Source organism: Aptenodytes patagonicus, chromosome 12 (genome assembly GCF_965638725.1).
Source record: "Aptenodytes patagonicus chromosome 12, bAptPat1.pri.cur, whole genome shotgun sequence".
NCBI lineage: Eukaryota > Metazoa > Chordata > Aves > Sphenisciformes > Spheniscidae > Aptenodytes > Aptenodytes patagonicus.
In genome coordinates, this window is record NC_134960.1 from 21,002,935 (window position 1) to 21,073,463 (window position 70,529).

The window sequence follows — 70,529 nt, forward strand, 5'->3', positions numbered from 1 at the left end:
GCCCCACGAGCCCCCACCCCGCTGAGGCATTGTACCAGCCCGGTCCTCCCTTTTCCTGTAGGTGGAGTTTCCATAGGAAACACGGCTGGTCCACCTCCTGGCCCTGTCCCGGCCGGCCGGCCGGACGCTGCTCCTCGGCTGAAGCTGCGGCTGTGGCGGTCCCCTCTGCTCCGGGCTGAGTGTTTCAGCCCGGGGAGCAGCTGGCTCTCCTGGCTGTCCCCGGTGATGGCGGGGTGGGGGACAACCGCCGGACTTGCTCGCCATTTCTCCTCCTTTCCAACCAGCGGCTGGCGCCTATGGGACTTGGAGATGGGAGAAGATGCCGAGGACTTGCAATTGCCGTAAGGACCATTTGGGTATGCGGCGGCAGGCGGGCAAGCCCGCGGCAGCGTGCTGGGACAGCGGGGTGGTGGGCTTCGCCAGCAGCATGCTCCTGCTGAGCCGCTCCGCTCTCCATCTCCCAGCCTTGTGGTGGTACCTCTTCCTCTCCACCGATGCCCAGGAGGTGGCCACGTTCACGGTGCAGTACCGGGTGTTTGAAGAAGTGCCGCTGGGAACGGTGATAGGGACGCTGGCTGAGCACTTCGAGGGGGGTGAGAGCGGCGAAACAGCAGATACCTTCCAGCTGATGGAGACCCCCGGGAGGTTCCCGCTGCACGTGGGGAGCGGGGATGGGGTGCTCAGCACGGCCGGACGGGTGGACAGGGAGCAGCTGTGCCGGCACAGTGATCCCTGCTGGGTCTCTTTCGACGTGCTGGCTGCCCGAAACCTGGCCCTGATTCACGTGGAGGTTCAAGTGCTGGACGTCAACGACAATGCGCCACGGTTCCCCACGCCTGAGCTGGAGCTGGAGATGTCGGAGAGCGCATCCCTGCGGACAAGGATCCCGCTGGACCGAGCCCTGGATGCTGATGCCGGCCCCAACGCCCGCTGCTCCTACGCGCTCTCCCGCAGCGAGCACTTTGCTCTGGAGGTCATCTCCAGCTCCGATGGGACGAGGCACGCGGAGCTTGTCGTGGTCAAAGAAGTGGACCGGGAGCTGCACTCCTCCTTTGACCTCGTGCTGACGGCCACTGATCATGGGGAGCCACCAAAATCAGGTACCGCTTTAATTAAAGTCATCGTCCTTGACTCCAATGATAACAGCCCCATCTTTGCAGAGAGCTCTTTGACGGTAGAGGTTCGGGAGGATGCTCTGCCCGGGACCCTCCTTGTGACGGTCACGGCCACTGACCCTGACCAGGGCCCCAACGGGGAGATCGAGTACAGCCTGAGCAAGCATGCGCCCCCGGAGGTGCTGAGCGCTTTCGGCATCGATGCCCGCACAGGCAGCGTCATCCTGAAGCACCCGCTGGACTACGAGGAAACCCACGCCTATGAGCTGGACGTGCAAGCCCGGGACCTGGGTGCCAACCCCATCCCAGCGCACTGCAAGATCCTGGTCAAAGTCCTGGACGTCAACGACAACGCTCCCAATGTCCATGTCACCTGGGCCGCGCGGGCGCCCGTGCTCTCTGAAGCCCTCCCCAAAGACAGCTTCGTGGCTCTGGTGACGGCCAGCGACCCTGATTCGGGAAGCAACGGGCAAGTGCATTGCTCCCTCAGTCAAGGGTACGAGCACTTCAGGCTGAAGAGGACCAACAGCCACAGCTACGTGCTGATGACCAACGCCACGCTGGACAGGGAGCTGCGTGCCGAGTACAACCTGACGTTGGTGGTGCGGGACCAGGGTGACCTCTCCTTGGCCGTGCTGAAGCACCTCACTATCTGCATCAGCGACGTCAACGACAACGCCCCCTCCTTCGAGAAGGCCACCTACGAGGTTGCCGTTGCTGAGAACAGCGAAACACCTGCCTTCTTGCTCACCGTCCGTGCCACCGACCCCGACCTGGGTTTCAACGGGAAAATCACCTACAGCATCCCGGACTCCTCTGCTTTGGGTCTGGTCTCAATCGACCCCACCACTGGGGATGTTTTTGCCCTCCGAGCTTTTGATTACGAGCAGGTGAGGAGCCTGGAGTTCCTGGTGACCGCAGAGGATGGTGGTCACCCCAAGCTGGCGTCCAACATCTCCGTCAGGCTGGCTGTGCTCGACCAGAATGACAATGCACCTGTCATCACCACACCGGTGCTGGTGGGAGGCGCGGCCGTGCTCTCCGTCCTGGTTAATGCGGAGACGGGGTGCTTCTGGGTGGTACCTGGGAACGGGAGCACCCAAGGGACTGCAGCGGTGACCAATGCAACACTCGTGTCGTGCACCAGTGTTCCCTTCCTCTTCACCATCACGGCCAGGGATGTGGACTCTGGCATTAATGGGGCTCTCCGGTATGATCTGGTGGGTGGGGATGATGTCGGGCTCTTCATCCTGGACCCTCTCTTGGGGCAGGTCTTCCTCAATGCCAGCAATGCCAGCAGCCTTGCCGGCAGCGAGCGGGAGCTGGTGGTTCGGGTGAGCGATGGGGGGGACATCCCCCTGCACACCCTGGCCCGGGTCCGCTTAGTTTTCCGGCATCACGGGGCGTTCTCCAAAATGTCAGCCCAGGATCCCGGATGGCTGAGCCCATCCGTGGTGGCCGTTATCTGCCTGGCCGCTCTCCTGGGTGGGTGCCTTCTCCTTTTGGCTTTAACCCTGTCTTTGCGTAAGAAGGAGAAGAAGGATGGCATGGCCTACAACTGCAGGGAGGCAGAGGATGCCCGCAGGCAGCAGCAGCTCAAGAAGCCGCACAGGCAGATCCAGAAGACGGATATCCACCTCGTCCCGCTGCTCCGGGGCCGGCCCCAGGAGGCTGAGCCCCCCCGTCCCTCCCAGGAGGATCTGCCCGGCACAGCTACCCCTGCGCCGGGGGGCTCCCCGCAGGCTCCCCTCCACCTCACCCCCACTCTCTACAGGACCCTGAGAAATCAGAGGACCCAAAAGGACTCAGATGAGCAGCAGGGGACCTTCAACCTGCCCATCCTGCAGCGCCGGCCCTGCCAGCCCCACAGACCGAAAAATTCGGCAAAAGAGGCTGCGAGTCCCCCAGATGTACCACTGCACTGCAAGAGCTTGGTGAAGCCACCACAGGGGCCCGTGGGAGAGCCCCCGCTGCCACCCAACCAGCCCGTGGGTGCTGGGGGACCCGGGCAGCCCCAGCCCCACCAGAACATCCTCAGGAGCCTGGTCCGGCTGTCGCTGGTGGCACTGGCGGAGCAGAGCCCCACCGGGGAGTTCGCGATGGAGTCGCCCCCAGTGCAGGTAGGAGCTGCCCCGTGTGTTGCTGGAGGTGTGGACAGCGCCCCCCCCCCCCCCCCCCCCCCCTCAAATCCTTCCTCGCCCAGGTCTTGCACACCCTGGGGTGGTGGGAATGTGCAACCTGATGGTCTTTGGTCGGTCTCTTCTCCCATCCCTGGGCAGAGATGCCCCAGCAGTAGGGGCTGGGTAGGATGAATGGCCGCCCCACCACGGGCAGGGCCTCCCCGTGCCCACCAGGATGCCCTGGGAGCTGGGGTGGAGGACGGCTGTCACACAGGGAAGGGGACAACCCCATGCTCACTTCTCCAGGGGAGCGTGCGGGCAGGGAACGGCAGGCAGAGATGGCACAGGGGAAGCACTGGTGGGCTGCCCGGCTGCTTGTTCTTCCCCCCCGCGTGGGGATGCTGAACCATCTGCAGGAGGAGGAAATGCTATAAAAAGGCCGGGGGGTTCAGAGGGGACGTCCTGGCAGGAAGCAGCTTGAGTGGTGATCGCCGGGGCTCAATAGGCTTTTCCTGCCTTACAGCAAATCTCCCAGCTGCTCTCCCTGCTGCACCAGGGCCAGTTCCAGCCCAAAACAAACCACAGGGGAAACAAGTACACGGCCAAGAATGGCAGCAGGTAAGGCTGGCTCTCAGCCCTTCCCTTCCCCACGCCCCATTCCCCCGCGTCTCTGCTGCCTCTGCTTCAGCCCCACTGGCCCCAAGAGTCTCCGAGGGCAGGAGACACCAGGGCAGCAGACACACAAGGCAAAACCTCGTCCCCGGTTTTGCTGACCTGAGATTGGGGAGGTAGGTCCTCCCTTCAGGGGATGGCTGTGCTCCTCTGGTCCTGGCTCCCCGTTGGTATCCAGCCCCCTCCTAGGACTGCTCTTTGCCTCCTTCCTGGGGCACCTTTGGCAGCTCCTTCCATACCCACCTGAGCTCCCCCGCAGCCATGAACCATCCGCCCGTCCTTGCTGGGGGAACACCGATGCGTTCAAGTGCGATGGGAAGGTGCACTGATGAGCACGGAGCGTCCCAGCTTTGCAGGCAGCAGCACAAGGACGAGCTTTCTCACGGCTCTGGGTACTTTCTTAGAGATGCTGTTGACGTGAGTTCAGGGCATCTGTCCCTGGGCCAGGAGACTAGCGAGGGAGAGACCCTGCTAGCAGGGATGGGAAGGACTGAGATACCCCAGCTGTGTGCTGAAGATGTTTCCAGAGACAAATTTTATGGCATTACCATTAAATTTTGGTGTTGACATCTCTGGATCAATGCTCCCAAGGACGCCAGGGCTTCATCGCTGCCTCGCCATGTCCCCCCCTGTCCCGCCCAGGCCATGGGCAGACACAGCTTTCTCCACCTTTCTCATCATCGTCTCCATCTGCTGAGGATGGAGAGGAAGGGAGAGCCACTCTGGGGCTGCTGGGGCAGGGCTAGGCTGCGGTGCTCCTCGCCTGGTCCTGCACATGGGCAGCTCCCCCAAATACACAGGGAAGAGCGAGCAGCTCCCTGTTTGCTCAGGATCTCCTTGCAGATGGATAAAAACCCTCTCAGGCAAGAAATGTGGAGCAGCCCCATGTGTAGCCCAGCACCCAGTTGGGGCCCAGTTTTCAGAGGGTCCATGGCACTCCTGATCCCAGTGCGCTTTTTTTTTTTATAAAAACCAAAACAACAAACCCATAACTCATTAATTGATGGGGACTGAAATGATTATGCCTTCGGTACTGTGAACGATGGACTGAGAGGATGCCCACACCCCACCTCTGGGTCATTTTATGGGGGATAAAGACAACCACCTTTAAAGTAATTGGTGGGGCAGGATCGTGCTGCGGGTTGAAGTGCTATTTGAGTGTCTTGGCCCCCTCGCAGGGCTGCGGGGCTGGATGCTGACTGCCTGAGCACAAAGGACAGCGGGCACGGTGAGAGTGAGGCGGAGGACCGTGATTCAGAGAGCGGGTTTGAGCTCTCCGTGCAGCAGCTGGTGGGAGAGGAGCTGGAAACCCTCCTGGAGCCGCAGGCAGGTGAGGTGGCCTCGCTACTGGGACCATGCTGGGGCTGGTGGGGGGGCTCCAGCAGCGCGATTGCCTCAAATAACACACTAACCCCATTCAGAAGCTAAAACTGGCTGGCCTGTGGCAAGCCAGGGGGCATCTCATATCCTAGGGTGGCTCTGACAGTGGCAGGTGCTTGGGACAGCAGGTATGGGACCATCCTATGCTGTTGGTACCAGGCAGTTTACAGCAAAGGGACTTACTGAGCTTCACATGGGATTTTTTTCATGTTTAACGACTCTTGGTAGATCTTTCCCCCCATAGATGTGTCGTCTGTTGTTGAGATGATTTGTGAGGTTGGCCTCTGTAGGGGTGAAGTCCAGTTTAACTATGCACCCTGTGAACACTCTGCCTCCCATGCTGAGCTGGGCCCCTTCATTTCGTGGTCTCCTAGTCCGTGCAGAGTGAGAGAGGTGAAGCATTGGCCTTGTCGAGCCCCTCATGATGTTACAGACCCCTTGAGCCCCATCAGGCACCTATTTCCTACCAGGCTGAACTCGTCCAGTCTTGTCTCCTGTGACCAACCTGTTACTACTTTTAGTGTACCTTTATTGAGATGCGGTGACCAGAATTGTGCGCAGTGTTTAGGGTACATCTGCGCTGGTGGTATAAGGAGATCTTCTGGTTTGTTCTTGGTTCCTCTCCTGCCCAAGCTCCATGCTGAGCTCTGTTACCAGACTGTTGATGGTGACTCCCAAATCCCTCCTCTGTGTGGTGGGAGAGCTATCAATACATGACGTGTCGTTCCCCGTGACAATTATCCAACAGTTGGTGACACAGAAATCCACCAGCCACTTTTTGCTCACGGCACTCCATTATTAGGTCCTTCAGCAACCCCCTGCTTTTATGTCGCTGGGTGTTTTAGTGCAGTCAACACCAATGCCATCCACTTCTCCACGTCATTTATCACTATGTTGAACGGATACTCTGGGACTCCACTAATGACCTCCTTTTGCGGGGAAGGTTATTTATTCCTACCCTCGCTTCCCAGCTTTTAACAGACGTTGGTCCCCGACAGAACCTGGCTGGTAATTCAGGGACAGCTCAGGTCCCCTGCGAGCCTGGCTGGTGCTCTTCTGCAAGCTCAGGTGTCCTCTGTCAACCAGGACTCTTCATCCACCTCTTCCAAAGACGCCAACAAATTTGCAAAACGCAATTCCCTGCCTTGCAAATGTCACGTCAATTCTTGTCTGAATAGCAGGTACTCGGCTATCTGCCGAGTTTCGCATATAAAGATTTCTATGAATTTGCCTGCACTAGATTCACCTTCATGCGCTTAAAAACTCATGTCACAATTTCTACCTTCCCTTCCTCTGATACCATATTCATTTGAAGCAGTAGTTAATGAACAGCAGTTAATAAACCAAGCAATTTCATATCTGAGTTCCTCTAGCACTCCAGGGTGAATACCATCTGGGCCATTTTCTACATGTTCCTTTTATTGATTTGTTCTAAAAATCTCTTCTACTGGCATTTCAATTTGAAAGAGCTGGGCTGACTCACGTCCTGTAGCAGAAATTTCATTGTGGAGCCTCTGCGCTCCTCCACAGCAAGAGGAACTCATTGAGGTTTGCTGCTGTAGTCATTTTAATTCCAGAGTTGGGCATTTTCTGTGCTCTTGCTTAGAGAGAGAACCACGCTGCTTCTGTCTGTTTGCCTTCCTGCCCTTTTATTTTAGTAAGGAGCAAATGAAGAAAAAGCTGAGTGAAACAAGAGCTGCAAGCTTCCTCGGATTTTAAAGGTCCTGCAGCTGAGAGCAGGGAGCAAAGAGGCTGCCCAGCTCCATCCCATGGGTGTACTGACACGCACCGGTCCCCGTAAAGGGCCTGGTGGGCCTGCTCAGCAGATCCAGTCCTGCCCAGACAGGTAGCACCCTAGAAAATCTGTGCTATGGCAAGGCATATCCATGAAGCGCCATCTCCCACGCTTCTTGGATTTGATAGAGAAAAAAAAACCCAAAACCCTTTTGCCAAATGACTGGACTTTCACAGTGAACACCAGCGGTGCATGCTGAGGCTGTGCCAGCGTGGCTTCCTGCCCCTGCAGTAGCGCTGGACGTGACAAAAGAGGCTGCCCTGTTTCAGTGGTGAAAAACAACCTTAACCGTGAGCCCAGACCTTCCCAAAAAGGCAACGGAGCACAGACGGCGGGAGCTGCTGGACTCCTTCCTCCTCTCCCAAACACAAACAGAGAAGTGGACTTGCATCCTGAGAGAGGGAGGAAGGAAGCCGTTGCTTGTGCTCAGGGGTATCGTAACAGCTGGCTGAGGCTGTCTGGGCCTTTGTGCTGCTCGCGGCGGGGGGGAACTGCGCGAGTAATCTGTCCCAGCCAGCTATCTGGTTGTTTATGCCGTAAGCATCGAGCTGCAGGCTGAACTCTCAGCACCGCCTATTAACACCTATCCCCCACCAGCGAAACAGAGCGCTCGCAGCAGCAGATGAGAGATACAACTTTATTGATTATAAAAACAACCCCTGCTCCCAAACCACCATTAAAATAAGGCAGTAAAGACTTATCGGTCAAATTAAACGTACCTAATTATAAGGTTTCACGGTCACAGGCCTGTCAGCCCACTGAGTCTTGGCTCTCCCTGCAGCGAGCAGACTACTGTTGTGTCCTGCTCCAGAGCTGAAGCATCAAAATATTTAGGGAATGCAGTGGCTTCTTGCAGACTGAGGAGGAGAGAACTGTGGATGTTTTAGAGCAAAAACATGGGACTTCAGCATGCTTGGGAGATCTCTTAAGGAACAGTCACCGCGACTGAAAGAAAATACTGAGGTTGCAGAAAGAAATCCTGGAAGTCAAGCAACAAGAGAATTTTGGGGCTTCAGCTGAAACAAAAATCTAAGTGATGTATCTGCCCTTCTCTCCTTACCGGGTTTGAATCCCAGCCCTCACCCCCATCCCACCCCAGGACACAGTTGTTTTTCAGAGAAAAAGGACTAATTAGTTGGCTGAGGAAGGAGACTTGTCTCAGTGACTGACGAGCCACTGACTGAGGACCACGTGTCCCAGGCCGTGGCAGGGTATTGATTATCTTCTGGAAGCGGCACGGTAAGTGCATTAGAATGGGGACCCTCCTTTCAGAGGTCACTTTGTAAGTCAGAGCCACATAATTATTACAATGACAGCAGCCCTTGCCGTCTGATTGGGATTGCCGTGTTTTGTTACCAGACACCAGTTATTTGTTTCGCTGCTCTCTGACTCAAAGTGTTTCACAAAGCTGGCGGTCGCTTCGAACCTCCCAGTGGTTCTCGGTTACCCTTTGGAAATGAAGCAATGCGGGGCTGGAAGGCAGCGTCTGTGCACCACACCACAGAATCTTGTTTACCAACTGCAAAGCTCTACCTTAAAAAACAAGAACCTCCGTTTCCTTTTCTGCCGCCTGATGAGGAAGCTATTCCAGGCTCACCCTGCTATGGGGTCCTTCCTTTAATTTCCAGTATATGTTTATTCATGGACAGTTATAATCACTTCTTCTTTTGCCAACACTATTTTAAGCATAAAGATTTCCTTTGTCGGTGCTTATCTCATCAAAATAACGACAGGTTGCAGTCAGATCCCCGGTGAGCATTTGCTTCCTTAGGCTAAGCAACCTCTACCTTTTGGGGTCTCCATCACGTAAGCCTGGACTCACTCCTGTTTTAATCTCAATAGTTTTCTCTGCACTTCTGTCATTTCAGATCCTCTTTCCTACGGATGGATAATCAGATTTGTATGTAATACTCCTAATCGGGTCTTGCCAGACCTAGTAACAATACCACGGATATGTCCTCATGCCAACAGGGAATACCTTGACCAGCACATTGTACGATTCCATTTGCCCAATTCGGGGCAGAATCACGTTACTGGTACACTAACGAGCCTGCAGCCAACACCCACACCAGGCTCCCACTGCTCATCTGCTTCCAGTTGATGAACAACTACTTTATAGCTCAATTTTTTGTTACTAGTCTTCAACCACCCAGCTGTGCGTTTTATAATCCAGAATTTCATTCTACTTCTGTTGTTATTGTTTTCACAATAACCCATTCCTTTTCAGTCTCAATATGCCTGCTTAGCAACAAATTCCCACCCTAGAGTGACCCTTACGGGAAGTCCACTAGTGACCTCCTTTCTGTCCGATACTTCCCCCTTGAAAGCGTTCCATTGTCGTCTCCCCTTCAGCCAGTCCTAAACCCTCACTTTCTCTGGCTTTGCTAACAATTTAGTGAAGTGCCACTTGAGGCTGCAACAAATGAGAAAGCAAAGTGATCCTAACAGTTATTATATTAAAAAAAAGGAAACAAAAACCCCAGTAGTTTTAAAGCAGTTCTAGTTTGGTTTTTATAAGCTGCTGGTTTAAATGATGCTGCTGGTAGCTTCTCTCTAGACCTGTTTACAATCAGTCCTCTCACAGTTGATTTCAGGAAGTCTCCTCATTTTGCGATTTTTTTTTTTTTCCTTTCTTCCCCCCTCCCCTCTTCTCTCCTGTGGTCTCCTCTACTCCACGTCTCACCAACAGTTCTTGTTTTCACTCCCTCCAGAGCTGGCCCTCAAGAGGCTGACGGCTGCTGACCCAGCATGGGTGGCTCGGCTCTCCTTGCCGCTCACCAGTAGTTACAAGGACAACATCTTCTCCCCTGACTCTCTGCATTCACCTCAGGATGAGGAAGCTGCAAGGCAGGAGAAACCAAGGACCTTTGAGACCTTCGGCAAAGGTGCTGGGGCTGACTCGAATGCTGCTGGGACAAGACTGGCCAGCACTTTCCTTTCAGAAATGAGCACCCTCTTTGAAATGATTTTGTCCCAGAAGGTCCAAGTCCACAATGAAACAGGCTCGGGGCTTCTGCGGCAGCTGTCGGCACGTGGGAAGAGCTTTGGACTGGAAGACAGTGCTCCTGTTCTGTAGGCAGCTTGGCAGCTGTGATAAGGAGATAAGAGTCAGACAGAGCCGCTTTCTGCATTTGGGGTGCACACGTGTGCTTTAACAGGGTCATTGCATCATCCACATCTAGACTGATCACGACAGGCACATTTCTTCCTTTGCCTCACCCCATCGAATTTCTCCATGACTGACTTCACCTTGTTTAGTTCCCTTCTACCCGCCTGTTCTTGCCTTCCTACCTTTCCTCCTCTTCCACCCTCATCTTTCACCTTACCATCACGCTCGAGTCACCCAGCAGCAGGAGGGCCCTTTCCTCCCAGGGCGGGCCGATTGAGGGGAGGGGTTGTTAGGTTAACCACAAGCACAACGCAGTCAGCTACATCTACATCATTATAGACTGTGCACCACAGACGATAAAATATTGCGGTCATGGACTCTGCAACATGCTGCAGAGTTGGGCTCCAGGATCTTAGTTCTTATTTAAATAAAATTGTTTTTTTCTAACGCTACCATCTCTGGAACAAGGTGCACTATAGGTGACATAATGACGTGCCTGCAGAAAGCCTGAAATGGCAACTCAGAAAGGGAGATCTGCCTGTCATCTCCCACTGATCCTTTCAGCTTTTGTGGTTCTACCACTGTGAACTTGGCATTTTGTAAAATGCCCCAAAATCAGCACTTCTGCTCTGGCATCTCTGCTATAGCTGCACTAGGTGCCCACAATTCCCTTCTCCATGCTCCCTTTTGAGGCCATTGGATTTTGGAGCGTAGTCCTTGCCCAGAAGCAGACAACAGATGGCTGGAGTCTGCCAAAGGTAACCTGGGAAAAGGGAAGTGTGAAAACACTGTTTTGAAATATTCAGTCACAAGCTTCAACCATATTACAGGTTTTCACTTTGATCTGTATGTATGTGAGCTATAAGACAGTTTTAGGATAATAGCATGGGTAGGAAAACTAAGATACAGATACTAGTAACAGAGGAAGAAGCTCACAGGTGTGAGCACCATGGGGACGTGCACTTGCAGAGAATGGAAAGACAACAGTGGCATAAGCATCTGGAGTGCATTTGTAGGCTTAGGCAGCAGTGCACGGATGGCAGGTAAGCGCTTCTGGATCGTGCACACATAGGACTCTTCTGTACCATAGTTTGTGCCTTCCAACTATGATAGAAAACACCAGAACAAATTTGGGGCATGCTGGCAAAGCGGCTGCATAGGTGAGAGGAGAGTCATAGAATCATAGAATAGTTTGGGTTGGAAGGGACCTCTAAAGGTCATCTAGTCCAACTCCCTGCCGTGGGCAGGGACATCTTCAACTAGATCAGGTTGCTCAGAGCCCCGTCCAACCTGACCTGGAATGTTTCCAGGGATGGGGCATCCACCACCTCTCTGGGCAACCTGGGCCAGTGCTTCACCACCCTCAGCGTAAAAAATTTCTTCCTTATATCTAGTCTGAATCTACCCTCTTTTAGTTTAAAGCCATTCCCCCTTGTCCTGTTGCAACAGGCCCTGCTAAAAAGTTTGCCGCCATCTTTTTTATAAGCCCCCTTTAAGTACTGATGGGCTGCAATAAGGTCTCCCCGAAGCCTTCTCTTCTCTAGGCTGAACAACCCCAACTCTCTCAGCCTTTCATCACAGGAGAGGTGTTCCATCCCCCTGATCATTTTCGTGGCCCTGGCTATAGCCCACGCTATGGGAATGAGGGTAAGCCATTGCCTCCACTGCTAGCAATGCACGTCATTGCTTGCTCAGTGACTACAAAAGCGAGGCTGAGAAGAGGCTGCCAGCCTCCCCTCCATGAGAGTGAGAGCCAGCAGTGCTTTATACACACTGCTTTCTTTCCTTCACCATCGTCACGTTAAACATACTGAACGGACTTCTCCACAGATACCGCAGTTCACAACACAGGTTTCCCCAAAGCTAATTTGCTCATGGTGGGGCTGTCGCATCAGGTGTCTTTGGGTGATATTTTTGGCTTTCATTTTACTGTTAAGTTGAAAAAGAACAGGCAGCAAGCCCCAGCAGACATGATTCTGGAGCACCTCAAGGGTGTCTTACCTGTGTTCCTTTTCCACGCACCTAGAGGTGGCAGTGCCCTGCTTTTAGCATGTACACACACAAGCCACAGCAGCAGACAATCATACAGATAATTTAAAGCAGAGTAAATGAGAAAGCTACCCCTTTCTGCTGCTCTTGGGACCAAATGGCAAAAGCAACAGAGTAAGATTTCCCCAGGTAGACTCTTTAATATCCAAAATATCCACTGTTGTATTTGGAGTCTCCAACGTGCTTTACAGATGACCCCACTACGCTGATGTTTGCCCCAGCCTGCTAATACTGCCGCGCTGCTAATAGAAATGTCTTGCTGTTTTGTTTCACAAACAAAACAGGCTGTTGCACCAAAACAATGACAGTGAGCCAAATTCTAACTGAGATGCAGCTGTGCAAACCACGAGGGAGGCATTTCTGTGACTGTGAGGAGATGCAGCCCTACGGGATTCCTCTGCATCTTGGGAACGCACACAGGGGACAAACACACAGCACCTCACATCCTCCTCTGGAAAGTTACTTTGATGTGCCTGTCAAAGGACAAACTTTACACAAAAATACATTATAATAAGATGACTAAAAAAGGAGACAAATTCCTCTCTTGGTTCAATTTCCTGATTCTGCAAACTGCTTTCAACCCCCCCAACCCTTACCCCCATCCTGTCCTGACCACCGCGTAAGCACGCTGTGGATTATCACAGAATAGGAAATCCACCCGAGGAATTTCCTGCTAATTGTATCCTGCTTGATAAAGGAAATGGTCTAAGAAAGTTTGGTCTGAGCAGAAAGAGAGACCAGACTAGAAGAACAATCAGATGTGTTGAGCTCTGGCTGTGCCCCTCCCTTGCTGAATGGAGACCACAGCAAGTTCAGGATGGGGCCACTGCCTTTGTTTTTCAGAGCCTGATCTACACAAATCACCAGAGCACCATGGCTACAGGAAGCTGGACAGTTTGTACAGATGCCCTTGAACCAGTTTAAACTGGTGTGGACAAACGTCTTTTTCCGGATTCAGCTGCCCCAGTTGAAGAAATTATCATACCAGCTGCTTGCCACTGTCTGCCTGACAGTGGTTACTGCCCGTTGGGAGCATCCCTTTTCCACTTCAGTGAAAATGAGCTGGCGTGCTTAGCAAACATGTACAATGTAAATTTTGAAGAAAACCTTGCTCATCGTGACTCAAAGGGGTGTACCCCTGAGAGCAGCTTACTGCCAGAGCTGAAGGAATAATAACTGGGGACCGAAGGGCACTGACAACGGCGCAGGATGGCTGAGGACAGCCGTTACTTTCACCAGTACAGGTGGATCTGTAAGCCATATCCCACAAAAACCTGTGCCCTAATAATAAGAATGCGCTCTCTTGCTTGCACGCAGATTAAACTGCCACAATGGCAATGTAGAGACAAGCCCAGATTGTGCTGGTAGCAGAACCACTGTGGGAACAGCTAGCCTTGAAATGAGATCAAATTGCCTGAGAGGGCGCAGGCCAGGCCCATCACAGAGTTAACTGCCAACATCACCATACGGTGGCTTGTAAACCTCACTGGGGGACCGTGTGCAAGATGTGGAGGGCTGCTGGAATTATAGCCCCAAATCATATCACCGTGGCATGGTGGGAGTCTATACGTAGCTCTACAGAGAAACGTAGGAGCATAAGAAAGGTCCTTGTATTGGAAGGTAGAGGGCCAGACGACATGGTGGCATAGGAGATATCACAAGGTTTATTCTCAAAACCCCGGTATTTAAAAATGGCTCCTGTCCCACTAACAGCAAGCTTTCTCTTTCCACTCACTGCTAGCCTGCTTCCAGCCCCACGCAGACTAAGAAGGGCTGCCTTCCCTTCTGCCTGCTTGTTTCACTTACTGACTGCTCTAGTAACAGCAGTGGTGGGGCTCCAAGCACTGCAGCTCCAGCGGCGTTGCCCTGTTTCTGAGGGCACGGCTCCATCCTGCACTGCCAAGCGTCATCATGTGGAGTCCGTCTGCGCTCCAAGAATGGGGCAGGGTTAGGGCAGATTGTCTTGGCTGGGTGGCGTGGAGGCCTGCAGGCACACGCTCAATAGCCCAGAAACAGGGGCTAGATGAAGAGGCTCTTATTCCGGAAGGGAATGGATGCTTTGTTCGCACATCTGAAAGTACATTAAAACAAGATATTAATGATGCATCATACTATGGGAACAGCTTCTCCTCTTCAGCTCGACTGGAAATAGCTGGCAAGAAGTGGAAAAACTGAAAAGTAAAAGTGCTCCCTTCCCTTCAGTAAAAAGGACTCCTTTTTGCCATGGCCCTGTGCCACCCCTCCTCTGGCAATATGGGCCCTGCTTTTATGGGGTCACTACACGATGCAGTCCCGCACACCCTCTTCCCCCACTGCCCGCGGTACCTTCCACCTCCTCTTCTAACACTCGCAGTCTCTCTCGGGAGTTCCTGTTCCCTGCAGCAGCTGACTGTCGGTAGTGTCTAATCGCTTCTGCCAGGTTCTGCTGCACTCCAAGGCCCTTCTCATAGCAAACGCCCACGTGATACCTGCTTTGGGCATCCTAGCCACAGGAGAAAGCACAGCAATCAGCCCCACACGATGGAGAAGTGACAACAGCACACAAAAGGAGAACAGAGAGTCTTTAACACCTTCTTTAAAGTTTACTGCTCTATCTTTGGTCACCTTCTTTAAAGTTTATTCCTCTATCCCTCAGACCATATCTTCAGCAATTTAGTCCCTTCTCCGAGCACACAGTGAAGCAGAATTTCTTACCAGCTACCTCTGATTCCGCTCCTTCCTATCCCTTTCCAATTAAATTCACCAATTTCCCTTCAATGTCCAGGTCTGTGTCATGGGAACAACGGAACAGCCGTCTCCGCAGAGCACCCTGATTGTCTCAGGGGTCAGAGCTAAGAGGACTTGGGCAGCCTTGACTGCACCCACATCCTGATCACACCCAAACTCTGAGCACGCCCTTTGGACTGCCCTACTACAGTTCACGCAGAAGTCTTGTAAAAACATAACGAATGCCAGAGAGGTACTTGCTGCCGAGGGTTGGAAGATTCCCCTTGGCAGCATCAGGCTATCAGGCCTTCAACACAACAGCGCACTGCTATCTTGCTCAGCCCCACCTAATTATATTCCAGAAGAAATCTCAAGCAGCAGAAGTGAAGTCAAGCAAATAAGTGCTAGAGAAAAAGCACCTAAACTACTCAGACATATGTAACTGCTGAGAATGAATAGAAAGTAGAGGATGTCACTGCAGATGGGTCAGTGAAGCCAAATCCAAACCTGTGATCTGTTTATGTGTCAGCCATGCACTTTTATTTTTGAGGTCCAATGGGAGGAAAAGGGTCTCGCAGATAGTAAAAAACCAAGACGACGGTCCCGAAGACATTGAAAGGATGGAATGGGCTAGTGGTCACACAGACCTTTTCCAGCAGAAAAGCCAGCAACATAACTTGAAGAGTATGACTGCCAGAAACATGATCTAAACAAGGCTTTGCAAAAAAGAAAAGAAGGAAAAAAAGGAAGTAAGTAGCAAGTTTTCTTTTCTCATGGCTTTATTAACATATTGCAAGTGTTGCTGTCTGGGATGTAGCTGGTAGAGGAAAGCGAAGAACTCAATGAGTGGGTGCTTTGCAAAATGTTGCAAGTCTCAGTTTATGACAGCAATAAACTTCTTTAGAGATGAGATAAACATGTTGAAGGATTGGCACTTCAGATGTGACAAGAGACAGGGTTAAATAAGTATGAAGTATTCCACTAGCCGTCTCTTATATGATGAACATCTCGAAGACAAGACCACAAGGAGAAGAGATCCCCAAATTAGCATGGCATAAGTGACTGCGATACACTTTGAAATCTGAAGGTCAGACTCAGTTCTCCAACAACACTCTTTAATATGTTTTTTATATTCTATGGTTGCACACATAAAATAAGGGAGGATAAAAAGTGGTAACCAAAGTAAAATGCAGTTCTCTGAAGCACTGTACTATTTGGAAGAACATTTGTCAAAGTTCCCCCCTCGGCTCTAGCACAGAGCAACAACCTGAGAGAGAAACACTGAACACATGACTTTTTGTGCCTGTTTTCCCTTTTTTGGAGTTGTAGCTAAATGGTGCCGTCCTTGCTTCACCCATGTCCAGCAGTCTTTTAACCATCTGAAAGTAAATTCATGCTCCAGGGTAATGGGAAAAGAACATACTTGTGGAGTCCTTCTCCCAGCAGAATGTGAGGGGTCACATCCCAGGGAGCTGATGGTACATCCGCAGCCAGCATCCACTGGGAAGCAGAGATGGGGAAAGATGATTGAGTTCTGAGAACTGTCATGGCTGTGACCAAAACATGCAAAACGCTGATATACTGGGGGGTACCCCTGGGACCTGCAGTTACCTGCTAGATTTTCTGTTGTTAAGTGCTTACTAGGCATTCAGTAAATGACAATCAACTATTTAATGAGATAATTCATTGTTATATCGTGCAGCATACGCATCTGACATCAGGCTGGAAGAAGGGAGTCAGTGATGCAGCTTATGAGAGATCTTTAGCAGATTTGGAATTAAATACTGTATCAACCATCACGAACGTGATGTCTGAGCTGCTGGGCCTAGTCAGGTCTAATCTCACCAGTGATCTGACAGAGTCTGGATTCTTGAAAGTGGGTGACAACTGAAGTGGTAAAGTTTGCAAGTGATGTAGTGTCATTGAGAGTGATCAAATTTACTGTAAAGAATTAATTAGAGAAGATCTTCAGGACTAAGAGTGGGCAACAGTCACAGAGGAAACTTAGCGTTGACAAATGCAAAGTAGTGCTTATAGAAAGAAATTTGTGAGTCACTGTGATAGTTCCCTGAAACCATCAAGTCACTGCTCAGTGGCAGGCAAAAGGGCAAACAATATTAGGAATTATTGGAAGGGAATACAGAACAAAGCAGAGGATCTCATTATGTCAGATCCCTGGCATGTCTCCATCCTGTGTCCAGTTTTAGTCCAAGCATCTGAAAATGGTCAAAGGAGAATTAGAAAAATAGAGAGAAGACTGACAAGCAAAATGGAACAGCTTAACTACATGGAGAGACAAACTAAACTAGCGCTCTGCAGCCTGCAAAAGAAATGACTCAGAAAGGACATACTAAAAGGCAACAGAATCAGAAGTATTAGCCAGAAGAAGAGGGAATAGCTATTAATTATTTTCCATTACACAAAAGCTGTAAGAACTGAAGTTAAAATGAGTAAGTTCTTCAGAAAAAACTAGCTATTACAATGCAGTGCAAGCTGAAAATGAGTGAACGATGTCACAGTGCTGTAAAGAAACAGAACTGTGGGATGCAGAAACCTGGCTGCAAGACATGGGTTGTCATAGTTCTACTCCTCTAAGTGCTGGTAAGGGTTCAGGAGCAGCGCTATGCAGAGATTGTGGCACTGCCCTTCAAAAAAAAAAAAGCAAGCCTGTGTCACTTGGAGAGAGTTCAACAGCAAGCAAGAAAATGGTTGGGGATCTAGACAACATGACGCGTGAAGAGAAACTGCAACAACGGGGGAAGGCTGAATGGAGATTCAAGTATTTAAGTACGTTAAAGGTCCCTGCAAAGAAACAGAAACAGTCTTTTCATCCTCTCTATAGAAGGCAAGAAATAATGGGCCAATTTTGAAGAACAGATTAGAGACAGACATAACAAAGTTCTCAAAATGATACAGTAGTGAAAGAGTTTGACTGAAGAGGGTGTAGACGCTCCATAATGGGAAACCTGTAAAATTATGCTAGATGAATATAAGCACTGGTGCTGTAAGAACTACTCCAACCCAATAGGGCTGTTCCTATATTCATGTTTTGTAGAGTCTGCGCCCCAGGGCCTGTTTCCTCTCCAAGATGCACCCAGGCTCGACTCCATCCTTTCAGACTGTGCAGTAAAATCCTGACACTCGCTCCCATTTCCAAGAAGTCCTGATATCTGCCACCTGTAACCTGCAATGACCCCAAACTGAGAACAATCATAGCTTGCAAAGGGATTACTTACGCCGTTCTTCGCTGCCAGCAGCAGGTACTTCAGACCTCTCTTTTCCTTAGGTTGCAGTCCTCTCATGTAGAACACTCCAAGACAAGCCTGTGCCTGCAACAAAACCACACGATACAAATTAGCCAGGATTTTCTCCATTAATTATTCCAGTTCTTTTACTGATTTTGCAAGTTGTTCAAATGCCGGGGTTACTGCTGCAAGATGGGTGTGCAAAGTACCCTGCTTGCTGCAGAGCCTGTCTTAGAAAAAAATCAGTCTGACATGCTAAACACGAAAAATGACATTTGATCTACAGAACTCCACTATACATGCAGTAACATCACCATACTAACACCGTAAGACCCAGAATATCGTTTCAAACTGCACTGTGGAAGTCAGAGCCAGAGAACGGCTCCTACTCGTGAGCTGTCTGTAAGATACAGCAGATGCACTTCCTGGAACAGCGTGCTACGTGAGATACAGTCACTGCCAGAACGACTGGCATTCACAACACAAGATGGCACATGCCTAAATGCATCTCCTAAAGAGTGGGAAAGGAGGGCAGGGTACACAGATCCATGTGGATGAATCATCTTGAAAAGTCACAGATACAATATGAGGATCTGTTCTTACTTCAAGCATCTCATGGAAGTTCCTCCATCAAAGCGACCTGTACTCTCGGAATTGAGAGGAGACGAAACCACAGAGCTACATTTTCAACTGTAGGTCAGTTTTCCTAAGCCAATGGTCTCATCTAAGCCAGGTGTCTCATCTAAGAGCCACATTAAAAAGCCCAACAGCAAAACAGACAACCAACACTGCTGACACAGTGGGTACCTAGCTGCCTCCCATGTGCAGGCAGCGCTGTCTCCCATACACTGTCAGGAGTATAAATATGTTGGAAGAATTTTGCTTCCAGTCCCACAGATGCTGCTTTCTAGGATGTCTTGTGGTTCAAATCCTTTAGACGGGGTTCTCTGCTGGCTCTCTCCTATCAACTCCCACGCTGTGGACACTAACCTCTGTAATCCCGGCCATTGCTGCTTGCTCCAGGAAAGTCACTGCCTTCTGATGCCTGTCCCATTCATTTTCAGGTCTGTGGCATAAGAAGTATCTAGCGTAGCGGTACTGTGCCATGGGGTGACAGCTGCTGGCCGCCTGGTAGTAATAAAAAGCTGCCTGGAAAGAGAGAAACACACTTGTGTGATTCATGTAATACATGCCCTCAAACATGACATGACTCCCCTCTGGCCAGGACAAGCTTAACCTCTCTGTCTAGATCTATCACAAGCTGCACACGCTTACCCCAGCGGCTGTCCCACACCTCCCCGCCGAAGAACATGAGATTGTTTAAGTGAGACAGTGGACTGCGACTATACGAGAGCCCTCTAACCACCCTGCCTTCTCTAGTCAAAACTCCCCACGTTGAAGGGGGTGGCACTGGGCCAACAATACCAAAGCTTACTCTGTGCCAAGGGGGATCTGCACAATTACTCCAAACAAGCCGCCTCTGCAGATCTTTCCAGCTACAGAAGATGCTGACTACGGCCAGCATGCACTAGATGGCAGGCTGTAGTTAAGGTATGCAAACTGGACGGCTCGAGATGTAAAGAAGCCCTCGGATGTGCAATAGTGTTTTAAATACAGTAACATGACAGGTTTCTCCTTGGTACTCTCCTGGGTGCTAGCGGCACAGCCCGTGTACCTATGAGAAGACCTCAGAAGCTATGAGAAAGGGGATTTCAGTAGCACGTCTCTGAGGGGATCTATGACACCGAAGGCAGCACTGCAAACCCACAGTTTATATTATTTCCAGCATTTTCTAACGAGACTTCAGAGACTGTCACACCCATGCAAAAGGAGAAAGGCGCCTGTGCACCCAACAAAGACCACTCTCCTGGTCTGTGCCGCACTTATACAACCCTACAAGCCGTGGATACCTTTTCCAAGTCTTTTTCCGTGCCTCTGCCATGTTCGTAACACAGACCCACATTGAACTGGGCTTTGCTGTAGCCTCGATCTGCTGCCAGTTTGAAGCAGGTGTAGGCTATCCTGTAATGGCCCGCTCTCATACTTTCAATCCCTGAGAAGAACACAACGTAAAAACAGGGAAAAAGAAAATGGACAGAATGCAGCCTCAAATGAAGCAACCTCCCCCGCAGCTACTGGGCCTTCCTCGGCGCATGCCAAGTGCTCCGGTCCACTTCTGGCTGGCTCACCAACCCTCATTCCACAGGACCAAAGTTTCCATAGGAAAAATGGCAACACTGCGTTTTAGGGGTTTTTCTAGTCTCATTGCAAAGAAGGATCAGGGGCTAACACAACGTATGGTTTGCACAGAAGCGGCTCGATTTTTTAGTGCTGCAACTAGTGGTGTATATAGGGCAGGGATTTTTTTCTTGGATCATTGCATCTTCCTTCAGCTCGTCTTAGAGTTGCAATTCTGCAATTGCTTTTTCAGCTTGCCAGGAAGACTGAGATCTCAGACAATGAAAAAGGATACAAGGATATGACAGTTTGTGTAGCAAAAAAGACAGAGATGGCTTAATTTCCAACTACAGATGTCAGGACAACAGTACAGGCTTCAACCGAGCCTGGATTTAAATATGCTGATATAAATCAGGTGGCAGGATGGGACAAAGGGCAATAAATCTCTCAAAGCACAGTTGAAATTGCTGAAAGGAGGCTTCAGCTTGGGTATATGCTATCTCTGCCTTCACACAAGACCTACAACAATTTGGAGGTCCTCCAAAAAGAGAAACGCGTGGTTTAAGGAGAAAACAAATCCAAGTCCACATTACCGAGGATATTCAATGCAATGGAAATGTCAATCCGGAAAATCTGCTGCAATTGGAAAGCAGCTTCCTCCAAATGCCCTCGCTGAGCTGGGTCACCCTGAGGAGTTAAAGAGGAAAGCTATTAAGACAGCAAAAACATACAAACCCTATAGGAGATTCTTTCTTGGAAACCGAGCAGTGAGACACATTTGTACTGTACTCTGGTTATCAGGAGGGTGATGTAATCTGGTGTCACGTGTCCACAAAAAAAATCTCCCTGTCCTACACAGCCATCTAGTTAGGGAAGCTGTATGGACATTGCTCGCCTCCCCTCTGGCCAGGGAGCTTGGTGTAGCCTCTCGGACATCATCAGACCTTTCAGAATTTAGCAAATACCCGATACCACTCATAACTCCCCCCTTCAAAAGTAACGTTAGCCCTCGTTCACTCTCCCGCATCATGTCAACAGCACAGTCTCTGCCAAACATGCATTGACATATTTGTATATGCTTTACACAATTCAAGCTGAGCCCACACTGTCAGCTTACTGAACACTGCACACTCCTAATAAAATCCTGCACAGCAGAGACAACATCTTTTCTTTCTCAGTAATGAACAGTATTTTTTACTGTACCACAGCTCTGGGAGGTGGGAGGGGGATTAGCCTGGCCTGCAGCTTTAGCTTCCAAGCTTGCGTACAAATTCAGTGCCATCGAGCGGCAGCAGTGCACACTGCACGCGAGCCGAGATGCCTCCGCACTCGGGGAAGTCATGGAGCAAAAATGCCCCTTGCCGCCCAACAGCCTTACTGCTCAGCCAGCACTCAGGGCTGCTCACAAGAGGACAAGACATGGACTGACTCCTCTCCTCTCCTGAGACCTGCCCCACGACCTACGAAGGAGCTAGAGACTCTCCCTATGGGCCCTGCAGAAGTGGTTCCTCCTAGGATGGGGAGCTCGACGCTCACCCCCTCGGCAGACCAGGTGAACGCCTTTCTGGTGGGGGAGCAGAGGTCACTTCACGTCTAAGAGAGGATCCCACTCTGTTAAATACTGAATTTATCTCCACTCTGTTCACACTGTCCTTGAGCAATTGCACAGCTGACTGATTTTTAAAATGGGGAATCATCTGCACCTAAGACTGTGAATTGCAAGGAATTAGCAGGTTTAATCACAACAAGAACAATAATATAATTTACGGCCTTGTGACTCTCAAGCTGATGCACCCTCTTCAAGCCCAAAATGTCTTCCTCTCTATAACAGACAAGAGCCAGCCCTGACTTGCAGCTTTAGGAGTGGCACCACCTTCTCCAGTCATGGGTTGTCTGGTAAAAACCAAAATAGCAACAGCATGTAATCACCTAGTGAAAGATTGCATCAAAATGCAAATTACACAAGAACAGACTAGGGCTACTGGATAGGGTGGGGTTTTTTTTTGTTTGTTTTGGGTTTTTTTTTTTGCCATTTTCCTTCAGTGCTTCTCTACTAGCACCCCTGTTACATAGACACCTTAAAGGATGGGGATGCCAGTTTATAGTTCCTGGAACTTTGCTCTGGCTAAAGCAGAGGGCAGCATGTCACATCTTTCTCCTGGCCTCCAGCTGTGCAGGGCAGAAAACAGTCTTGCGTGTGAGTGGATTGCTCAGGCTGTGCTTGGGGCTGCATTGAGATGTCTTCCTGTAGGGAAGGGGCCTCAGGTGCAGACGGAGGGTGCGAAAAATGAAAGTGTACCTTTGCACTGCGGAGAACTGGCTCCAAGCTGGAGCTCTCAGGGATTTGGAACTCCCCTACATTAAAAAAAAAAAAAAAAAAAAAGAACAAAAAAAGCAGGGTTAAGCAATGCTGTATCTTCGCCTCTTCCTCCTCTTCCCATCCTCTCTAATCCACAGCTCTTTCCTAGAGGACCGATCGCCCACCCAGTCAGGGACATTAAGAACAGAAGGAACACGGATCAGTCTGACCTTTGTATCAAAAGCAACCAAGCGCCACATGAATACAGTCCTGTAATCTGCAGCTGGCTAATGCACCTCCTCCAGAAAGGCCCCCAGTCTTGATTTGAAGACACCAAAAGGTAGAGGATCTCCCGCTTCTTCTGAAAGTTTGTTCCAGCAACTTGTAATCGCTGCTTTAAACCTCTGCGCTTCATTTCAAATTAAAATACATCTCGTTTCTGCTCCCAGGCGCTGGCTCTTCTAGGCTTTTTTTCTCTTTACTAAAAAGCCCATTCTCCTTTTGAAAGTCCCGATACGACTAATCAACCCCTCTTGATTCTCATCTGTGATTCTAAACAGACTGTGCTGTTCATGTCTTTCAAATGAAGTACTTTTCTGCCTGAGTTGATTAATTTTATGACTTTTTGCCACTATTCCTGAATTTTCAACATTGTTATTGAAGTGCGGACCCTCTCACCAGTGTCATAGGAAGGGTAAAATTGCCTCCTTATTTGAATTCGTAACTGCCTAGTTTGCATGTATCAGAACCGTGCTCCTATTCTCACTGTATCACACCGAGATCTCACACTTAGGTGCTTGCTTCCCTAGCTCCTTTTCCAGGTAATTTCTTTCCAGGGTACAGTTCTGCTTCTGCAAGGGGCTGATCAGACATGCTATTCCAGCTGCATCGTATGCAGGCTTAGGTTATCACCCCAATGTGCCCCACTCGCTCATCGCTGCCCTCTTAGACACGCTGGCACAACCACACGTTCAGCCACTATCTGACCAGTTTCAATCAGAATTATCTAACGAAAACATCTACAGCAAAAGCTAAGCCACCTTGCTCTTAACAGAATTGTGCTGGAAGTGATTACACAGGCGTTTACACCAGCTACTCTAAGAGGATGGTGACCTCCAGCAAAGGGGATGAACAGGGGAGGGCTGACTGAGGCCAATTATTTTTAACCTGAATCACAATAAGCAGCTGGATCCCACCGGGCACCTGACACCAGGTGCTGATGCCTGGATCACTTCAAGCCAGTGCTGCTAACGCAAGAAGAAGCTGTGCCTTCCCCGTGTCTCCCCGTCTCCCTCTCAAGCTGTGTGGCTGCAGAGCAGGGAGCTAATATGAGTAAAAAAAAAAATCAGTCCTTCTGGGGGCCCAGTTCCTTGATTCCTGGCACTATACGGCTACACAAGCACTTGTGCCGGCACAGCGACAGAAACGACTCTGCAACAGGCAGGATTGCTTCTCGCAGTGCCTGCACTGTCTTACAATGCACATGAAGCCGTGGCCTATGTTCCAGCTGCAGCTTCATTATTCCCAGATAAATAATTCCCCCCTGGATGTATTAAAATGTGTTTGCCATAGCGATCTTGCTTGTTGGGTGAGTGGGGCTTGTTCAGATAAAATACAATTTCTATTCATCACTCCATCGAAAGTAATATAATCTGTGAATTTATTAGTTGTGCTTTACATTTATTTGCAGATCAGGCATAAAATTATCTGATCTTTCTCTCCGTAAGACTCCATCTCTTGTTCAGGTATCTCCCTCATGATGTAATTTGATTTTTTGGCATACATACAACAGCAAGTCTCGTGAAAAAAAATTGTCTGTATTAAAAATTCTCCCAACTATTTGTTTAAACAACATTAGTACATTCATGCTTTTAAGAAACTTTACATTTGGCATAGACATCTACTCCTAAATCCAAGATTCGTCATTTACTGAGAAAACATGCTGTAATTTGGACAAACCATTCCCCCATGAAAAATAAACAGGAAACTAATTCTGAATTTTATCACCTTGCAAAACTGTCTCATGCCCCTCTCCCACTGGAAATCCCTCCTCACCCAAATCCCAGGAATCTCCCCAGATTAGAGTTACCACTCCCGGAGCGCATAAGGTCATTTGGAAGAAAACATAGGGACCAACCGATCGTGACACCCAGTCCTACCTCCTGAAGGACTAGATTATTGAGTTCTCTCGGAACTCACCTTTGAGGCTTGGCAAGCCTCAAATCAAAACTCTTCAGGGATATCATGATCTTTACGACTCGACTGTTTCAGAGCAGCTGCCTCAATACCAGGCACACAGTCTAAAAACAACGCTTAGGTTCCTTCAGCAGTAAACGGAGGAAAAAAAAAAGCACCCCCCGGCAGCAAAGTATCCCACCCCACTTCTGCAGAATGAGAAGACCAGCTTAGATTAACCTTCAGGCTATCATTAGGCAATACAAGCTCACCCCAACGGTTTGTTTCTCATCTCCCAAAGAATGGTCAAGCTTCAGCAGAACTTCATAGGAAGTAGGCTTTGAGCAAATTCATTGCTATACTGCACACACAGAACCACATTAAATTATTCTTAAGGTTGTATGTTCAAAGCACACAAAAGCTGGGAATACCACAGTTGGAATTTTCTGTGCAACTTTGTTTCTACTTCTTCAAACGTGCTATGATGTGACATGACTATGCATCCTTTTTTCCATACAATCTTGCAGCTTTCAGTGAACCGGATGCCCAACGCTCACATGTTCAGCAGCTAATAAATATTTGGTATTTCCCCACTGTTCATCCTATAGTAATCAAATGTTGCTCAAAGCTAGCTCCAAATGAGGAATTAATAATCTTCTCACAGACAGTCTAGATTGCTCATCCCAAAACATCCAACCGCTTCACAAGAATGAATTCACAACAAGAGCTGGACAAAATCCAGGATTTCTGCCTCATGGAAAATTTTAGTGTTTCCAATTGGTTTCATTGTGCTTTGAAATGAAAACACACTTTTGAAATGTCTGTAATCTCAGAATTGAAATAACGAATTTTACAGTTCTGCCAGGGGTAAAATACAACTCCCCAGGGCAGCATTCAGCTGCTATAACACTGAGACTGGCTGTAATCACCTGCTTGTTCACTATGTGCCTTTAACTTCCGGCAAAAAGCTTCATGTGAAGCACGAATTGCATGAAAAAAATAGGATGTGATCATGCAGCTGAGGACTTGCTGATAGTAATATCCAGAATGCTACTTAAAGCAACTTTTAAACGAATTTCCTGAAGTTTTGTTTTTAAACACACTAAAAGTAATAGATTCTATCATGTTGTGTTATTTTAAAACCGGAATGGCTCATCTGCGAAGCTGGGGTGTTTGGATCCATCACAAAGATCTTTGCCACTTGAGGTAACGAAGTAGCTGACAGCAATAACAGATTGTCACTGTATATGTAGACCAGCACAAGCAAGTCTGGAAATTAACCGAAACACTGAAGGAAAGGGTGAGGACATGGAATTCTCTCTAGAAGGTCCTTTGCCATTGCTGGCAACAGCAAACTGGAGAAGTGAAGGTACGTTCTGCTCCACCCCGAGTTCTGGAGGTCTGTTCTCTAATGGCAAGACTTTGCTACCAGATTCTCCTGTATCATCTGCCAGGCATCTGTCCTTCCCCTCCTTCTGCTCTCCCCAGCTTCTTGCTGCATTCTGATTTAGCCAGCCTCGATCTTTTTCGGTAGCTAAACACCAGGAAAAAAAAAAAAAAATCCTAAACCTTAGGCACCTTTTTCTGTAGAAAGCAAAACATACTCTGAGAGAAAGGTATCACCAAGGCATCACCAAGCTTCACTTTAAAACTTTCCACGGAAAGATTCACAGGACTTCTCACATTACAAACCTATGCATTTTTTCATACTCTTCAGTGAAAATGACTGAATCTCTTCACCCTGACTTTTCTCAACAAATTCCCACAAAATGGATGCACAGCATAATGTGAGAATGTAACCTGAGGACCTATGTATTGAGAAAAATCAAATTATTTCTGACATATTATCTCTGACAACTGACACTCGTAGATGCTTGGGCAAAAAGTGTAAGGAACAGGGATTATAAATTCACGCTTCTCCTGGCAGAACTTTCCAGCAATCAGCTGTTCTGTGATCTTCTGAGCAGGAGGTTTCAGCTGGACCAATTAAGTTTAATTTGAATGTGTAATTTTACCTAATCACTTCTCAGAACCCATTTATACTTCTGGCCTGTAGCAACGAGTTCCACAATTTACCTGTGCACTGGCCAAACACGTACTGTCTTTTGCCTTTTTTCAAACTCGCTACCCGATCATTTCTGTGCTGCCTATTAATATGTGTATTATGAAAAGCCTTGTCCCTGTTCACCTTTCCTCAACACTTTTAGTTTCGCAGAGCACTAGCACACCCTCTGCCACTTCTTTTTTAAGCTGAAGAGTCAGTCTCTATTTGTATGTAATTGTCTCCTCGTCAACCTTTTCTATGCCATTTTTGTTACTGTTTTTAAGACAGAGTGTCTTTTCCTTAAGCGTTCAAGATGTGGCTGCATCATAGACTTACACAAACCTACGATACTGTCTCGTCCTCAGTTCCTTCCTTTACAATAATTAACATTTAATTGGCCTCGCTGCTGCTGAGCGCTGACTTAACCTTATCAAAAACGTATCCACAGTGACTTTGAATGTTCCCTCTGCAATCTAATTATTAATTGGACACTCCTCATTCTGTATGTGTATTTACAGTTACATTCCCCTGCATATACTAATTTAACCTACCTTGGGATTACCCTGGTTTTCGTTCTTGTGCAATCTTTTGCTGTGACTTTCACCGTCGACTGTCCTGAATAATTTTGTACCACTTGCTTCTTCTGCCACCTCACTCGTCACCTCTTTTTTCCAAATCACTGCTGACTGTGCTGAACAGAGCAGGTTTCAACAAAGCACTTAGGGGAATCCACCAGCAATGGCTCTCCATTGTGAAAACTATTTCTTGTATTTTAAGGAGTTACTAGCCCAAGAGTAGCCCCTCCCTCTTCCTTCACATCAGCTTTATTTCTCCAGATAGCTTTTTTTTTTAGGTCCTGGCTGAAAGATTTTCAGAAAGCTAAAAGCTGGATAATCTTGCTCCACATGCCTGTTGACTTCTCCGAAGAACTCTTAAGAGATTTACAACTCTCTTAAGTCTCTTCAATGGAGCAAGCTGGCCTGAGAAATGGCTTCCTAAATCTTTCCAAGACCTTTGATTCTTTGATATAGCACGCTCATCCAGGTATCTAACATCTCTATTCTGTAACACAGTTTCTATCAACTTAGAATTACCTTTTTTGCAGTTTTGCGGCTCAGTCAACCCCCCCTTTTTAAAAGCCTGCGTCCAATTTGTCAGTGTTCATTCTTCTGGTCATACAGCAGATTTAAGCACCGGATTACTTATCATCATTAGAGGCTCAGTGATTTCATAGCTTCTGAAGAACATCTGAACAAAGAGCATGTGGCCTTAGTGACTTGTCACTGTTCAATTTATCAGTTTGCCTAAAAGCTCTTCCTATTGACTCTCAGCAGGAGACTGTTTGTCAGACACAGACGCACGTTCACTCCTGGCTGTTCAGCTGTGCCAACTGAAGGCATCACCGTCTGCACTTACTCCCCACCACTTCTCCCAGAGGTCCATGTCCAGTAATCTGCCAGCAAGGCAGCGTGTTTGAGTGCTTCTTAATACGCTCCAGGCAAAAGCAGATGGGTTAAACAGTCTAATTGGCAGTTTAGGTAAATTAACCTGGCTGTTTTCCTGGAGCTAATTAGGAGACATGGAAACAAAATGCTCCATTTGCCAACTGATCGGAATGGTAACCTCTGGCAGGAGATGGGTTTGATAAGCAGCGATGGGCAGTAGCTTAAATCAGCACAGAAGAAAGCCAAAAATCTGGAAGAAAGCGAAGAATGGGGAACCCCTCTGACCTTTTCTGCAACACCTTACATCGTCTAGTCAACATCTGTGGGATTGATTTTTATGTGCCTCTTCTACACCACGATCATATGTTGTGCCCCTTTCTACCTGCTCCAGCAGGCTTCCTGCTTCTAACAGTTTTCCTGAAGTGTTTATACATCTAGTAAGCAGCCCTGTTGTAGGCCTCAGCTGATCCTCCTTGATAGGGCTTTACATGTAACATGTAGGACATGCTTTCCTGGATATGACTTCAAATTTTTTGAAGGATAACTTCCTATTTTTATAAAACTCCTTTTAATAAGAATGTCTTTGACACCTCCTTCCACTGTCTCATCTACAGCATAAGCGCTTGAATATACATCCTCATCTTCCAGGAAGAAAATAATTCCTTTAGTTTCACACGACGTAGACAAGTCTCCCAGATCACTGGTGCAGTATTCACCTGAATTGCCCACAATAAAAGTACAGAAACTGGATGCTGTAATGAGGTTGCTAAGGCAGACCAGTATTGCTAAAGCCGATGTCACCTGCACAGTTACAGCGCAGGCTCCTCCCTGCCTTCAGGAGCTTTTTTCCTCCTGTCTCTGGACTCCTGATTCATCTCTCTGAAGTTCTGTCTTTCCACTCTAACCTATCTCCTCAAGCGTCAATAAATGGCTATAGGCTTCTTGGCTCCTAGCTTTGCCTTGGGGAAACTCAGACGCTCAGAAGTCCTTCTGCCGCAAGTATCCTACCTCGCAGCACATTGCACGTACCTACTTCTGCCCAGGGCTGGCCCTCTCCTTGCCCTGAGGGGATGCCTGAGGATGAATTCTCTGGTACAACCTCCGGACTTCCTTTCTGCAGGAAGTGGGACCCCAGCTGCGCACCGGGACAGCTGGTTGAGGCTTCAGTCACCACTGAAATACAGAGTGCAAAACGGTTCCTGTTAGCTGTGCAGTGTCTGCTTTAGGAGACGACACCGAACTGTATATCTACCCAGCGTCCTTCTCTGCTCTGACTGCAAAGCCAAGCAGGAGGAAAGTTCAGTGAGCAGAGCCCAGAACAGAAAACAAAGGTAAGGGCATGCGGGATGCAAAGTGGGATTGCACCAAATCGTTAAGAAACAGCGAGATTCCCCTGACAGATACCAGCCCTCACTCTCCCCAGAGAGCTTGAAAGCTGGTTGTCAGCTTCTCACAACAGCTCTCTTCCAGTCTTAGTTAACATATCACGAGGCAGAAATCCTGTCCGACAGCTGGGCCCTCCCACAACCGCTTCTCACAAGCCAGAGCTGCTAACCTGTCTGCTGAGAGGGCAACGAAGAAAGCCAGAGAGACCTGTGCTCTCTCCTGGTGTCCGGCAGCGACCTCAGCCACGAGATCTGTCTGACCAGCTGCAGAAGCAGCGCACCGAGCGCTCCCTGAAGAAAAGCAGACACAAGTCAAGGAAGACAGCCCCACTCCCTCTTTCTGTCCCGCTTCCATTCAGCAGCTTGGCCACAGCTCCGTTTCGGGGAGCCCTCCCACCACAGCTACCCTCCCTGGGGGTTCCGCCGTGCCCACTGCTCCCATCCCCTTTCACGCCCCCAAGGTCTTCTGGCGACATCCCTCCCAGCCAGGGGCACCCGGCCCTGCCTGCTGCTCCTCACCCAGGTGACGGCCTCCAGCACGGAGTAGCGGGGCACCAGGCCGGGCAGGGGCTGCTGCCTTCCTCTTCGCTGCTGGCCATCCCGGGGCCGTCCATCCTGGCAACCGGGCGCTCTAAAACAGCCAGAAAACACCAACACCGTGAAGCCAGAAATCAGCCCTCAGACCTCCCCCTCCCACCCCGGCCCCAGCAGCGCCCTGAGGGCAGGGGGACACCCCGCTCTCCCTGCAGGCCAGCGCCGCGGCCCGGCGGGCTGGGCCGCACTCACCGCTCGGGGCTGGGGCCGCGGCCGTCGGGCGGCTCGGCGGCGGGGCCGGCGGCGCAGGCGGGGCGGACGGGGGGCGGCCAGCAGCGGCCCAGGCCGCGGCCCAGCAGCCGCCGCCACATCCCGCCCGCGGGACCATAGAGAGGGCGCGTTGCCGAGCGACGGCGGCCTGGGCCATAGAGATGACGGAGCGGCCGAGGGGATCGGCTAGTCCCGGCGGGCCTCCCGCGGGGCAGCGGCGGCGGCGGCCCCCGCACCGGGCTACGGGGAGAGCGGAGCCCGCACGGGCAAAGCACCGAGGGGCGGTTTCGGGCGGCCTGAGCCCACCAGGCGGGTGGGGATAGAGCGGCGCCATACCATAGAGAGGAGCTAGAGCGGCGCCCGGCCCGGCCCGGCCCCCCCCCCCCCCCCCGGCGGAGCGCGGGAACGGCGCGGCGGCCGCTGGGCCCCGGGAAAGGCCGTCCTGTGGGGCGGGGACGGGGCTGAGGGGGGCCGGGCCGCCCCCTCGCCCGGAGGGGCCCGTGTAGGCCCCGGGGGTCCCCTTGTGGGTCGGGGTCCCTTGTAGGCCCAACGGGTGCTGGGGTGTTCCCTGAAGGCCGCGGGGGGTGGGGGGGTGGGGGTGGGTGTGGGGTGTCCGTCCGTGTCCGTGTCCGTGTCCGTGTCCGTGTCCGTGTCCGTGTCCGTGTCCGTCCATCCCTCCCCCTGTAGGCCTGGGTGTCCTGCGGAGGGTCCCTGGGGGATCCCCGGTATCTCGGGGGATAAATCCCCCTTGGAAAACACAGGCAGGTGGGGGCAGCTGGTTGTGCTGCATGTCTGGGGTTTCTGTGAGGAGTCCGTGAGCCCAGAGATGAGCCCTGGGGGCGAGGACTTGCAATGTAGGAGCCACATCAGTAGTGGGAAGTGCTGCAGTATGCCCAAGCCTGTGATTACCTAATAAACGGTGCCTTTTCCTGGCCCAGAATGGCCTGCAGCAGCAGGGTAGCTGGACATCTGGGTGCGCTGCAATTGAGTTAGACAAGGAGAAATTGCACACTTGCAAAGTACTTTTCTTACAGCAAGAAAGTAATTTCAGGTGTGATCAGAAACTCAGTCGGTTTAGCTTCCTGTAATCAGCGATGTGATTAATTATATTTGGGAAATGGGTATATATGCGAAACATCTGTGAATGGAAATGTGTAAAAAATGCATTAAGATGCGGTCATGGTTCGGGTTGTGTATGAACCTGCATCCACCTCTTGTCGGCAGTCAGCCTGATTTTGTGATTGATCGTGCTCGCAGAGGGCTTCCTTGGCTTGTATCTGCTGTGTGTCTCTGTGTTTGTTTCAACGGTGTTGCAACAGGAGATGGCAGAGTTCCCAACCGAGAGCGTGGCATGCCAGTGCGAGGAAAAGATATGCTTTATATTCTCCTTACCCTAGTGTTTTCCTTCAGAAGTATGATTATTGCCACCCCTGTGCTCATTCCAGCTGAACATTTCATGTTTATTTCTTTGTTTCATAGGCACAGAAATTCTTGGTCATTCTGGCAGTTTGTCTCTCTTTCCAGAATATGGTTTTCTCTTTGCCAGTAATACCTGTTATGGACTTGTAGTTCTAGTTCAGTATTATCCGTGTTTTATGCTTGGCTGGCTGCAAGTTTAGCTCCAAGTGTGGCTTTCCAGGAGATACGTAATCGCTCTCTTTCATCAGCCTAAACGCTTGCTTTAAACTACTGAATTTCTTTTGGTTTTCCATAGCTTTTTTTTTTTTTTTTGTAGTGTCATATGGGATACAAATCCTTTATCCTTTTCACCCCAGATTTGGCTTAATACCTTAATTACAAAGTAATTTAGTTGTCTGTTTTAGTAAATGTGTCTGTAATTGTCTCATGTTAGCAGACTGGTATTGCCTAAGCTACTACAGTTTGTTTGGGGATGAAAATTACATGCAAAATAGAAATATCAGCATCTCCACTCTATAATCTTGCTTTAATTTTCTCGCTCACCCAGTTGATATCGGTAATTAATGCTCCAAAAACTTAAACTGCATTTGTTGGTATTGGTTCCTCCAAGGTCTTCTCAGCTAATCACTGTATTTTTAATGCCGTTAGTCCTAGTTCCCTTTCGAGTCCCCAGCCATTTGGTGTGCGATACTCTGTCTTTTCTGCAACCGGCAAGGCAATAGCAGAGCTAATTTGTTTTGATTCATATCGTGAGGATGCCACAGGAGTTGAACAACGTCAGTTGGGCAGTTGCTGCGTGTTTGTGTCTTTTACTCTGGAGAAGGAAAATAGACGAATGAAGATGAGATGAGAGGGAGGTTCTGAGAGACGAGGAAGGGGACTGTCCAGAACAAGAGCAAAGTCGAGGTAGCAAAGATCAGAGACGTAGGCTGGCGGGGAATAACGTGGCTGAAGGAGTAAATGTTGTAGAGAGAAATGACTCGAGCTATGCAGGCAGGAGGACAGCATGCTCTGCGCGAGGGCTGCTGCTTGTGTCTTTCCAGCTCAGCTAGTTGAGCTAGTTGCAAGTGTCCTTGCAACTTGCGGTCAGAGAGCAGAAAGGACATTGAGAAGGAAGGGGTGAGAAGCCATGAGGAATTGCTGCACGTGCAGGGTGTCTTGCTACAACTTTTCTGACTGTTGGTGGTGATATTTTGTTCCATGGACCCAAGGGTGCTGAGGGAAGTGGCCGATGTCATTGCAGGGCCACTTTGAAAGGTCACAGTAATCGGGAGAGGATTCTGGTGACTGAAAAAGGGCGAACATCACACATGCGTTCGAGAAGGGTGAGAAGAAGGGTTGGGCAAGTCTAAAACACTCTGTTTAGCCTGGGTCTCTGGGAGGTGATGGCACGCCTTCTCCTGGAAACTTTGTTTTGAGCATGTGGAGGAGAAGAAGGTGATTGGGAACAGCCAGCATGGATCTGACAAGGGCAATCATGCCTAGCCAACCTGATTGCCTTCTGTGATGAGGCTGGCTCAGAGAGCAAGGGGAGAGCAGTGGGTGTTGTTTACCTTGACTTTAGCAAGGCCTTTGACATGGTCTCCCATAGTATCATCTTACCAAACTGGTGAGGCATGGATCGGGTAAACGGACTACATATTGGATGGAAAATTGCCTGGGTTGTTGGGCTCAGATGATGGCGATCAGTGGGCTAGCACACAGAGTGTAAAAGAGGAGGCTGAGAAAACTGTGTTTGTTATCACACAATAATTTTCGGAAAATAAATACTTTGCTCCTTAGGGAAATAAATACTGTGCTCCTTAAGAAATATATTTATTTTGGTGGGAAGAGGAAACCAGACCGGTTGTAGAAAGCAAGTTAAAAACAAACATGGAAGTTCTAGGAGGTTATACACATTCTGAGGTCTTTTAAAAACCTTGTAATTGAAACCAGTCTTTTATTCACTGGTTTAAACGCTCATTAATGCCAGTCCCCCCTTCAAGTCCAGGCAAAATCAACATATCTCCAAGTTCTTGATTATTTCTTTGAGGCACATTTGCCACTGGAACTTTATTCCCTGCATGCTGGAGCTGTTTCCTCTTATCTCATAGTGGTCTTCTGGTAAGTTAGGTTTCCATCTGCGTTTTTCTTTTTCTGCGTCTTGAGCAAAGTAACTTAGTGGAACATGTAAGCTTTGATACGCAACAGGTTTTTTTCCTCTAGCCAGAAATTTATGGCTAGAAAAAACCACCGTGCAACTTTGACCCAGTATACTTGAAACATCGTAATTACAGATGATCTGGTTTCACAGCTCACAGACAAAGAAAATGCGTTTGTTTTACTTTATTAGATTTCTTACAATATGTTCATAGAAAAACAAATGTGCATATACACGCTCTGTCAATACTGCCACCTGCAATTATATTAAGTTTTATAAATTTTTTCCACTAGGTCACTGTATTGTTAAACAGACATTGAATGCAGGATCAATGCTAAAGATGGGAGGGCTAAATTTCAACGTAAGCAATCTCATCTTTCTCTTAATAAGTTTATAAGGGGCATTTTTGAGGAAGTCTTAATTAATCATGGGCCTAAAACCTCTCTTAATGTGGATGTATTTTTCTAACAAGAAAATAAGGAAGAGAAGGTATTTGGGCATAAGCCGTAGCTCGCACTGCTGTTTCACTCTTCCCTGACTGCTGCAAAGCCCCTCAGTCAGTCACTGTAATCCAGAGCTGAAACGGGGAGCGCGTTTTGGGGATATATCTTGTTACTTTGTGATGAACTTGGAGGCCCTGGGAGAATCTCTTGGTGTTGACAGCCCCTGACAGTAAATGTCACATGAATTCGGAGGGAGCTCGGAGCCTTCTGGTGACTGCTATGAGAAGAGACACGGTGACAGAAAACCTGATTGATGAGCCATGCCACAAGTAGAGGGAGCGCTGTGTGGTGATTGCCTATAATTGAATGGTCCACGGAAGTTATTTCTGGGTTTCCTATGAACGGTGACACACGCTCCAGAAGTGTTTTCGCAGGGGAGGCCTGCAGATTTTAATCCTGGTAGTCAGCAACTCCCTGTTAACGCAGCGCTAACAGAGTTTAAAACTTAACAGGCTGTTTTAGCTTCATGCCTAGCATAATAATTAAACAAACAACAATTGGAGATGGTCAGTCATGCAATTACCTTTAGAAAGGTTCCTTTGTCAGCTTTCGCCTCCTCTTTTTAGTGCTTTCTCCACGTGGCTTGGCTCTGTGATCTGACAATGCGGAGACGTTGATTATCAAGGTTCTTCCCGATTCTGACGACGCGCTCCTCTGACATGGGCTTGTTGCAGCCATGTTAAGCACAGCGGTGATGCTCCTGGCATTAAACGGGAATGTGAGACGTTGTAGCCCACTCACCCGGCAAAGCATCTGCTCGCGCTGACCAATTAAATTGGCTTCTCTCTCATTAAAACCCTTGTGCAGACTCTGGTATGTCACAGATCTTTAAAATCTCCATTATGAATTCCACTTTCTTCTGGGTATTTTTAGCTTTTACTTGAAGAAATGATTATTGTCTCTTGCACTTAAACATATCAATTTCAGCTCCACAGACATCTCCTCTGGGCCATATTCAAAGACCTGAGCTGACTTCAACTGCTGAATCCGTAGGGAGGATTTCAACACAGCTCTAAGCGCTTGGACATTGGGGCCATGCGAGGAGGAAGAGGGAGAGACATTCAAGCCCTCCCCCCTTCCCTTTCGTAAGTCAGGAGCACATCCCTTACAGATTTACTTGGTTGTGCCAATTTAATGTGATTTCTTCTGAGGGCCAGGAACCACTCAAGGAAGGCTGACAGGTTTTATCAACAGAATGGAAACTGAAGTGATAAGGTGAGAGTTACTGACCTGATAACTAACAAACAGAAAACTTCAGTGTCCCTCAAGCTAAATATTGCACTCAGCAGGTAAGTAAAAGATGGCAACAGCTGTGGTCTTGTCACTGAGTGAGAGTGTGTTTTAGTGTAGAGAAGCAGGAGGTGAACTGTGAAAACAAACACATTCAGTTTGCTACAGACTATTTCCCTCTATTACTTTTAATGAGAGCTAAACTCCGAAATGCACAATGGGACAATAATATTTTAGATAGAAGGAACTCTTCGTACAGCTCCTAAATTCTAGACACCCGGTTGCAATTAAAATGATTGCTTGCATATTATTAATAGCTCGCCAGCAGTTTAAGGCTGTTATCAGGTATGGGACCAATTGGTACTAGCCACTGCACAACTGAATGAAAAGTAGTGCTGTCCTTGAAGGAGCCGAGTTAACAACCCGAACCCACAATGCTCAAAGGAGTTTGAAAAATGAGAGAAATATAAGAAGGTAAGAGGAGGTGTGTTAAAATGCATCACTGTAGAGGCTGGCAAGCAACATGGCTGGATTGCCATAGTCAGACGTTAGTAAATGCTGCCTAAGTGGTTTTCTATTTGTTTCAATTCTAAAATTGCAGCGTGGGGAGAGCAGATAGGAAAGGAAGTGGAGACTTCTAATGAATTAGGATTTAGAAGTAAAGGAAACAAAAAGTACTGCAAGTACAGCAGTCTTTTGTTCCTCCTTTTTCCCCTTATATTTTTTCCTAAAAACATGCTGGGATTGCGTTTAAAACCTAGCTGTTGCAATTCTCACACATCCCTTGAAATTCTTGTCTGACAGAATATGAAGGCTTCAGCAGCTGAACAAAAAGGCACGCGACAGAGCTCTTGTACGATGTCCGTCTCCCCTTTGTGGCACCTGGCCTGCTCAGTACAATTGGGAAAGACAAATGGCAAGTGATCGCTTCCTGTTCAACTTCTGCATGCTAACTTTGTTTTTTTCACATGGGAGCAGTTTTGTACTTACCATGTTTGTCATTCTGCCACGGATCTTTTCTTTTTCCTGTTACAGTTTCTTTTTTTTTTCTTTTTTTTCAGGTGAGGGTACCAGAGCTGTGCTTGGTATTCGAGAAGCAGAGGCGCCATGAATTCATACAGTGGCAAAGTCATACTTTCCTCTCCAAAGGATTCTGAACCTTTGATTTTCTTTTTTTGACTGCTATTGAGCAATGAGGTGATATATTCATAGAACTAGCTATTATAACGTCAAGATGCATTTCCTAAATTGTGCAGACTAGTTCAGAGCCCATCACTCTCTGTGTAAAGTTAGTGTTGCTTTTCGTGGATAGCCAGATTATAGTTGTCAGGGCTGAAATTTATCTTCCATTTTACCATGACGCTGCTCAGTGTCATGAGATTTTTAAGTTTTTGTAGTAAATATTATGCTAATTAATTTAGTTTTTATCAGAAATCTTCTTCGCTGTTCCACCTACTTTCCAGATCATTTCCAAACACATTGAACACCATGGACCTTAATCCCTATGGGACTCCACTGATGATCATCTTCCACTGTGAAAACTCATCCTTTAGTCTAATCTTCTTTTTCCAATGTTAAACTATTATTTAACGCTGTGACGTCCTTACCTGTAGTCCCCGGCTGTTTAGTTTGTTTAAGAGCCTTTGATGAGACTTTCGATGTTTGGGGTTTCTGGAAGCTTGGGGTGAGTTGGAAACACAGGGAAAATTTCTCAGCTGGATCTCTGTTATTTACACACTTTTGACTTCTTCAAAGAATTCCAGCAGATTTAGGAGGCTCAGATTCCTTTTACAAAAGTCATGTTTACTTTTCCTTAATGTGTTACTTTTATTCATGTATTCGCTAATTCTGTTCTTTACTAGAGCTTCAGCCAATATGACCAATATGGACATTAGACTTAGTGATCTGTGGTTTCTTGAATCGCCACTGGATTTATTTTTAAAAGCTGATTTCTTATTAGTTACCTTCCAGTCCTTTGATAATCGCACCAATTTTCAGCAAAAGGTTACATGCTAAGGGTATTAGCTCAGATGATTCATATTCAACATTCTGTAAAAATCTTGTATGAGTATCATCTGCGCCCAGTGATACGTTGTTATTCATTTTGTCTGGTTTGTAATCTACTCTTAACAACCTTAAATTAAGACAAGCCTTCTGTGAATGCCTTATAAACAAGATGCTGGTTTCAGAGTTTCTCCGAGATTCTCCAGGTGAATAGATTTAAAAAAAAAAAAAAAAGTTTGGAATTTTTTGTGATGGCATTATCTTTTCTGAGTGCTTCTTTCGTACCTGTATAGCTCACTGGCTCTTGCCAGCGTCTTGCTCTTGATGTGTTCAAGAAGGATTTATTACCTTTTTTTTTTTCTATTTCTTTAGCAAACTGCTTCTAAACTCTTTCTTCAGTCTATGTTATTGTGCTTTTACATTTAGTCTGGCAGAATTTATGTTCTTTTTAGTTTTCCTTTTTCAGACACAACTTCAGCTTTTTGCAGGATACCTTTTAACTTCCAACAGCCTCCCTGATCCTGCTGTTTTATGATGCTAGCTTTTTGTTTTTCTCTCAAGTCTTTTTTGACAGGTTATATGCATTTGCTTTGAGCCTCCAATATAGAATCCTAAAATAGTCTACCTGCCATCTGAAAACATTTACCTTTCTGGCTGCCACTCTGAGCGTTTTTTTTTTTTAACAAATTTCCTCATTTTTGAATTCCCTTTCTCTGGAATCAAGCACAACCGCTGCATTTGCCAACATTTCTTCATGTCAGAGTATGCAGTCATGAATCAGATAAAAGGATTAAGGGTTTTGGCGTAGTCCAGTCTCTAGGAAGGCTAGAAATATCAGCCATTAACATTTCACTAATGTTAATTTCACTCATTTCATTAACTGAGAAACAGGGAAGGGAGTGGCTTGCCAGGGCTGGAGATGGTGGGAATTCCTGCCCTGGAACATCAGCTCTCTCTCCAACCTACAACAGGTAAAATGACAGGTAGTTGGAGGAGGAAAAAAAAAAAGCAATCTGGGCTGATTTGTCACCACATCACTGAAGTTTGATACTAACTAGCTTGAGTGGTTTTGGGCAGAAGCGGTCTACGTTGTGCTGGTGGGAAGCAGAGTGAGACAGCAGAGTCGTGCCGACAATGTCCAGTTCTCACGTTAGCGGACGCAGGAATGATCCGGTATACCAAGAAGTCTGGAAGGACAGTGTGTGAATGCAAGTCGTTCTTCACGGTGGTAGTACTAGAGAACGGAGCTTAGACTACTTCATGGCTTCAGTTTGCGTATAACAAAATCTTGGATAAGGTCTGACCACAAAAGGACTAAGACCGCAGATGGTAGAGGCTGGTTTGCTGGCTGATTCTTTTCCGGTCTCTCCAATTCCAGACTGCTCCCTGCAGTAAGTAGTAGCTGCTTACTAACAGCTCCAAAGGCCCTCTGAAACTGGTGGGGATAAGCAGACTTTGCCAAGCAGGTGCTGCACTTCAGCGTGCGACTAAAGCTTGCTTACCGGTGAGAAACGTTTACTCTGAGGTTGAAAGGCACCGCCACTCAGCTACTGCAAAGTACGTTTAAAGCCAGGGTGAACCAAACAACGCCGGTTACAGTGCAACTGCTGACTAGCGTTGACTGCTTAGCAACGGTGAGAGTGATACAGATACAGATGAATTGACTGTTTTCTGAGCAAGCTGGGTAGGAACAGAAGTAATTAGCTGCTAGCTGATGAAAAGGCATGCTTAATTATTAGTATAATTATAGATATAATAGACCAGGAATTATTCATTAAAAGTAAGAAAGCCAATATGTTACAAAGAAGGTAATCAGAATGGAAGAGAAAATGACAGCAGTGTGAATTCTTGAGAAGAAATGTAAAGAATTAAGATGATAAATCTGGAATCTTTCGGTTTCCGCTCTCTGACATATCAACTCAATTTAACAGTGGTGTAAGGATATACAGAGCTAACAAGGTCTGTGGCTTGTATTATTTCTGGGTTTATATGATGTTGATTTAACTGATTGTGTGCCAGCGAAGTTGAGCTGTATTTTCACAAATCTCAGAACCTGCACAACTTCACAAGGGTCTTTGTTGTCCTTCCAGCAGTACTACAGCACAACCATTTAATTTGATGGATCCTGTGGGAAGCTGAGCTGTAGCTGGTTCTGATCAATATTGGTAATTGATTGTAATTATTTGATAAGGCAGCGCTGCTTTCCCTTGGCACCCTGAGTAAGTAGTTGTGACTAAGAAGCAGTCACGTCAGTCAGCTGCCCTGCCTGGCTGGCCACTGCATCTTAAACTGTTTTCCATGCCCACCGGGGAGATGGCTGGAGCTAACAGCCTGAACTGCGCTAACAGAGACATTAGGAATACGTTGTTAATGTAGGACGTATGATCACTGAAATGGGTAATCTGGGGAAGATTTTAAGTATGTCTCTTCCGTTGTCAGAATGGACATAAGTAGTGCTGGTCCTGCTTTTGTCCCAGGGGTTGGACCAGATGCAAATGGCAGCAGCAGCGATCTGGAGTCTTCTGTAAGAATCTGGAACTGAGAGGCCCAAGATGTATACAATTTTTTCTAAAGTTGTAGCAGTTTCTCAAATTATGGCAGTGGAATGGGAGACTCTGGCGCCAGCAGCTCTAATCTAGATTCTTTGAGACTGAGAGTAGTGGTGCCAAATGATTACAAACCCTTTTGCCCGTTGCGCTGGTTAGAAAGGAAAATCAAGATACAAAGATTTTATTGAATTACTATTTGAGGACTAATTATTAAAATGGCTTTTGATTAATGAGTTGCGAGTCAAGCTGGTTTGACAAATAGCATTTTGATAAGGTATTTGTAAGACAAATAGTCTTCAGATGGTAAGATGAACGTATAACACTGTAACCTTAATGATGATGTTAATGCAGAAATGATGTAAATGTGCATGAGCAATTACTGTATGAAGTCACTGGGGTACATCAGGACGAATTGAGTACAGACGAACTCTAATCAGCATCAGCTGAGCACAGAATCATTGAAAAGTGAAGCTGGAAGAAATCTCAGCTGATCACTTAGTCCATTTCCTTCTTCCACAACAGAATCCAATCTGCTTATGACATTCTTGGCATATGCAGAACTGTTGTTTCCCTTCCATTTTGTAGCAGACTTTTATCTGCTACAGGACTGTTTCTGCACCGATCCTGACTCTGTCAGGACTGTTAATGCATCTCTCTATGGTCTTCTTTCTGTTGAGCACCTCCTGTTCTCAGTCTCTTGATTCAGGTCATGTTTTCCAGACTTCTAACCATTATTGTTATTCTTGCTGCTTAGCCTGTCAACCTTTCTTGAGGAGCAGTACCCAAGACTGGACGTGCCTCTCCACCGAGGTGTTACTAATACTGACTACAGCGAAAGGACCTGCAAGATGTCTTGCAGGTAACTCTTCTGTTAATATATCTGTGTAGTGTTTTCTCTTTGCTCAGGACAATAACCCCTGTTCAGCTTGTGATCTATCAGAACCTTCAGATCTTTTTTCTTTGTTTTCCAGACTGCTTTCTGCCAAGCTGATATCTATCCTGTATTTGTGCACTTTGCTCCTGCCTAAGTTAAAATGCTACACTTTTTACAATTGAGATGACTCCCATATTTATAGACAACTTGTCCAAGTTGTCAAAAGTTTTTAATACTTCTATCCCTCATGTATTTGTAGCCACTCTTCACAGATTTGATCTTGGCAGATTTAATAAACACACAGTCCATTCCCTCATCCAGGCTATCAATAAAATATTGAATGGAACTTGTGAACGGCTGAGTAACCATTCAATTTGTCCTTTAAATTTCACAGTGAACCCTTGGAAACTACTCTCAGAGTGCGGATTCCAACCAGATTTGTGTCGTGACTTCAGCCAGGGCATTCTTGCCCTCACAAATGTCGTGGGACAATGTCAGGCGCCTCAGTGACATTGAGGTGTGTGGTATCTGCTGCTTCTTCCCTATCCACAAAGTCGCATCCATCGGGGAGGGAAATTCGATTGAGTCAGCTTCTTTTGTTCATGAGGAATTCATGTTGACAAGTACTCATCTCCTTATTAGTTCCTATGTGCTTAGAAATCATTCAGATTATTCTGGTGTTTTTCTTTTCCTGGACGTTAAATCTTCTGGTATCTTAGTTATTCTATTTGACTTGCAGAAGATGACTGCTAGTGGTTCCAGTTATTTGAAAGTGTAAGAACTTTGGGGACGGTTGTGAAGGCAACAGATACAAACCTCTCACCAGGAGAAACCCTGTGCCAAACGTGAAATTCCTGTGATAAAGCACAGAGTCACAAAAGGTTCTCAGGAGAGTGGTGGAAGGAACTTTTTTACAAAAAGAAGTTATTTTATTTCAGTCTGAGAAATTATGATGCAAATCAGCTTAATTTAAAAAAGAAATTTCAGGATAGCTGGAGAGAATTCTGAAGTTTGAACTACAAGTCTGAACAGTCTTGTAGAAATATGGTCAGGGTCATGCAAAAGAAGAAGCTGGGAAATTTTGGGCTGCACTGACTTCTTTGCCTATAATAGATTGGTAGTGAACATCTAAGAAAATAGAAATAGAGATTAGACTAAATTTCATAACCTTTTAACCCAGAAAGCCTGGATCTCCTCAGCAAAGTGTTTTCTGAACTCTAATATATGCTCACTGTTGACAAGGGCTTATTCACGGAACAGAATGACCTTTGCACAGCTCATCGAGAAGTGCGCGTGTGGTAAGTTTTACTGTCTCCTGCTCAGTGCGCCCACATGACTGTAAGTTTGATCTTACCAAAACAAGGTGTTATACTTCATCTTGTAGCACTTCTGCTGGCGTGTTTGATACTGTGTGTATAGGAAGTGTATGTATATTTATATGAACACTCCAGTATATGAGTCAAGGAAGAAAGAATATGCATTGCATTGGTATGAACCATTTGCTGGTTTTCAGAAACTTTGATTTTGCCTGAATTCAGTATTCTAAAGGGCAAAAAAATACCACTCCACAAACCCTTATCTAGGCTGTGCGTTAACAAGCCTTTGGGTCAGTACCATTTCCGCTGCGCATTTTGTTACGTAGAATTATCATCATGGTCATGCCTTGAACTGTTTGGAAGATGGAACTGCTGGCAGAGGAGGGAAATCAAAGGTGTCATCAAACTCCCAAAACAGAGGCAGATGTATTCCATGTTGGCACCAGTTTTGAAGTGTGTGCGGGGGCCCTGTTACGACTCTTTCTTCTTTCGTCCCTTTTTTCACCATCTTCTGCAATATTGATCCCCTTCTACTTCCTGGTCCTTTAAGCTTAAGGAGCTGTAGAAGTACTCTAGAACTCATTTGTGTGTGGAAAAGTGTTCTTGCTTTCTGGCATCCTTTGGTTTTGCAGGTACCCTCCACAGGCAGGTACTCACTGCAAGGTCGGAAACGGTCTTAGTGATGAAGCGGAGACATACGTGAACGTACTGAGGACGGGGGTGCAAGGCAACGCAGTACGATTTTATAACACAGAGGCGAGTCATTTCTTAATGGTGAAGACTTCTGAGTATTAACTCTAGGTGACTTCCACTACAAGGCAGCTGTTAACATATTACTATGAATTGGTTTGGGAAAAAAAAAAAGATTAAAATTTCATAAGTAGATAAATTTTAAAGAGACAGAAATAATAATGACATTAAAATTGGCTGAAAGAACTGAGCTACAGTAACAATGGAACATTTTAAAAATAAATGGGTAGCTAGGAAAGGGTGTAGGGAGACATGCTGCTTGGAGATCACAGAGGCACCTAAGCTTGACAGTTTCTATGACTGCATGAAACAGAGAAACACAGCCAAGCCCCCGCTCTCTCCCAGCATATTATACTGCACAGCAATCAGGTTTAGTAACACATTGCTGAGAAAAAGACTCCACTATTTAGTATTCATTATAGATGGCATTTTTCAGATTGCAGCGCAGCAGTGTAAACAAGCCACACTGGAGGAAGAGTGGAGAACAGCTCTCCACTCTCATTTCTCCAAGCTCTCATTTATTTCTTGTTGATTTTCACTAACTACACAAACCTATGGTAGCACCGATTTTAGGAAGGGAAAGTAACTCTCAAACCACCACCGTTTTCCAGTGTTCTTGCAGGAAGCCAACACAGCAGGAGGCAAAACACAATTTCTGCAGTAGGACAGGCATGTGGCTCCCTTGTGAGGCTGAAGCATCTGGTAGATTTGTCTCTCTGAGTCGTCGTGGATCTGCAGGCCTGCTGGGGTTCTGCCAGCTGCCTGCTTCCTATTCCATTTACATTGCATTTTGTAAACCTTGTCTGTGTGAGGAGGGAGCCTGTCCCCACGGACAGGGTGCTGCTGTGCTGGGACACCTACATCTGTGAGCAGAAGGCTGCCTGGACAGACCAGTACCCTAAGTACCCTGAGGTTGACCAGCCGCTCTCACATCCAAGTGTGGGATGACACCAGCCGGTGACACAGCAACCAGAGAGCTGTCCTGCCTGCATGCTTGCCCTTGCAGAGAAAGGTGCATGGCCCACGCTGCATCCCACGGGAGCTGGCACCTCTTTTTTTGGTGTGAGATTTTTTTCTTCCAGGTGAGCCGGATGCCAGCCACCCAGAAAAGCAACACGGCTTTTCTGTCATCCATGAATCATTAATTCCTGTAAGCCACAAGGGTACTGAGCACTGCGGCAGAGGTGGGAGCCGTGGTGTAGGGAAGTGCACATGGGTTTTCACCCCAAGCTCCGCGCAGCCTCCCCAAAGCCTGCCTAGCAGAAGAGTGATCCAGCATGCTGCAGAACGGCCACGTATGACAGCTCTGCTCCATGCGCACCACCTGTGTGAGTATAGAGAGACAGTAATAACGAAGGATCTTTCCGGCTCCCCTCTCTGAACGAGTGAGTTCACATCATTCTGCTGATATGGGAACATTCCCGCTTTTGAACCTGAATCCTCCTTTGGGAGTTGCTTCTCCACATTCCCTGATACAGCCTCCTCGCAGGCCCTTTTGGAAGCTTGGTGCTAGAGGTTCCTCTGCCCGCCTCGCCCAGCATCCAGGTCCCTGCTCCCTGCAGTGCCGTGGCAGAGTCCTCCCCATCCTTCCCTTTCCAGCTGGAGGTGTTAGATGTTCTCTTTCCTCCAAAGCCTCCCTTCTTTGAAAACACCTTGGTGGATACCTGTCTTTTTTTCGGAGGGATTCATGACAGAGTATCTTGGGAGTATTTGATTTTCCCCCACAACTACCTCACAGTAATACCTGACTTAAAAATGGGACCTACTCAAAAGTGCGGGAGCTTCTTAAAAGGAAATTAAAAGCAGCTGCTATAAGGATGCGGAAGATGAGAAACTAGATAAAAACACCCTATCTGAAGCTCAGAGCAATATATCACTAAGTGAAATAATTCTACAAGGGACCAAAAAGGCAGTATTCTAACAGCAGAGTGGAAGAGAGTATTCAAAATGAGGGATTTCTGAGCAAATAAATAAACTATTCAAAAAAAAAAAAAAAAGCATTAACTGTGAAGCTAAATCTGTAGGGCAGGCACAGGAAAATTTTAAGTTGCAAACTCACTAAAGGAATAATAAAAATACTAGTAAAAATATTTTCAAAATTGCCAGAATCAGGTACTTTTCCAGAGGTTTGGTCAACAGATGACCAATCTCTCTTACTGTAAGAGAGGAAAACTGCTGTTGAAAAGTAAACTGAAGCTTTGTGTTGGTGCTCACTATGGTTGAGGCAGGTTATTCTCCCATGAGAGCCGGACTTATGGGGACAAGTGTAAGGAGCTGTCTCAAATTAAATGACATTAAAATGCATTTTAGGACTAATTGATAAGATGAAGAGTCAGAAATTGCCAAGACCATATGGTAATCACTCAAGAGCTCTGGAGGAAAACAAATATGCAATTATGGAGCTACTATAGTGTGTAACCCGTCACTTAAATCAGTATCCCTGCAGGAGGGATGGAAGATGGTAGATGTGACAACAATCCCTGAGAAGGTCCCCAGGAGCGAAGCGGAGAACTGTGGACCGTTACACTGGAGTCTGTACTGAGCAAGTGAGTAGAAATTATAAGAATAAAACGATTAAATGGATAAAACCCAACGTGTTAGGGAAAGATTTTGTAGTGAGAAACCACATTTCACGAATTTGTTAGAGCTCTTGAAAGGGTCCTGAAGATGCAACTGAGATGACCTACTCGTAACAACATAAGAAATGCTCTAGTGGATCAGACCAGTGGTCCGTCTGCCTGCACTGCCCACCTATTGTTGCTGTGACTGTGATTTTATAAGTCTCACTCGTATCCCCCTCGCCGCCTCCTCTTCAAACTGAGAAGCCCCTTTAGTGTCTCTTCCAAAGCAACAACTAGAAATCAATTTAATCTGGTTGATGGTTCTTTACAAAACTTGTAATTAAGCTGTAAAATCCCTTGCTGTAGGATATTATGGATGCTCAAAGTTTACTTGTGCTCTGGGGGTAACAGGAAAAGTTAATGGAGAGAAGTTTCTGTATCAGCAATAGTGTGGCCAGCAGGGGTAGGGAAGTGATCGTGCCCCTGTACTCGGCACTGGTGAGGCCGCACCTCGAATACTGTGTTCAGTTTTGGGCCCCTCACTACAAGAAGGACGTCGAGGTGCTGGAGCGTGTCCAGAGAAGGGCAACGAGGCTGGTGAGGGGTCTGGAGAACAAGTCTGATGAGGAGCGGCTGAGGGAACTGGGGTTGTTTAGCCTGGAGAAAAGGAGGCTGAGGGGAGACCTCATCGCTCTCTACAACTCCCTGAAAGGAGGTTGTAGCGAGGTGGGGGTCGGTCTTTTCTCCGAAGTAACAAGCGATAGGACGAGAGGAAATGGCCTCAAGTTGCGCCAGGGGAGGTTTAGATTGGACGTGAGGAAAAATTTCTTCACTGAAAGGGTTGTCAAGCATTGGAAGAGGCTGCCCAGGGAAGTGGTGGAGTCCCCATCCCTGGACGTATTTAAAAGACGTGTAGATGCGGCGCTTAGGGACATGGTTTAGTGGGCATGGTGGTGTTGGGTCGACGGTTGGACTTGATGATCTTAGAGGTCTTTTCCAACCTTAATGATTCTATGATTCTATGATTCTAAGTTAAAGCATAACCTGTTAAATAGTAACACCAAGGATTGTGGCTCAAAAAGTTCGAAGACACATATTGTTGGAAAACAGAGTAACAGTCCAAGAAAGAACTGCTGCATGCCTGGTATGTTCTTAAACTCCTTCCCCAGGCATCTGTATTGAAAACCAGATGTTGCAGTAGAGGAACCTTTGATCTGACCCAGTGCAGCCTCTCTTGTGCTTTGTTATGTTCTGTCAAAAGAAAATGAAACATAGATATGAATGTAAACACTTCTGATGGTAACGGTGAACACTGAACAGTGAATGTTGAACTCATCTCCCCGCTATACAAGCAAACAATGAATTTTTATTTGAATGCTAATGAAGATCTCACCACGATGCTGCTAGGTCTCATCTAGCAATATAAAGAGAAAAACTACATGGTGGAAATAAAGAATGGATCTTTATAAAGGGATGAAAATGTATTGTAAATATTGATGTCATTAACCACTCACAGGTCAAAAATATACTTGAAGCTACTGATGTAATTTGAAGTAGGTAAACAAGTATTAAGAAGAACATTTTCTCACAATTAGTGCATCTGCTATGATCTGAAAAGGAGAAATTTGTATTTCTTGTATCACTTTAACTCCAAGTGATCCAGGGTTTGTAGTCAAAAAGCAGATCTTTCTACAGCCATCTAATCTATTCTAGATCTCCTTTGGTTTTTGGATCAGAGTTGAGGCAAGCTTCTTTTACAAATTTGTGCTGCAGTCTACGAAAAGAGTTGTTCCTTGCCAGGAGAATATTACATACAGTTCTGAGAAAAATGGACAGAATCAGCTTCTTTGAGAGCTAACTGATGCTTACTCACTGCATCACTGCAACACTGATAAGCCTGACATTTACTGAGAAGTGCCACAATTCTCAGTCCAATGAAAAATCCCAAGAGGATGTTTTTTGCAGTGTTGCTTCACATTCTATTGACTCAGGATCAGCTGAAGTCTTCTAAAGTATTTTACTCAAAAAAAAAAAAAAGTGGAGCCCAACTCCTCCGCTTGCATTACATACGCAGGTACTTGCCTTCCTTGGCACATTTGTTAATGATCGTGGTATGTTTAATGATGCTCTATAAGTTGTCAGTGCCTTATGTGTCATATTTTATTCCTGTAGTGTATTAAAAGCACTTATGCAAGAGTTCTTGGTGCCTTGATTGCAATTACAAAAATTACACTTGGAATAATGCCACTTAGCAGCTCCACATAAAAGCCAAAGCTCGTAGTGAAATACCTGTTTGTGATATGAGGCAGCGTTCTGGCTGTTAGTGCAGTCTTCGCATGTTGGTCTGTGCTTTGGCTTTCTGTAGCACCCATAATATCTGGCCGTGCAGGATTCTTCTGGAACAGGCCCTGCCTCAAAAAGACTGTCAGAAGGCTTTTGAATGTTCAGGTAGATTATGTCAAGCAGTTCCCTTCTGATCATTGCTATAATGATATGTTCAAATAATTCTGAAATATTAGTGATGCAAAATTTTCATTCATTACAGACACTGTGATAATTAGCTCCTACGATATCGTGCTCCTTATCTAGGAATTCCATTATTCTGCTTTTAATTATCATTTTGACCAACTTTCAATGTACAAAGCTGTTTCTCTGGCGCTTTAAAATAGACAAGTAATCCAAATAGTGGCTAAGAATTTTCTGACAAAATTGTTTTTCAGGGAAAAAAAATTCTTATTTATCAAAACTTGAACTTTTCACAGGAACATAGATTCCAGATGTCAAGAGTTGCAAAATCCATCACTTCAGGTGGTAGTTTGTTCCCAAATTTAATCATCACTGCTGTTAAAAAATGTGTGTTTCATTTCTGGTTTGAATCACTTTCATTTTTCAGCCCTTAGTCTTTCTTCTGTCTCTGCTAGATTAAAAAGTGTTGGTTGATATTTTCCCCTTGTGAAAGTATTTATCGAATCGCCTCACAATTGAGCTGTTTAAGTTTGCCAGTTACATGTTCTTCTCTCCTCATATACTTTTTATGGCTCTTTTCTGCCCCCAATCTAATCTTTCAACAGCTTTAAATGTGAACATCAGAATTAGATATACTAGTGGTTTCAATGATGCTGTACCCAGAGGTTGAACGGATTCCTTATTTCTAATCACTTCTCCCATTTTATCACGCTTTTACCTTGAGCGTTTGTGGTGAGCTCCTTGCCCATTAAGACCTCCTAAGTCATAACCATTGCACTCCAAGATAGAGTTTTCTGTTCTGTAAGAGCAGCCCATATTCTCTGTTGGTTCATCGACTGCCTCTTCTTGAACTTACTCCTCTTGTACCTTCCATAATATTAAGTAGAGAGCAGCCTCTCTCCTTGGATGTTCAGGATCTAACCGTTCTGAAAAGCAGTCATACTGTGTTTCTATAAATTGGTCCTCTAACCTTTTTTTCCTTTGTGCCATTATATCGATTTATTTATGAATAATAGAGGTCCCCGTGTTTAGTATTTCGCCTCTCAACGTTAAGCACTCAGTCTTCTTTCTCTGGTGACTGATGGGATAACTCTACTCATACATTTACATTCTTACTGCCTGACAGTTTCAGTGTATAGTCTTTTCCAGTAAGAATTTTAGTCTGACTAGATTCCTTAAAACATTTTCTTTGATATAAAAAAAAATCTTTCACTTTTATGACTTATACTCTCTTTTCTGTAGTTTATGGCCACATGCTATGGTATACCATTGGTTTTGTCACTGGGATTTACTGTTTTCTGCTGTGTCAAGATCTGATTTTATTACCTGTGTTTTACTTCACCTAGCTTTTTTTTTTTAATTAAAAAACCGTTTTTATATACATGCATTTATAGTTCTTAATTTGGGGAGCACCTTTGTTTAGCTTCTTAGTCCGATGTCATGTTGATATAATAAAATTTCACCTATGAACTGTTCCTATGCCTGTGTTAAGCTTTTTCTCTGAACTAGCTGGATACACAGAGTATTTTTGTTTTACCAACCCTTAGCAATCTGTTTGCCTTAGCTCATGACAGATTTCCCCCAGCTCCCACTTAATTAAACACATCATATATGTTTTCTTTGTGAAAAGTCTGATTTCACTTTTGACTTTTGATGGAGAGACCTTCACCTCCGGGTAGCGTCTTCTTCCCCTCTGCCTAATTGGAGTTGTGTATATAACTGGAAGGATTTCAGAGAAACTGTCAACAATACCCTGGGGCTAAATCTTCTAGCCAGCAGTCTGACTTTGCCTTCCAGGATCCTTCGCTTGCATTTCCCTTTAAAATTTGTGACATGCAGTAGGACCTCACGCTCCTCCCCAGCACTTTCTTAGCCTCCACCTAGGTGTCTCATAAAAGATCCCTTCGTATTCTGCTCACAAGTCAGCAAATCTCTGTCATCACATGCACGGCTGCTGGTATGCTCCTGGTATTTAAATTCCCATCAGCACACTAGACTGAAAGTTCTCAACTGAAGACGTATTTTCAGATATAGCCTTCCTGGAGTTGTCAGCTTGCTTTTCCTCAGCTGGAAGGCAGCTTCCTGCTATGTTAATACTATGCTGTGCTATGCTATGCTAAACTATCCATTGTGAGAGGAGGCTGAGCCTCCTCGAAGGCGGGAGGAGAACAAGCAGTCTGAGCTTGGCCTAGTCCCTCGTGCCCTTTTACACTGTTTTTGTGCCTTATATGTGTTCCGTCTTTGTTCCTCCAGATTAGAAGCTCTGGCCTCAAACTGCTCTGGGTATGTGCTGCGAGAGCCATGTGGGCGATGAAGACAGTAGCTGAAGCAATTACTGAAGTATTAGTGCCTACCCTGGAAGCTCTTGGAAGGCAGGTAAGATCACTGAGCCCTACAGAAAGGCAAACACAGTTTGCTTTTTTGAAAAAGAGAAATCAGGAAATTAGAGACCACTCTTCCCAGAAATAAGTCTGAAAAAATATTACATGATCAATTTAAAGCAAATAGAAGATAAAAAGAAAAAAAAAAAAGACATAGATTTACCAAGAATAAATCATGCGATCTTACTCTAATTTCTTTCTTTGAGAAAATAATGTCTAGTAGATGAAGAGAAGGCAGCAGATGGGACATATTTTGCTTTAGGAAAGCTTTTGAAACGGTTCCACATGATTCTCTCAGAAGCAGACTAAAGAAATATGGTCTGTATCAGCGTGCCCAGTATTTCTGGCTGGGTGAGACACTTACCTTGTTTCTGTATAAGGGAGAGACCATATGTTGCAGCCCTTCCTCCAATGCATAACTGTATTGTGCAAAGCATAGAACAGCCAGTGCTTCCTGGGGCAGTGAGATTTATTGCATATGTGCAGACAGATCCACATACTGCCACGATCAGAGGCACTAAGTGGGCTCCCAGCAAAGATGGCCTGCAGTGCACTCAAAATAGTCCACCCAGCGGGCAGCCCTCCTCCCTGTGGACTCTAGTCTGGATCCAGAAAGGAGCGAGGGAGACCACAGCCAAATTCATTGTCCTGGCAGGCCATGGGTTGTGCATAGCTTGAGGTTCATCATTTAGAAGGTACGTGATATTACTGTAATGTGGGTGGCAACGGTGCACTGTCAGACTGGGAGGTTCTTTCAACTGGAGTCCTGCTGGCGTATGTCCTGGGCCCAGTTCTGTTCAGTTTTTTAATTAATGACCTCTATGATTTAACAAAGAACGCACTCATGAAATTTGTGGACAAACCAAGTTGCGCTTTCAAGGTCAGGATCAGGCTTCTCATGATCTTGAGAAACTGGAGAAAGTGATTCAGAAATCAACAGTATGAAATAAAAAGAAACAAGTGCTGTGTGCCACATTTACGAAAGAGGAAACAAATACCAAAATTTAAAAAAAGGTATAACTGACTGCCTGAAGCATGCCAGGAAAAGATACGGGAATTAGAGAAAATAAAAAGTTAAACATGAGTGAGCAATCACGAAACTCTCATAGCGGGAGGTGATAATGAAATGTATTATTAAAACATGGGAGGAAGTCTCATTTTCTGCAGTGCCGTTGAGGCCTTTGCTAGACTTTTGTGTCCACGCCTAGTGCTAGAGGGAACTGGTGTTGTGAATGATGTGGGTACTGACGACAGAGGAGTGAGTAGGAAAGAAATTTTGAAAGTGGAATCACGGTGTTATAAATTGTCACAGTACCAGACAAGCAGCTTCTCAGTCGTCGGTGAGGTAGTTTTTACAAGAGAGATAAGCGATATAAATCAATGTGAAACTAGATTGCAAAGTTTTAACATTCAAAAGCAATGAGGTATTTTTATAGTTGACAGTTGTGGGAACTCACCAAATAAGCAACAGCACATGGTTCAAGATCGCAACTCCTCTTCAAGAGAAATAAGAAAATTCTTGTAATTTAGAAAAATGGAAAGAGCTGAAATCAATAACATTGAGGAAGGAAATAGCAAAGAATGGTCTCAGCAATTAAAGTCCCAGCTAAGCAGGCCCCATGAAAAATGGGCAGCTAGATCAATAAAAAATGTAGAAGTATATCTATACAAATGCTGCAACTCTGAAGCCTAAAAGAGGTGAACTAGAATGTCTGATTTTAAAGGAAGTTATTGACATAATAAATGCCTCAGAAACTTGGCAGAAGGGTAGGAAACTGTAATAATAGGGAACAAATTGTAGAAGGCGGCTGGAAAGGGGTACATTAGTGGTGAAGCAGTGGAGAGTATGAGGAATTGTCCCTAAATGAAGTTTCAGCAGAGGACATTTTGGAACAAATCAATAAAATGAACAGTAAGAAAGCACCAAGATAAGATGATACTCAATCGAGAGTTCTGAAGGACCTCAAACAGTAGATTAAGAGAAAGCTAAATGTAGCGTGAAAAGTGTCATTTATGTTGACCGCACTGCAAGAAGGATGGAAAGTGGCAAATGTGTCTTCAGCCTTAAGAAAAAGGACTCCAGGACAAATGTGGAAAACCACAGATCAGATCTCACTTCCAAACTGAATAAGTGGGTAAAAACTACAATAATAAAGAAGAGAACCAGTAGACAATTTCATAAATGTGATTTATTTGGAAAAAGTCATTACAGTTCTTGCAGGAGGAGACCATGTCTCATAAATCTACTTGAACTCTTTGAAGATGTCAACAAGCTTGTAGGTAAGGCTGATCTAGTTGATAAAGTGTGTACAGACTTCCAAACAAATGTCAATAAGTCTTTCTGCAAAGATTCTTGAAGTAGTTAAGCTGAGATAATAAGATGTCCTCTTGTAAGTAAATAAGACGGAGACAAAATGGGACAAAAAGTGGGAGGAAAGGTCAGTTTTCCCAGTGAAAGGAGCTCTACATCTTAGTCATGCAACTGTTTGATTTAGGACCTGTGCTTTTCAATATCCTTATAAATGATTTGGAAAGGGAGGGGGTGAATATTGCAGTGACAAGGTTTGTGGATGATGCAAAATTAGCTGAGAGAGTCAAATCTGACCCTGAGAAGAGAGGCAGATGGTTCTCATGGCAGTGAGTGGCTGTGTCAGAAATGGCATGTGAAAGTCAATGCTAATAAATGCAGAGTAGTTTGTCTGGGAATATACATATTCAATTATATATTATACTTACTCAATTACGGATTGAACATTACATTATTATCACTCAGAAATACAGTTGCTGTAGGATAACTCTATGAAAACATTGATGCAGTGACCACAGCAATAAAAAATTCAAACTGAATGGGAGAAATTTTTAGAAAAGGAAAAAAGGAAAAGAAAAACACGATTATGTGATTATGTCACTGTATAAATGTTTGGCAAACCCACGTATTGATTAATATGTGCAGTTCTGTTCATCCTGTCTCATAAAGAATAGAATAGAACTAAAAAGGATGGTGGGAGTTATTTAGCTCAGAGATTTAGACACCTAAATTTAAGTTCCTACCTGTAGGTGTCAATCTATGAGGTAGATATCTAAACTCCAACACTAAATGAAAGCTTTTTAATCTGAATTCCACCCACAGAAAGTGGATGAGGACAGAATGGTTTTCATATCAGGACAGAGAAAATAGTCAGGCATGGGACAGAGAGCTTGAGATCTCCTCGCTAGCTAGGAAACAATGAAGAGGGGATGGCTATTATTTTTAAGAACAGGAGAAGTTAAGGATACCCCATGAAATTATGAGGCATCAGGTCTAAACCAGAAAGTCATACATTCTCATATAACGTATTATTAAAATGTAGAACTTATTGCCAGAGGCTGTCGTGTAGGTCAAAAGTATAAATGAATTAAGAATTTCTGGAAGGCTGATGGGAAGCCAGTGTCCTGCCAAACAGAATTATGAAGGCTCATTCAGCTGTCAAAAGCCAGGTGGAGGTACATGGGAAGGACTCCGAGGCAGCTAAGTAGGACAATAAAGGCAATTTCTAGGCCAGAACAGAGACCGTGAGCGAGAAACTGGTGTGCATCCCACCAATAGCTCTTTTTGTGGTCAGAGGGACACCATGAAGAGAGAACCACAACTGGGATCTCAGGAGTAGAAAGTGTGGCATACTCCAACATCGACTTCGGGGGAAGGAGAGGGAAAAGGAGGGAAAGAAATCCTGTGCAGAAATTTTAGGAAACGAGGGAGACTGATGATAGCCATAAAACAATAGCCATTAGCATAGGTAATGTCCAGAACATGGAGACAAGAAGCAGTGTTCGTAGCTCATGATCTTCAGCACCTCAGAGTTGACTGGATGAAGAAAATCCTAGAAGCCGCTAGCAGTACGGCTGTTCCCAGGGCTTGCGGCTGCTTACGCTCCTGCCTGGGGCTTGAAATGTAGGTACTAGAATTCACTTGCTAAATCTAGTCTTTACTAGAGCAATGCTGTAGTGGTTTTTGAAGACTTAAATTGCTAACAACCACATTCAGCCCAGCTTATCTCACTCTGTCCAAACTCCGTGGGTTTCACTGACCAGCGGTATTTCAGTCATTGCTGAAGTTGCAGATGGGATCCTGCACGCAATCAATAATGACCCAAACATGGTCAGTTTGGATGGATTGTCTCAGAGGAATAGTAACAAGATATGCAGGACTGTGGAGATTAAGGCTGGAGAACATCTCCAGCTCTCCGATATGGGGGAGAACTGAATTATGAATGTGGCTACCACTGTAGATAAGTTTAGTTTAGTATGAGGCTGTGTATAGTGGTCCCAAACTTTCCTCTTTCAATCCTGCTTTCGTTTTCCATTTTGTTTGGATATATTTTCATCATTCATTTCGTGCTTTAGAAAAATACTTGTTTCTGTTTTGAGTTACTCTGCTGGCTGTCCCCAGGGTATTTCTACCTGCCTCTTAAATGGTTGCGGGTATTTTCTGTGTGTTTAGGCAGCCATGAATTTGGCTCCACAGACCTCAGAAGGACTCGGAGTACACTGGAAAGCAGTATTGCTCATCTGCAGGGTGCAAACTCAGAGAATGATGATTTAATTAGATTGGTAGCACTACTTAAAAGCAAAATTGGCATCTAATGCAGCTGTCTTTAAAATACACTTCAGTATTACATAAGAAGCCCATAATAACATGAGAAGTGGAAACCTTTAAATGAGGGTAATTTTGATGGCAACTTTTATACCCTTTATTGTAAAGCATGCCGAGCTGCAACATGGTAAAATCCATTAGTACTTTGGGGATCTGTTTGTTGTTTTTTTTTTTAAAGTCAGGAACTATTCATTAGCTCAAAGTGAAACTTACTGTAAGAATGTGCAAGTGCTGGTGGGAGTTGCTGTTGCTGGTTGAGGAAGTACCATCCTCTTCCAGAACAACCCAAGGGCCTGAGCCGCGTGTCCATGAGCCTGGTAGAAAAACACTGCAGCCTCCCGCTCCTACATGAAATTCCTGCTCTGTTAAGCACCTCAACCAAAGACCATGATTACAAGTGCATTTCTTCCAGTGCCAGTACGAAACTTAAGCGGTTTGCACCCCTTTTGATTACAAGGAGGCTGCCCAGGAACCTGAGACAGAGAATGGGGCTGCCTAAAAAATACTTTCCCAAAACAGGGCTATTCTTACCCGGGATCCACCTTGATGCGCTTTTGTATGTAGCCCCAACACAGCTGTACTGTCACAACTGTGAGGCTGTCACAGGAGCTTCTTACGCTGGCACAGCCTCTGAAAGGAAAAGATTTGTAATTACATGCAAAAAAGAGAGTGCTCTGAGTACTCTGAGAGCTTTGGTATGCATATGTATGTTCTTCAGTCTCTGGATAGGGATGATCTGCTTTAAATGAGTACTTGTCACCATAGCAGGACTTTGAGCTTACTGCCTGATGCTCCGTTTGAATTCTGTGACCGCAGGACTGTTCATAGCATTTCTTGCCTTTTCTGACCTAGGAAATATTTACTTATTTTTTATAAATCAGAACTCCTATCCCTGGAAAAATTTAATAAGGTATTTTGGTGCCTGTCAGGGAGTTGCCAATGGAAATCAGGGTCAAAACGGTAGCATGGTTCTGGACTTAATTAGATAGGCTGCTTTTTTTGGGAGAAGTTATTTTGAAGAGTTGGACACTGGGGAATTTTCTGCATTGAGTTAAGCAGAAAACAGCTTTAAAATTTGTTTCTCTGTTTCCTAGAAAATGAGTTTTCTGTGCGGTTTTGGATTGTTCAGCCAAATGTCTCTGTTTTTTCATGATATGTTTCACAACATATTTGTTACGTCCAGACATAGAATGTTAGAATTAATCAAAACTGAAATATTTATGGAGAAAGCCATTTCACGTCCATCTCTGTCATGAGACTGGCTGCTCTGATAGGGATTAGAGGTTGTTACGCTAATGACTTACACTTTTGTCTCATTGCCAGAGCAGTTTCCCAATTTAGAACCTTTTCTTCTGATTAATATTTGTATTCCTCCCACAATTCCTCTTCTTATAGGAACTCGTACTGGGAATTATTCCAGACCTACATAATGTCTCTGAAATCTTTTTATCCCTCTGTTTGCTGATCAGTGGAAAGGATTTTAATGCCAGGTTAGGTAATCGAGATAAATCCTAACTTCATCTAACTTTATCCCTCGACCATGTCTTGGATATTCTAGAAACATTTTTTTGTGATCCATAAATAAATTCACATAGGATTTTGATTAATCTTTTTTTTGCTCTTCTTTTTTCAGTGAAGCCTCATTACATTAAGTGGGAGATCAAACAGAGTGTATTACAACTTCCACTGTGCACTAGCTTGTTTAGTGCAACACTTTTTTGGGGGTTGAAAGCATCAGTAAGTTCCAAAGACAAAGTTTTGTGCACAGCTAGGCATGTATAATGTGTTTTGGTACTATCCTGAAGCAGTAATGGCTTCTAGTACCTGATAATGCTTTCTAGCCCCATTCAGTTGTTTGAATTAGCTTACATAGTGGTGCAAAGTATACACTGATTTAATTCACTTCTAACTGCAACTTGTTACAAAGAAGAGGGAGTCAAGCTTGTTTAAAGTAGGTCTCTTGCTGGCACTTGGAGCCAGCAAAGGCATGGATGCCTGTGCGGTTTGGCAGAGGTAGGGCTCCTGGCTCGGAGAGCCACATCACAGCGTTGCACTCCTGAGTGCGACTCCCTGAGGTTCTGTGTGCCCGTTTGGGACTTTTCATGGCCGCAAGCCAGCCACTTCTCGTGCACAGTCACTGGGAGAAGTGCACGCCTAAGGAAAAGCTTCACAAAACACTACATCCTGATTAGAAAACTATCTGACCTTGCATGTGGGCAATAACAGGGAGCAGGGCTTGAGCCCATAGCTCTTTATCCTTTTTCATTTGACTCTCTTAACTCCAGCAGAAGGTTTCAAGCTAACCCAGAAGTCAAAGTTTCCTTACCAAGAAGAAAACTTTGGTCTGAGTGACTGCTGAGTGACAACTCTGTAAGTCAGAGCCATCAGGTTAAATGAGCCTGGGAAAGATGGTGGCTTCAGTTTATTAGGAGAACTGGACTCCATGTTACCCTTGACCGTCCTAACGATAAATAGGATGGCAAAAACCCCTCCCTTGCTTTGACCCAGAGTTGCTCTTTCCTCTGATGGTTCATTGATTCCCTTTGCTTCCCTTCTCATTTAATAGATTTTTATAAGTTGGGCATTTACAGATCTGCTGCTATTAACATTCAACATTAGAGGACCCGAGAGCTTCTCTGCCAGCTATGCTGGAGCTTCTGAGGCTGCTGATTTAAAAACGTTCATTGCTGATAGATTCTAACATCTCTCTCAGTTACTAATAGACTGGAAAGTATTTCATCATCTTCAAGCAATGAAAGCAAATCATCCTTCTTTCCAAATACCAAATAAAAGTCTGTTTGAACACTTCTGCATTTTCTGCATAATCCTTCACAATTCTCCTGTCTGCACCGAGCAGTGACCCCGTACTGTTGCTAGGATTTCTTTTGCAAACACAACTTTCTTGTGCTAAGCTCTGTCAGCCATGGATTTTATTCTGAGGTTTCTTTGTTTTGTGGTTTTATTCTGAGGTTTTTCTTTGTTCATGTAGGTCAGGAGTTTTCCTGGCTATTGATTTACAACTAGTTATATGCAGTACTAGTGTTTGATATTTCTGTCTTTGTTTTTCTTTGCTGGTATCACTACCAAACTTTAACCACACGAGTCAATTGTTTTAAGATTTTATGTTGAGTGTCTGACTCAGTCTGGTATTTTTCACATTTTTTAAAGTGTCAGGTAAAATGGCAAAAGGATTAGGAAAAAGATACCATTTTTCCAATGTTTTAAATACATACATATATCTTTGTAATATAGGTTTAATATTGAATATATATATATATAAAAATAAAAACCGCAATAGCAATGCCATATAGTCCACTTTTGACAAGCTAGAGTCTTAATATTTGAATTAAGGGCTTGAAATTTAGGGAAGGAATAACCCCAGTGAAAGATGTGCATTTTTCCTTTTCCTTTGAAATCTGACACGTCCCAAGTCTCTCACCATGTCAGCCCGTGTATGTTCAGCTGAGACTTGCCAGTGTTCAGGTATGTGTTCCACAGAGACCTTGCCCAACAACAAGCACCACTCCTGGCTTCAGGCATGAGCAAGGTTTTACCTGCAGTGCACAGCAGAGGAGCCGGTACGTGCCAGCAGACCTCGGAAGCAAGGCAGGTGGGAGGACTTAGAAGGTAAACAGATGTAAGGTAGGAAGAGAAGCAAAAATAGCTGGACAGGCGCAGGTGGGGCCAAGGAAAGTCTACAGGATAGAGGTGGAAAGATCGGTGCTCGTTCAAGTGTGTTGCCTGTTAAGAACGTGGAATGGAGCCCAGCACTGTGCAGTGCCTCCTGCGCAGGTCTGGCAGCAAATACATGAAGCCACCAGCACAGCGTGTACGTTCAGACTCAGTCTACTTAAGGTCTTTATAAAGGATGACAACATCATACTGTTATCGGTAACCTCATTATTTGTAGATACCGGGCCACAGAAGGGGATGAGGATACCAGAATGCTGTTTTCCTTAGCAGCAGTGTCTGGGGAAGAGCTCTGTCAAGGAAGGGCTACCTGTGCTCCCTCCATCTGGAGAGGCATCCTGATACAATATCAGCAGGGCTGGAGGTAAGGCAAGCAGTAAAAGAGGGCTCACAGATTATGGCACAATCGCTGAAGTTCAGGTGGCAAATCTGTCTTCTCTTTCAAAAGCTATTTATACTCCCCAGGCTCTTGTATACCTTGTGCTTCATCACCGAATGTCAGAGATCCTCATTCTTTTATCAAAGCTATTATCTCTTGTTCACACCAGCCTCCTCACACCACTATGCTGTCTCTGGACGGAGTATATGGGCAGGTAAACATGCAGAATACATGCATGCAGAGACACATGCATGCGGCTGCTCCTGTATGAACTAACAAACCCCTGCCATAGTGCTGGATCCTCTCTCTCTCTTCACTTGTGTTTGCTTTGGACTGTAAATTTCTGTGACCACAGCCTATTAACTAACAATCCAGAAAATTATCCAGGAAAAGAATATCTATTTATCCTATGCTGTAAGGTTATTCCACAGCACCCACTACAGGTCACAAGATGTGAGCAGAGAGAGTCCATGGCCCTTTGATTTGTCTGAGAAGGATGGGTTTTGTGTTCTTTGTACCTTAAAGCCCAGTGGCTTTCTTTTCTCATAACTAGAGTTAACAGCACTTTCAATCTGAAGGGCTTTTCCTTAGTGAACCTTTCTCTTGTGCTCGCACCATTGTATCTCTTCATTTTCATTATTAGCAGACGGAGCATGAGTCCCAGTTCTTTCCTTCCATCCTTCCTGCCAAGAGATCTCTGGTGCCTAGGCATATTTTGTGGATACTTAATCTTGCGCTACTTTTCTTCCAGTGATTTTGATTAATTTTATCCATGTACATAAAATTATTTTGTGAGTGACACTTCCCATTAAAAAAATTATGTTGAAAGTTAGTTTTACTAACCTGATTCCAGAGAAAACATTTCATGCTCCCTTTTTTTCAAATTTGGACTTCATTATTATTTTTCTGTAATCTGCTTTTAATTGTAAGTACCCAGCATTCTGCTAGCTCACGCAGCACCAAATGACACAAGGTTGCTCTGGAGTGCTCCAGCGAGTGTCTTCTGGGGAATATTGAAATTCCATGGAAACAACATGAGAACCATTATCTGAAACAGCCTCTTCAGGCAAACCATATGGGGTGAAATATTCCGCACTGCTTCGATAATCCGAGCACAGATATGTTCACTGGTAACTCTGCAGTAAGCATCAGTCATTTGCTTTGTCTGTGCGGTATTAATGAGCCATTTCAATAGACAGCAGGTTTTGACTATATTTGCTGCATATTCATGTTGCTTCCTTCAAGTTGTTTCAAAACGCTCTCCACTAGATTAACTAGAAAGTCTCAGTTACTCTGTCAAGTGCTGGGGTACCAAAGACGTGGACCATCCTGTCCTTTCCAGTCTTGGCTAGTGTTTGGAAGGGAGATGGTGTACTAGGCACGCTGCTTTTGCTGAGCCTTCCTCCAGCAGCGAGGCTTTGCTGCTGCTTCCAGCGCTGTTTGCTGGGGCTACTTCTTTCTGTGCACGTAAGACCTCCTTACTGCTTTCTGGTTCATCTGTCATACAGGGGCTGTGGTTGTTAGCAAGCAATGGAGCCTTAAGACACTTTTTGCAGACGGGCACACATTATTATGGTGGAGGAGTGAGAACATGCAAAACCCAGAATAGGGAGCACAGAGGGAAGAGTTGTACGTTTTGACTAGGCTGATTTGTGCTGTGCTCCTTAAGCATCCCTCTGTGATGCTGTTGTGATGTGGTCAGGGGAGCTGAATCACTCCAGACATTAGTCTAAGTACCTACAGAGCCTCCCCATGCATGAATAGAGCATTTTCCATGGGGCAGAAAAATTCAGCGACAAGTTTTGAGAACAATAATGCCCACAGAAGCCTTTGTGGGGGCACTGAAAGCCAAACAGAGGGGTCTGGGAAAGCCACAAGGAAGGCTTCAGGGTGCACCAAAAGTCACTTGAAATGTAAGAAACACTTTAAATTACTCCCTTTTCTCTTTGTGAGCATTTGGAAACACAGTCCTTCCTTAATCTTAGTGCCCGGTTCTGATAACTACATGGAGCTTAACCTGGACAGCAGCTTAAAAAAAAAAAATAGTAAGGTTACTTACAGGTCTTTCTACGGAAAGACACTCGCACCACAGGTCTTGAACTAACCACTTCCCAAGCAAGGGAACTCACATATTTAAACAGCACCACAAGGATAATTGAAAGGGGCCGGAGGTTGCCAGCACCAGGTGGTGGTAGGTGTGGAGGGGAGAAAAAGAGGGGTTTTTAATTGCAGCTCTGTTTTTTACGCTACATCTGTTTTACCAAAAAAGACAGAGTAGAAAGTGAGTACGTGATTTATCCAGCAGGACAGAGCCAGCGGTGCTGTGGTTGAGGGGAGGTGAAAGATGGCAGCCGAGGGCTGGAAGCAGCAGCCACATCCTCGGGCTGAGTTTGTTGCTGTGATTGTGCCAGGGCTGCTGGGGGAAGAGCCAGGCTGGCTGAGTGCTGCCGTGCCTCTGGAGCTGGTGGAAGAGCTACAGGTGAGGGCTGTTTTTCCTTCATTTTTTGGGAACGATCTTCTGAAGGGAAAGAGCAAAGACTAATGGCTGGCACAGATGTCTGTGAGTCTGTCCTGCACTCTTTCAAGTCCTTGTATTTCTTTTTGCATGTTGTTAGAAGCAAGTTTTATTGTATTGCCTTTTCCTCCTCTGTAAAAAGTGAACCGATAACATTGCACCGTCTCACCTCCAAGGTCTTGCTGGCTGGCTGGCTCCTTTTCTCACGTCAATCGATGCCCTACCCTGAGTTCCCACTGCCCCTCTGGAGCAGGTACAGCATCACGTGGCCGTGCTGGTCCTTTTCTTTCTGTCTCCGGAAACTGCAATAATTTTAAGTATCTGTCCTTGGAGCTGGAGCAGCTCCTCTGTTCCCAGGGGCAGACGTCCCTCTGCCTCAGCACAGGCTTTTCCCCGCGGCTGCCGGGATGAAGGGCAGCCGCAAGGGCTTTTGCGTCCTGTGCTGTGGTGTGGGGCACACTCTCCCCGGCTGAGGCTCTTTGGCCCCCTCACCTTTTTCTCCAGGGTTTGTCTCCAGGTGCTGTAGAGGTGCCTGGTCTCCGCAGTATGCTTCAAACATGCTGAGTGCAGGGGCTGTGGTGCTGGGATTTTGGGGGTGCTGCAAAGCGATTGCTGGTGTGTTACTCTTCCAACTTGACTCAGGAGATGGGGAGTTTCATTCTTCTGTGTGCGATCACTTGGTTCCCCATTAGGGTCTGTGGGTGATTTTGGATCGCAAGGATGTGTGGCAGAGAGGAGGGTGGATGAGCAGACGTGGGGGATGTCTGTGTCACCAGGAGCGCCAGCCTCTGCCCCCCAAAGGGCTGTGGGTCCAGTTCCTGAGATGGGAACGGAGCCACCACGGGCAGCATTGCACTGGGGTGGGAGAGCTCCTGGTTGCTGCGGCTGAGCCTGCAGCACCCGGGGCCCGTCCCCTGTGCTGGTGTGCGGAGACCCCACAGAGGGTGGCTGGAAGCAGGGAGCCTTTAGGCACAAGGGTGCCAATAGCTGGGGGGGGATCCCTGTGCAAGGGCTGAGATGTGCTGCTGTTGGCCCTTGCACAAAAATCCCCCAAGTGTGGCTTCTGGAGGAAAAGGAGAGATAAAGTGAGTGCCTGTTCCTGTCCTGGTGCAGAGATGATTTGGGGTCCCTGTGCGTATCCCCCATGGGTCTGTGGGGCAGGGTGCGTGGTGGGCATGCTGCTCTCCACAGGGCACAAGAGATGTGCCGTCAGATGGGACATGGTGCATGCTATTCCCTGTCAGGCAGGGCATTTTGGGAAGCTGCTGGGATTTTGGGCTCTTCCCCAGCAGCAAGCCAGTTCCCAAACAGCATTTGTTAGGTTGGAGTTTGCAGGGCAGGAGACTGACCTGTGACCTGGGGTGTTGGAGAGACCCATGCTGGTCTGATTCTGCCCTCATTTACTTGCGAGGAGCTTTTCTTTCAGCAGAGACGATGCTGTTTTGCCACAATGAAGCATCAGAAGTCGCTGGCGGGGAGCACAGCCCGGACGATATGGGGAGCAAGGGAGGATGTGGGCATGGGAGATGTCAGATAAGTGCCCCCAAGTGGTGAGCGACCAAAGCTAAACCCCGAGGAGGCTTTGGGGGCCTGTGTACCCCATTCCTGGTGGGTTGGTTTTGCCCAGAAGGTCCAGGGAGGGGGACCTGGAGGGGATAACTTGCTGCTAGCCAGAGGCACAGTGATCCCAGGCGCTTCTGCAACGCCCCCATGTCTGAGGTGGTGGTGGGGGGGGGGGCTGTTTTCAGGGCTCTGCAGGGTGCTGCACTGCAGAGGTAGGAGCTGGACCGTGCTCTCCCCGTGGGAAAGGCTGATGGGGGTCAAACAAGCAGGAGCACAGTTAAATCTGAGCTGAAGGGTTTGTTTCCCAGCCGCTGTTTGAGAGGAACACCCAGAGGGCCTGGTGCCTCCCTCACAGGGGTGTGAGGGCTGCAGGAGGGCTGCCCTCCAGGGGGGTCAGCTGCTGAGCTGAGGCTGTTTGGAGTAGGTAGTAGTTGGCTTCTGGACTGAGATCGTCCTCGTGATGCTGGGGTTGCCTATGGGCATGTCTTGTAGGGCTGGCTGGGACTAAAGGTAGCAGCTGGCTTGGCCTTCCCTTGTCAGATGCTCTTCGCTGTAGATAAAAGCTTTTTCTGATCGTTCTAGTTCCCATGGCTGGCAAGGGTTTTATAAATGGCAAAAGCTGTCACTGTGGGTCAGCCCTTTGGGAAGTCTTTCTCATCCATCTATCCCAGGAGCGGGTTGGCAAACCATCTTCCTTTCCTAAATGCGCTGGCAAGAACAAGCATCTCTGTGCTTGAACTACAACCCACTCAAGGTGACAGTTGTGTTCCTGTGGCTGCCCTGTGCTTTTGGATGAGCTTTGTGAGAGATTTTGCCTTGCCCAGCTGTGGCTGAAGCTCTAGCTCCTGCTGTGTGTGAAGAAGTGAAGCCCTGGGCTTGGCTGGGGCTGGGGGCTGCTGGGCCAAGGGGGCACAAATCCAGTGTGCTCATCTGCACACCTGCCCTGCCTGGGTGAAAACAGGAGTTTGAGTCCTATTCTTTGTAGAGGAAAAGCGTCTGGAGTTCTGTTCCTGCTATTTCTCTGTTTTCCTAGGTGCTCATTGCTAAGAATAACTGCTATTTCACCTCTTGCCTGCCCTCCACCAGCTGCTTGGGGCCACCATTTTAGACTTCAGCTTGAGCTGCAAAGCGTAAGTGACCTTGTTTTCCAGAGACCCTGTTTGAAGGAGCAGGAACTGGATTTTGCCTCCATTTACCCCTTAAGGAGCTGCCACAGGAGGAAAGGGCCTGTGTTTGCCAGCTCCCTGCAGCCTTCACTGGGGAGCTGTGCCACGGGAAGTGCTGAGCAGGAATCAAGCATTATAGCAACGTGCTGGGTTGGTTTTGCTCTTGGAAATAAAAAGTAGAGCAAGCCACAACTGAGACAAGGTGACTTTCGGTTTATTCAATGCATTGTTTACTTAATGCCTGGTAACAGATCTCTGGAGCAGACCTTGCCCTGCTCCTCATCCTCAGCTTGTCCCTCAGCTCCTGCATCAGAAAGAGCTTGGTGCTGTGCTGGTGGAGCTAAAAAGGGGGCAGCCAACAGCCATGGCTGTCTTGCTGCGACAGCTCTTATGTCCTTGCAGTGGGTAAGTGCCAGAAGAGGCTGTTTCTCTGCCTTCACAGATGCTCCCTTCGGCCCAGCTTGCTCTTTACTCCATTTCAGCAAGGGCCCAGCAAACACAGCTCCAGCTGCTGAAGTCCTTGTTCCAGTGTGCTTCATAAGCGTTGCCATTAAATGGATGGTAGAAAGTGTTTATTCAGGGGGAGGATAGTAGGGCACCTGGAAAGACAAGGGCACCCCAACTTTTCTGGAAGTTGAACAGCGACCGCTGCAGACTGGGTTGTGTGAGGGCAGAAAACCCAAGTGGCTTTTTTGTGCCCACGCTACTCGCCTAGGCTGGGGAGCGAGGTCTGGCAGTGTCAGCCGCTCCAGTTGGGCCTCGCCCACCTCTGCACTTAAGTCTCATCTTTTTACTTTCTAAAAGAAGTCTCTAGAAAAGACTTCCTTTATAAGGAAGCCTTTAAGAAAAGTCTCTAAAAAGATTTCCTTTACAGGGTAATGAGATGAGGCTTAAGTGCAGAGGTGGGTGGGGGGCAGGCCCCACCAGAGAAGTTGCCAGAGTGGGGCAAGGCCCACCCATAGGGGCCGAGGCAGGGGGTGACGGTGGCTGCGAGACTTCACTCTGCAGCCCAAACAACTTGTGTGAGGATAAAAATGCCACTCGGGGTTTCTGCCTCCACACAACCCAGTCTCTGCAGCAATTGCTGTTCTTAAGAGCCCTGGGTGCCGCAGCAGGGTGTATTAACAGACCAAACCTATTTCCCAAAAGGGAACCCCTGTGCAATTTTTGGTGATGTTTGCAGTTGGTGCAGAAGCAGGCTAATTACAGCATGACTCACGGGCAGGACACTGCTCTGCTCGGGGAGCTGGCACCAGGGCAGAACCACCAAGGCTGTGTCCCTCCGGGATGCTGCTACCAACTAATGCAGCTGAGGTCAAAACACGTCTCTTCTTCCTACCCAATATGTCTGTTCAGGCTGAATCACCACTTTGCTGTTGGGAAGAGCTCAAATATAAAACTGCAGGAACTTACTTGTGTCTCCTACTACCTAAATCTCCCAAAGAGGCAGCTGCTGCTTTACCTGCTTCCTCAGGGACAGGCAGCCAGCGCCTGCTGGGAATGCCAGCCAGGCAGGAGCACAGAAGCTTCTTCCCCAGGTAGGGGCACTGGAGAGGGGGCTGCTCATCCTGTCTCTGGGGAGAAGGTGGGGCTGTGTGCATGTCTAGGCTGTCTGGATGAATGTCTGCTATCGCTTACCCAGTGCAGGATGTGCTACAAAGAAAAGAAAACAGCTTTACTGCCCTCATCCTGCCTCTCTTCCTTGGGCACCCAGCCCTGCACCCAGCCCTTGCTCCAGGCTGCTCTCAGGAGTGAAGTAAGGAGTGTGTCTCCTCTGCCCATTGCCAAGGCTCTGCTGGGAAAATGAGATTTGAGGGGCACCAGCTTCTTCCCAGCAACCCTTCACTGCCAATAACTGCAGGGGAACCAAAACAATACAAATAACCTGGGTTTGGCGGCTAAAAACCAGGTAAAGCAAAGAAGTGAAAAGCTGTGATGGCGATCTGGGGGAGCCTTCCCCTCCTCCTTTGCTCTTTGCACACAAACAGGGGCTGTCTTGGGCTCTGATCCTGCAAGGAACCTGCCCTGGCTGGGGAAGGCAGCCCCAGAAAGCAGCACAAGGGATCAGTTTTAGGGAGTTGTAGTTGTTCTTTGCTTACCACTTTCTCTGACCTCCAGTGCTGGGATCTGCAGTGAAAGCGAGATCTGTACCAGGCAGGATATAGGCTCCAGGGGGTCACGGCAGAGAGGGCCACGTCCACGGGAGATGCCCGGAGCCACTGGCCACGCAGCGCTGACGTCTGAGATGATTTTTAACACGACTTTAAACTCTGCGATTCACTTTGCTGACACCAGCTTCCCTCGCTGCAGAGCAAAACCCTTCACACCAGAGCAGCCTCGTGTGCCGTCCCTGGGGTGAGTCCTTGTTCCCCTCCCCTCCCCTGGAGCAGGTCCAGCTCTCATCCTGCCCTTCTGCTTCAGACCAACTCATTGGTGAATGGCTTCGAAAGATGTGTCCCTGTGTCCCGTCCCCCTGCAGATGGCTGTGAGACCTGGCAAGGTCCTGCCCTTGCCTCACTGCTGCGTGATGGGACTGATAGTCCTGAGGGCCCACAGAGCACACGGAGGACTCCTGGGAGCACCAAAGCACACAGATTTCCAGGGGTGGGGGGCACCAAAAAGCAGATTGAAAGCTCTGGGGCACCCCAAGGCCCTTGAGGGCACTGGAAAAGAAACAGGGGGGCTCCAGGGGTAGCCAAAACCACCCTGAGGGGCACTGTTGGAGCAGAAGGACAAACGGAGCAGCGCTGGTTTCCCTTTCGCCTCTTCAGCTAGCTAGGGAACTGCAAAAGCAAACCAAGAGGTTGCGGGAACCAGAGGGGAGACAGGGATTCAGAGCACTGAAAAGCAGACGGAGGGATTTGAGGGGCCCTGGTGGCACCAAAACCCATATGCAGGGATGGGGGTGGCACCATAAAAGAACAGGAGCTTCTGGGGACACCGGAGTGGCACCAAAACTGAATTAATAGCATGTGTAAGAGACCTGGTCCTTTTTTTTCATCAGGAGTCCTATATCTGTCCTTTCTCCTCCATGCGCTGGCATCCAGGTTTCAGATGAATTTCACGGTGCGTAAGCATCCCGAGAGAATTTCCTTCTTGTTCTGTTCATGCTACGGAAGAGAAACGCTCCCATTTCCACTCGGATCTTACAATGGCTTGTCAGTGACAAAACATTCCCAAATCCTCTCATTTATCAAATGGCCAATCCTGTTAACAGCTTAAGAAACATAATTACCTGCAATCTCTTCTGCTATTCATTTTATGCCTACACTTCCCTCTCTCTGGCAGCTTACCAGCAGGCTAGTCAAGAGCTGAAGCACGGCTGCAGCCACGGAGCGCTTCAGCAGTGCAATTTCCTCTAATCACCTGCACGATGATCGCAGGAGTTTTGCCTCCCTGTTTGTAGCAGCAAGAAGCAGGTGAGTGAGGAAGGCACGCGGCCAAAAGCATCGGCTAACACGCCACCAGTTGTGTGTAGGTTTCCAAGCGTAGCTACATTTTAAGTGCTGTTCCATCCGTATGGTGGGAACATCATTGATTAGGAGGGGCACAAGAAATCGCAGCCAGATTTACTTGTCTGGGAGATACATGTGAGCAGGTGGGCTCCGAGAGAAGCAGCAAGAGAAGCTGGTGCAGTCTTGAGTGCTGGAAATGGCTGCGAGAGCTTCATCGGCAAGAAAGCGGGGCCTGGAACATCATCGAGCTGGTGAACTAATGGGGAAATCGGGGTCAGCTGGAGACAGTCTAAGCTCCTGATTATCGCATTGCTAAAACAGGCTGATTTTATCTTATGTCACAGTGCATCTACAACTTGTGAGACTTCACGTTGGCTCGTTTGGGTCAAATCTCAGGGAGTATTTAGAAGAGCAACATTTGCAGGCTGGAGATCTGCTGGCTTCCTAAATGTTGGTTATGTACGGGACAGCTTGAGCCGAAGAGAAACCCCTAGGATCACCATAGCTTTCCCTACAGCTTGGGGACTAGAAAATTCCCAGGTCTGTCCTACCCATGCCGGCTGCTGAGGAAGCTGCCTGTTGTGCCTTAAAATCTTGTACTGGCCTGACATTATCATTGTACATTTAACTGGCCAAGACACACTTCTGTCTACACCCTCTGTTTAGACCTGCCTTCGGTTCGGAAGGATTTTTCTTATGCCTACTCTACTCCTCTTTTCATCCGTATCAGCGATTTCGGATCCTTAGTGTTTTGGATAAATGATACACATTTCTTCTGACACTTTCATATGTTATTTTTAAGCAGTTTTTTATGCTGCTTGCCAACATTTTATCCTTACACTTATTTGAATTTTGTGTTAAAAACCACTATGAACAAACTGTATACAAATAAGAAGGTCTTTTTTTAAAGTCAGACATCATCTTGGGGGATTTGGGGCTTTTTGATCCTGCTAAGATACTGAATTCAAGTATATTATTCTAGAATAACCCTTTCTAATAGTGGTTTGAACCTCAAATGCCGAATTTGGCCAGAACTGCCTAAAGAACTGCTTTTCCCATTGAAAACAGTTTAATTCACTTCTCAAAATTCAGTCACTTAAAGTGACTGAATTTTGATACGGCCCAAACGCCACCCAGACCCAAGCGCCAAAGAGCTTGGGTGGCTCTGGGCAACCTGCCCGGAGCCGTGTGCTGCTTGAGAACAGCAAGGAGTTGGATAAGAAACTATCCCAGTCTTGAGGAGGGACTGAAGCAAGCTCGCTTCTTGTGTTTAACAAGATATAATGTATACATAGGGAAATTATTAAGAACTGCAAATTAATAAACTGTACCTAAAGAAAGTGAAAACTGCCCCAATAAAAAAAAAGTAGGACAGCTGTGCTTTTATACAAAAACTTGCTATTTCTTTTATGACATTTATTTCAAATCATGCAAACCCTTCAGAGCAGCTCTAATGCCCAGTGGAATTCTCCAACCTAAATGTCTCGTCGTCAGTGTAAGAAACAAAGATAATGTAATTTGAATGCTGGATGCAACAACGTAGGCTGCTCTCGAGGCTGATTCTCCCTGCTCCAAATGGGAACGATGGCTCCAAACAGGCTCACCAGAACAGACTGAAAAGCAGACGTCTCATTTGTGAGGAAATGGCCAATACCTCAGCTTTTTCTCCCCCATTTGTTTCTTCCTGGAAAGAAAATACAAAACAGTTGTGTAAAGGTGCTGCTATTTCAAAGCAAATTTTAAATCATTTCTGATTTGCAAATGGCATTTCAGCATTTTCATGAGAATAAAATGCTACTGTGATGCTGTGTTTAAATATTTCATTCCAGCTCCCTGAACAAACTTAAAATCTTATTATAAGTCGTTTTGACATAAAAGTGTGCTTCTCTGTGGTGCCCATAGCTTAGACATCTCCAGCTTCAAGCGCAGCTGCAGGAGCCCTCCCTGCTCGTGGCTGATCAAAGGCAAATCACGCTGCCACCCACGAACCGCCACTCGTCCCCGGCACCCAGCCCAGGAGGAAAAACAGATCCTGAACCTCCCGAGTGCTTCTTCCCTAGCAGCGACGCCGTCTATGAAAAATACACGTTGCAGTCGTAACGCTACTGTGAAAACGTTGAGCGAGTTTAGCAAACAAAAATACTTTGCCTTGGTTCAAATCGTGCTGAAACAAAACATCAGCCAGCACTGGCTGCTCAATTAAAGAGTTTGTCGTGCAGCCTTTGGAGAGGAAAATGCTGAGAAAAGGATTTCAGGGAACATACATACTGCGTGGAGAAAATGTTTCATGAGAAATTTTCCAAACCTCCCTGCAATTCCCATGCGATGCATTCCCCAGCATGCAACTTGTGCGTTGTCCTGCAATTTGGAGGACAGCTTATGGCTGCGTGCGACGGTGCGGTGACAACTACCAG

At 46.6% G+C, this 70,529-nt stretch overlaps 2 protein-coding genes and 2 long non-coding RNA genes across 5 annotated transcripts; 3 read left to right on the plus strand and 1 right to left on the minus strand.

Annotated features, from left to right (window-relative positions):
* The first annotated feature begins 358 nt into the window (after window positions 1–358).
* Window positions 359–10,158, plus strand: PCDH12 (protocadherin 12). Its single transcript, XM_076350437.1, has 4 exons — window positions 359–3,235; window positions 3,759–3,853; window positions 5,086–5,237; window positions 9,794–10,158. Exons 1-4 carry the CDS (start codon window positions 359–361, stop codon window positions 10,156–10,158), a joined length of 3,489 nt encoding a protein of 1,162 aa, XP_076206552.1.
* Window positions 7,706–30,622, minus strand: DELE1 (DAP3 binding cell death enhancer 1). Its single transcript, XM_076349689.1, has 12 exons — window positions 30,504–30,622; window positions 30,237–30,348; window positions 29,888–30,008; window positions 29,362–29,505; window positions 22,669–22,724; window positions 20,963–21,056; window positions 20,102–20,244; window positions 19,182–19,340; window positions 18,183–18,275; window positions 14,566–14,722; window positions 14,047–14,311; window positions 7,706–10,170 (listed from the first exon to the last, which is right to left on the minus strand). The coding sequence occupies exons 1-11, from the start codon at window positions 30,620–30,622 to the stop codon at window positions 14,055–14,057; spliced, it is 1,455 nt and encodes a 484-aa protein (XP_076205804.1). The 3' UTR covers window positions 7,706–10,170; window positions 14,047–14,054.
* A 551-nt stretch (window positions 30,623–31,173) lies between these two features.
* Window positions 31,174–50,840, plus strand: LOC143165991 (uncharacterized). 2 transcript variants are annotated; one of them, XR_012996353.1, is made up of 9 exons: window positions 31,174–34,043; window positions 35,150–35,396; window positions 35,511–35,668; window positions 36,618–36,729; window positions 36,875–37,010; window positions 41,121–41,225; window positions 41,635–42,538; window positions 43,189–45,852; window positions 50,587–50,840. It is a non-coding gene; the product is annotated as an uncharacterized LOC143165991 (long non-coding RNA). The 2 variants fall into 2 exon arrangements; XR_012996354.1 differs by lacking the exon at window positions 31,174–34,043 and adding an exon at window positions 34,378–34,441.
* Window positions 50,841–66,784: 15,944 nt separating this feature from the next.
* LOC143165992 (uncharacterized) lies at window positions 66,785–69,911 on the plus strand. The gene is made up of 3 exons (XR_012996355.1): window positions 66,785–67,015; window positions 67,949–68,079; window positions 68,460–69,911. It is a non-coding gene; the product is annotated as an uncharacterized LOC143165992 (long non-coding RNA).
* Window positions 69,912–70,529: the final 618 nt, after the last annotated feature.

Coding starts and splice junctions, on each gene's coding strand:
- PCDH12 (XM_076350437.1), top strand. CDS start 359: ATGCGGCGGCAGGCGGGCAAGCCCGCGGCAGCGTGCTGGGACAGCGGG. Junction 3,854..5,085: donor ACGGCCAAGAATGGCAGCAG/GTAAGGCTGGCT, acceptor GCCCCCTCGCAG/GGCTGCGGGGCTGGATGCTG. Junction 5,238..9,793: donor CCTCCTGGAGCCGCAGGCAG/GTGAGGTGGCCT, acceptor CACTCCCTCCAG/AGCTGGCCCTCAAGAGGCTG.
- DELE1 (XM_076349689.1), bottom strand. CDS start 30,622: ATGTGGCGGCGGCTGCTGGGCCGCGGCCTGGGCCGCTGCTGGCCGCCC. Junction 18,276..19,181: donor CAATGGCCGGGATTACAGAG/GTTAGTGTCCAC, acceptor GTTTTGTTGCAG/GCACAGGCTTGTCTTGGAGT. Junction 14,312..14,565: donor GTTAGAAGAGGAGGTGGAAG/GTACCGCGGGCA, acceptor ATGTACTTTCAG/ATGTGCGAACAAAGCATCCA.